Source organism: Cryptomeria japonica, chromosome 10 (assembly GCF_030272615.1).
Source record: "Cryptomeria japonica chromosome 10, Sugi_1.0, whole genome shotgun sequence".
Taxonomy (NCBI): domain Eukaryota; kingdom Viridiplantae; phylum Streptophyta; class Pinopsida; order Cupressales; family Cupressaceae; genus Cryptomeria; species Cryptomeria japonica.
Genome location: NC_081414.1, coordinates 238,430,483 through 238,502,571, shown reverse-complemented (window position 1 = coordinate 238,502,571; position 72,089 = coordinate 238,430,483). Strand labels below are relative to the sequence as shown.

At 33.3% G+C, this 72,089-nt stretch overlaps 1 protein-coding gene across 5 annotated transcripts; it reads left to right on the top strand.

The window, feature by feature from the left end:
* Nucleotides 1-38,831: 38,831 nt before the first annotated feature.
* LOC131063840 (disease resistance protein TAO1) lies at nt 38,832-46,887 on the top strand. 5 transcript variants are annotated; one of them, XR_009359269.1, is made up of 5 exons: nt 38,839-39,989; nt 40,316-40,391; nt 40,479-40,709; nt 46,437-46,535; nt 46,681-46,887. XR_009359269.1 is itself a non-coding variant. In XM_059213658.1 (5 exons), the coding sequence occupies exons 1-5, from the start codon at nt 39,387-39,389 to the stop codon at nt 41,453-41,455; spliced, it is 978 nt and encodes a 325-aa protein (XP_059069641.1). In that variant the 5' UTR covers nt 38,840-39,386; the 3' UTR covers nt 41,456-41,606. The 5 variants fall into 5 exon arrangements, 4 of the variants coding, with proteins under 4 accessions (XP_059069640.1, XP_057853779.2, XP_059069642.1 ...); XM_059213658.1 differs by lacking the exons at nt 46,437-46,535; nt 46,681-46,887 and adding exons at nt 41,268-41,312; nt 41,433-41,606 and having other exon boundaries at nt 38,840-39,989; XM_059213657.1 differs by lacking the exons at nt 46,437-46,535; nt 46,681-46,887 and adding an exon at nt 42,767-44,149 and having other exon boundaries at nt 38,832-39,968.
* Nucleotides 46,888-72,089: the final 25,202 nt, after the last annotated feature.

The following is a 72,089-nucleotide window of genomic DNA, read 5'->3' as shown; positions in this document are numbered from 1 at the left end:
ATGATATTGGTTTGATAGGATGCCCCGACTCTTAATTGCTAAATTCCGGTATGATGATGCCCCCTCGAGAGATCAATTGAGATAATTGATCTTTGGAGTTTTTACGAAATTGATATCCTGATAGAAATGATTTGATTTCTGCAACTGTGGTTTGATGAAAATGTGATTTCTTCTATTAGCTTGATTTCTTAGATGGATAAGATTGATAAATATTGATCGATTATATTGATAAGATCGAAATCTAGTTTGGTTTTAGGAAGGATACATCCTGTATAAGACAAATATGATCAGAGCGTTTGGTTTTAGAAAGGATTCATCCTATATAAGACATGATTAGAATGTCTTGTTTCAGAAAGGATACATCCTATATAAGACATGAATCATAATCAGATCGTCTAGTTTTAGGAAGGATACATCTTGTATAAGACATGATAGAATCTATTAGGCTTGATTGATTGATTTGATTTGATAAGGTTGATTATATAAAGAACTGACAGTTTGTTGATGTCAAGTTGCAGAAATTTTTGGATATGTTGATTGTTGATTCTGTTGAGAGAGATAGCATAAGATTTTCACTAGGTCGACAACATCTGAATATATATAAGTCATTATTTTGATTGTGTATACACTTGTGATGATACTTTGATGATTCATGTGATAGATTTAACCTTGGATAAAAGGAGCATATGGGATCCCATACAAGAATGAAATGCAAGCTAAAATGAAAAGCTATGACCGAACTAGTCACTGGATTATTGCTTTTTTTTTTATCATCATTGAGCTTTTAAAATGTGGGAAATGAGTGTAAACATTGATGGTATAATTAAACCATGATTATCTGAGCACTGTTTTCCTAGATTTTGATATAGCAAGTTAGCAAAAGCATCGAGGTATAATTGAACCAAGATGACCTGAGTGTTGTTTGCATAAAATGGGCAGTATTAATCATTTTAATATGCAAATCAGAAATATCTTCAATGATAATCCGATGATCATATCTCGAGACAAATTTAGACATATTAATGATTAATTTTCAAACAGCAGACAAGAAAAATATCATTTTCCTTCCTTGTTCCTCTAGCCAATGACATCCTGGAGTCACTCAGAAATCATGATAGCAAAAAGCAATATAGAAAAGTTGAACAATCATATTACAATCATTATCCAAAATATATTATCCACGAAAAAGTGTGTGATGTGCTTAGATTGACTTCATGATAGCTTGATAATTGATAGTTTGAAGGTTGATAATTTGATCTCATGTTCAACGTTCGATGTGTTTCAGTTTTCGCTTGATAAGTGTTATCTAACTATTTATTCTACTTGTTTGATTTAGCTCAAAATGATCAAGAGTTTACCCCTAGCTAGGTGTAGGATTTTGTCCCAAGCCTAGAAACAAATTCGTTATGATATACCTAATGATCCAAACCATGGTGAGAGTGCAGCTACGATGTTTGTGTATGTACAAAGGCATTATGATGATCAACGCTAATGGAAAATGAATGAATGCAAGTGGGAAGATGCATGCACTTATAGATGGAAGAGCTAGCAGATAGATAGCAGTTGTTTGCTAGGTTTTCACCATCTATTTTTATTGCACTTTTTCTAATATTTGATTTGATTTGATTTTATATTATTTTTTCACTATTCTTTTTTTTTATTTTTCACTGTTTTTTATTTTTCTTCTTCTTCGAACATAATTTTTTTTTAGATGCATGCTATTGATAGGTTCCTTGAGTTGATCTTCATCCTATGTCGATAGCTAATATGCTCCTGACCCAAATACTGTTATGACCACAAATTGACCTAACCAGTTTGGTTCAAACTTTCCTTTCTTTTCTCGATTTGCTTAGTTGCATGGATTTTTCTTTAGCACTTGAAAGATTAGTGTTTTGACCCTGTGATTATAGCTCTGACACATTCTCTGTTGATATACCTTTAGATGATCAAAGGCATTTTGTCTTCATTCATGGATCAGTTCCATAGTCGGCCAATAATAGCCCAAGCGTATGAGTTTTTTTGAAAGGGTAAGACCACTTGAATGAGTGCCACAAATTTCATTATGGACTTCATGTAAGGCCTTCTTAGATTCTTCTTGTTCAATACATCTTAAAAAAGTACTATCTAGACCTTGTTTAAACAAGGTATCTGCAACGAGAGTAAAATGGGAGGATTGGCGAATAAAGTTTCTCTTTTGATTTTTTGATAATTTGGGAGGTAAGGTTTTATCTTTCAGGTATGTGTAAGTTTGGGCATAGTGGGAGGAATTATGTCGAATAATTTGACAGATGGTTTTGGAATCAGGACAATTATAGGTAGGGTAAAATAATTCTTCCACCAGGAATTCATAATGCTATTCATTTTCTTGTGTTTGAAAGAGAGAAGCAAGTGTAACCATGGCATCTGCTACTTTGTTGTCATTTCTTGGAATCTGCTGAAAAGTTATTTCTACAAAATATTTTTTGAAATCATCAACCATCTTTTTATAAAGCATTAATTTTTCATCCTTTAGTTGATAATCATCATTAATTTGATTGATGAAGAGCTGGGAGTCTCCAAAGAATTGAAGTTGTGTAATATTCCATTCTTTAGCCATTTTGATACTTGTAACCAAAGCTTCATACTTTGTTGTTTTGTTGGTGCATGGAAAGCTTAATTTGTATGCTTTTTGGATTGTATGACCTTTTGGTGTGATGAATAGAATGCCTACTCCTGATGTGTTTTGTGTATCATTATTGATGCTTGCTCCTAGACTGATATCTGGGTTATGTATTGTAAGATATGGATCAAACCCTGGAATGTTTGTATATGACTAGGTAAAATTAATTTGCCTTCTTTTGAAGAGTTCCCAATATTTTTTTCTTGCTAGCTTTTATAAAGATGTTGTTGGATGTAGATCAATTGTTCCAAAGATAATAGCCTCTGTTGGTTCTATCAAAATAGATGACCTTTCTTGATAAAATTCAGGTAAGGTGTCAAATCTCCCATCCTCTGGTGCCTTGAGGAGGTTTTCACCATTAGATTCGTCCTTTATTTTTACTTTTTCCCAGTCTAATGTTGCCAATAAATGGTTTTCAACATTATACCTAATATTGTTTCCTTGATTTTAACTTTTTGCAACTAGGAGATTTAACACACACTTGACTGGAAGATACATTAGCAGAATCCCTAGTGAAAGTTGTTGCGGGTTTGATTTCATTAAGATATAAGGATATGGCATGGTCATTAGGAAAGGTGTCATTGGTGGTATGTCCTTCATTTTCCCAATCCATAGGCTTAGGAGGGATGAAGGATAAAGGGTCCTCATGTTGAATTATCTCAAAGATATTTGGGGTCATGATAGAGATATTAGAGATTTCAATATGTATATCCATGTCTAGAATGATAATCTCATTAGAATGACCTTGCATAAGAAACTCCTAATCATCCTCGGTTAAGTCCATGTCAACTGAATGTTATTCTGATTCAAGTAGGCTAGTTTGTAATGTTTGCTCTACATATGTGTGGACTACATCGAATTCTACATTTGCTTCTTCTCTTTCAATTTCAAGTTGCTCTTGTTTGTTTGTCCCTGAGAGTGAGTATTCTCTAATCCCTTGATCTTTTAGCTGCATTTTTTTTTCCATGTTTGATAGAATTAATGCAAATTATGGTTCCTTGGATTATGTGCATGAAGTTATTGCCTCCCTATTATGTGAAATACTGACCTCTTGAGCTGATTTTAGATCATTACACTACAATGGATTTGAGTCTACTGATATTGTGATTTCTTATCCATTGTAAGGAAATTTTAAGCACTGATGACATGTTGATGTAATAGCTTGTATATCTTGTATCGATGGTCTCCCCAAGAGTATGTTGTATGGTAGGTCCATGTCTAGAACTTGGCATGTTGTGTCTTTTTGCAAAGGTCCCACTCTGAGGGGTAATACCACAATTCCTTTAGAGTAATTTTCTTCTTCACCATATGCATTGATTTTAATCCTTTTCTGGGGATCAACTATATCTTTTGAATAACCTAGGGCATGGACACGTTTAACAAGTGTTCTATGAATGAGGACTTCAATTTGAAAGGGAGTGTTATGGGGATGCTGCAATGACTTAATGCTTGGATATGAAGGAGATGGGCTTTGAATATGATCCTCTGAAATAGGTTTGATGGCAATTATGGATATCCCTTGGGGAACTTCATCTTTGGATATATTCTTTGGTGATGATGCTATGGAAGATTCTTGCAAGCTTTCAGGAAGTGTAGGAATAGATGCCTTTGGAGAGTCAATTTGTTTATAGGGGGATGAGCCATTGCTAGACATAGGTGCATGATTTTGATCTTCTTTAGCCAAGTCCTTTAGGGATCTTTTTAAGAGTTGCATAAAAGAACCACCTTTATTTTGAGATGTATTTGAATCCTTGTGAGGTTTTAGCATAGTTGGATTTTGATTTTGAACTTGTTTGATTGCTCTGATATGTTGACTCGTTACTTGTATTTTGCTTTGGTATGTCATGTTGATATGGTTTTCAGCTATTTCAAATGTTTCTATTTCCATTTTAGGGGTTTGATTGTCTAAAAGTTGTCTTGATAAGTGATCAATGGTCAATGTAGATATGCTAGAATGATAGGACATGTAAAGATGATTCAAGTGTTTAAAAGTTTGCAAGTTTTTCGATCTTCAATTTAGGAGTACAATGATGATGATTTGATAAAACCAAGTCTAATAGGAATGATATATCCTATGATGTGGGACAAGATTATCCTGACCAAATGTTTTAGTTTTGTGATAAAGGATGATTGATCTTGATAAGAAACTATGTTTGAGTGATCAGTTCACCAAAAAGGGTGATAATGCACTTTGAGATGTTTAGATGTTGAACTTGTTGAGGGTGAGCACATGAAAATCTTAACGTGTATATTTCTAGAATTTGATTTGATAGGTGATAACTTGATCAAGCAAACCAAGTAGGCAATTTAAGCACTGAACAATAGATAATCGATGTTTATGATTACTGTAAATTGATCAAGCAAAATGACAGACCTGAAAATGTCATGCAAAGAAGTAGCTCTAGACTAATAAAAACAGAGACTCGTGCGACAATAGTTCATGAACCATACGACAAAAGATACAAGACTAGACAACAAATAAGAAATTTCCTTTGAAAGAGAAGATACTCGTACGAAAAAAATTTATGAACCATATGACAAAATAGATCACTTGACTCATATGGCAGAGTACAGGATAATGAAAAATATATTTTGTTTTGCCAAATTTTGATTACTAAATTTTGATATTTTGCTTATGTTTTCTAGTTTTAGATGTCTCATTTTTTAATTTAGGGATGAATACATAGAAAACACATGATGTGATAAGTGACTTCAAGCATGATAAACCCTAAGGAAGTTGGCTGAGGAGAGAAAACCTTTGCTTGCAAGCTTAGGTACACACACAATAGCTAATCAAAATACGGTCGCTAAGTCTCACGCAATGGATTCTCAACGTTGTATTATCTGACTCCAAATGCTAATGGGGGCACAATATGGAAAGTGTCTTGGAAGAGTTACTATCTCTCTTGTACAAATATTATCACCCTTTCGGAGGTGAATCGGGTAGCTTCTAATGAAGGAGAAATAATTATAATTATAATCTATATTCTATAAAGTGGAACTATAATGCTTCTATAAAGAAAATAAATACAAATGACTTATATAGAATCTCAATTTAGTGCATGATGTTTAATCTCCATTCATTCCACACTATGTAACTAAAGAGGGTGGGGGAGGGGAATGAAACAACAATTTCAAATCTCGAATTGATGGAGAACTTACCATTTTTGGAGGAATCCTAGATTAACTTATCTTCATCATCCAATTTGAAAAAGGTGTTTCTATTAAGTATCCTAAGAAGATCCACATCAATCGTTCTTAACTGAAGATCAAACTCCATTGGATTCATTCTCCACATCAGAGGGGAAGACTTAGGAATCCAGTAGTCACTATTATATAGCTCCTATATTTCCTATATTTCGCCAATAAAACTCATTGAATAGTCAAGAAAATGAGGTGAAACTCCAAGGGGATAGAGGACACCCATGGATCTTTTTGTAATCTTGCATTATTTCCATTACTAACCTACCATAGGATACCCTTTCCAAGCAATTTTGTAGTCTTAAGAAGATTATTTCAGACACAAGATCCTCTAGGAAGGATACCAAAGAACAAAAAAGAATAATTAACCCTTTCATGAGTATTTTTTTTCTTCATGATTATCAACTAGTTAGAAATAATCAACAAAAGTATCCACCTAATCTTCACGAAAAGGGCCAAACTTAAGGAACAAGAATCCCTAAAACTGAGCCCACCATACCTTTTATTATAGAAAATATTTCCCAATAAAGTAGAGACATCCTATTTGTTTGTTCTACACTAAATGAAAGGAATCATTCTTTACTTTGATGTAGATTCTTAGCCCATGATGCCAGAAGATGGAAAAGGGATATGAGATAAACTGAGGTACTTTGGAGATATGTCTTTGGTAATTGGATTTTCCTAACATTACTTTGAATAACGCCTTTCCAACATACAAATTTTCTCTAGATTCTTTCATCAAGCCTATTCTAGACCGACTCCTCCACCTTCCTAGTAGTTAAAGGTAAGCCCAGATAAGAAGATGGGAGGCTAGTAATTTGACATTTCAAAATCATGGTAATTTGGTTCTAGATATTTTGGGGGACATTCATAAAGTAGAGAACATTCTTATCCAATTTAATTTTTTACCTCAAAGCACGAGCATAATCTGAGAGGATATAACACCAACCTTTTGTCTCTACCCTCAAAATTGAGTGAAAAAGAATTATGTCATCCATAAATTGCTAATGGGAGACCACAAAAGGGGTAGAAGATGGTTTGATCCCTTTAAGAATATCTTGGTGGAAATAAAGATTGATATTTTTCTCCAGAATATACACCATGAGAATGAAGAGATAGGGAAGAAGGGGGTCTCACTTCTTGAGGAAACCAAAAGAAGAGAAAAGACCTTGGGGGAACCATTGACTAGCACCAAAAACATAGGGTTCTTTAAGAATACCTAAATCAAATTTAAGAATTTACCCCTAAAAAAAATTTACTAAGCACCAAGAAAAGAAAGGGCCATGAAACCATATTGTAAGATTTAGAGATGTCTAGTTTCAAGATTGTACCCTCTGTTCAGTTGTTCTCCATAGAGTTGAGAGTTTCATGGATAACAAGAACAACGTCAAAAATCTAAAGACCTAAAACAAAACCCTTCTCATTAATATGGATCTACTTATCCAAGAAAGGCTTATTCTATTAACAAGGAGATTGGAAAATATTATATACAAGGTATTACATAGACTATTGGGCGTAAAATAAGACATATGATTGACACCCAATTTCTTAGGGACTAAAACAATAAAGATTTTATTAATCTCTTTCAGGACAAATATCAATGACATAGATTCTCTCGTAGCCAGGGAATTATCCAAAACTATTATATTTCATAACTCTTGAATGAAAAAAGTGCTAAAACCATCTAGACTCAAGCATTTGAAGAGCCAAAGGATAATATCATTTCCTTTACTTCATCACTAGATAATTTGCACTCTATAAAATTCAAATCATCAAGGTCAATAATGCTAGGAATAGCCTAGACTAGCCTAACAAAAGCCTCATTAGCAAAAGGATCCTAAGGTGACTAAGGATTAACCAAGGAAATAAAGTGATAAATAGCCACCCAATGGATATCCTCCTCCTTTCAATAGGTGATACCATACTCACCAATCCGCTCCTAAATTTTGTTCCTTCTTTTTTGTCTACTAGCTGACTAGTGGAAAAATTTAGTCTATCTCCTTAACCCATTGAACTCTAGAACTCTATTTTCAATATAATTCTTCTTTGATAAAAATATTATGTTTTTTTTCCAAAAGAGAATTTTCATAATCCAATCTATCTGAGGAGGAACCTAAGATCTCCATTTCCTTTCGTAAGGAGTTAATCTGGTCCTTCAAAGCTTTCTTTTGTACAAAAATACTACCAAAGGAGTTAATCGCAAATCTTGTAGCTGTCCACTTTCAAACTGAGGTAATCTCCACATTTCTACCCACAAACTTACCAACCAAGGTGTTCTCCATCTTAGCTAAGGTTTTGTTCAAGGGGGATTGTTTTATATTCACACACATTCCACTCTCAGATTGCTCAATAGACACCCCATCTATGGTCATGAACTGACCATTGTTAAAAAGATCCTTCTAACTCCCTAGGGAAATGTTACTAATTGTTTCCACTAAGGAGGGAGTGGGCCCACTACCATTAGCATTCCCACTAAAATATTTCATTAAGGGAATAGAAGAACCTGAGAAGGTCCCACCCCCATTACAGGGGCTTTCATCCAACACAATCTCATATGCAACTAAACAGGCAGTGATAGTCAACATGAGATTCCTTTGAGGGTAACACTTGCAAAGAGTCTAGAATCCCATATGCAAGCAAACCCTTCCCAATATTATTCTAGTCTTCACTAGACAGTTCCCACCCACCCCTTGTAAAGCACATTTTCAAAAACCTTACATATAAAAACCATTATTCATTATTGTTGTTGATACAACTTCTACAATTCCAAAAATATATTATTCACTCTCCTTTATCTTGTAAGAGAATGCCTCTTCCTTGCACTCAATCTTCCCCTATCATGGTTCTTGTTGTACTGAGGTTCACTTTAAGGGTGTTGATCTATGGATTTAATCATTCATGAGAATTCCTCCTAGAATTGCATCAATATATTTCAAACTAATAGCAACATATAATGAATAATATACTTAATATTTACTCATATTCTTAGGGCTTATTTATCTTGGACTTTGAATTATCCTTTAGCATGAGTTGTGATGGATGAAGGGATACAAATTTGGGACTAAAAATGTATTATTCTTAATGATTGGTTTTCATATTCCAACACACTCCTTTGATCTCTCTATAGCTTATTGATTTAGATTATAATATATAGCTTTATTCTCAATTTTTTGTGTGATTAAGAGAAGAATATAATAGGAAATATGTTGTTAACAATTGACATCTGGAATAAGCTTTTAATTCTGAAAATTAACATCTTTTTTTGGCTTTTCATGTAGGGTAAGATATATACCATTGACAACCTTTGTAAAAGAGGTCTCCCTATTACTAATAGATGCTTCCTATGCAAAGAAGAAAAGGAAAATTTTGGTCACCTTTTGCTACACTGCTCTTTTGCCATGGATATCTGGAGTTTCTTCCTTGATTCTTTTCAAAGGCTATGGTTTGAATGGAAGTGCCCCATTGACAATCAAGCTTTGGGAGTAAGATATGTACCATTGACAACCTTTGTAAAAGATGTCTCCCTATTACTAATAGATGCTTCCTATGCAAAGAAGCAAAGGAAAATTTTGATCACCTTTTGCTACACTGCTCTTTTGCCATGGACATCTGGAGTTTCTTCCTTGATTCTTTTCAAAGGCTATGGTTTGAATGGAAATGCCCCTTTGACAATCAGGCTTTGGGAGTCCTCTGGAACATGGCTCTTCCTCATATTTCTTGGGGTAATTGGAAAGAAAGAAACAATAGAGTTTTTAGAGATTTGAAATCTCATGGGCTTGTTATGGCTATTAGAATCAGAAAAGCTATCAAGGTGAATTTTCTTCACTCCTACCCTAGTAGAAGGAATGACCATCCCCTCCCTACTCTCTAGGAGGAGTGGGATACTATCAGATGGTGACAAATTGGCTGGAATATATCCATTCCTATGCACAAAATTAAACAATACAGACAAAATGTTCTATAGAATCCCCCCCTATGGGATGGATCAAAATCAATGTGGATAGGGCAGCTAAAGGTAATCTTGAGTCGGCTGGGTGTGGGGGAGTGGCTAGGAATCATATGGGCTTGTTAGTTTCTATGATGGTGCTCCCTTTGGCTACCCGTTCTAACCATTTTGTGAAGCCCAGCACTGCCCATTTTGGGTTACACATGGCTAAAAGGAAAGATTTTAGAAAGGTCTGGCTGGAATCTGACTTACTCAACATTTTCAATTATTTGAATGGGTGCACAGATCCTAGTTGGACTATAGCCAACTTGATCAAATATTATTATGATGATTAAAGAGTTGGATGAATTCAAAATTTCTCACATTTTTTAGGAAGGAAATAAAGCGGCAGATTTATTGTCCAATATGACGGTGGGCTACGTGGTGGTAAATTGATGGAGAAATCGGGACTCTTTCCCAAAAAGCTTGTGTGACCTGGCTTATGATGATATCATCCACTCGCGGTAACCAATGAAGAATAGTCATGGCTTGATTAAGTTGTTGGGGAAATGGGTTCCTTTCGATTTCCCTATTCGAAGATCTAGAAACTTCCTGTGTGCCTGGATTTTCTGTCTTCTTGTGCAACCCCTATCTTACTTCTGTTTGGAGACTTGTCTGGTGTGGCCCATTTCTTGTTTCTATTGGGTGACCCAGACCATTATGGGTGGGGACAAAAATAGGCAAGAATCATGCAATTTTGATAAATGGAAGAAAAATAAGGAAGTGTGGCAGGAAATTGTTGATGGGGGAATGGTTCCCTTCTTGGAAAGACTCCATGGCCCTTCTCCTCTGCTCATGGAAACGTTTGTCAATAGATGGAAGAAAGGGATTTTGAGGGCCTATGGTGCTAGTTATCAGCTGGATGAAACCCTAGTGGCTATGGTTACAGGTTTGGCTATGAATAGCAGAAGGTTTCACAGAGACAGAAAAACAGGGGTGGAAAACATGGCAAATTTTTTTGATAAAGATAAGGAGCATTCAAGAGTTAATAAAATGGCTAATGGTGGCTACAATAGAAAGGATCTTATGGCTCCCTAGGCTAACATGGTCGAGTTCATCATGAGGTACATTACGCTTGATGGCAGATATGCCAGTATCTTTTCCTATCATTTTACCATCTTGAATCACTTAAGGCATGGCAAAGTTATTTTGATTCCTTTCTATCTGGTTTCTTCTTTGGAGAATAGTCTTGAAAAACATGTTGAGAACCCCAATAATTTGGTCCTCCATGAAGGACTTATTGTGCTCATTATGGAGTATGCCAAAGCCCTTGAAGTTGTGCCCTTTCTCTTTGAGAAAGGCCAAATCCCTAATACTAATGTTCAAGATGTCTTTGATTCGGATATGGAGATGGAGGATAGTGGGAGTGCCAAACCCCTTTTTGACCCTGATTATAAGCTAGTTGAAGAGGGTGAGATGTTGGTCACTTCTAGAACCCATAGCAGCAAGACCCCCCAAATGGGTTGCAAGTAAATATAAATTGACCAGCAAGATGATTTCTAAACCTGAGCCTTATTCCAAAAAGAAGAAGTTAGTTGCTAAATACTATGCTCCCAAGACCTTGGACCAGGAAATCAAATTGGACATTCCTCTTAATTTCTTGAAGGAGAAGCAGGGGACTCTACCGAAAGATGTGGATGGTGGTTTACAGAAGGATAGTTCTCTGATGAATTTGTTGATGGAAGCGACTAGAATCTTGGAGAACTATTGGAAGTGGGTGGGGAAGGAGATTGATACCCTCAAAGAGGGGATTAAGGAGATAATTGATATCTTCATTGTCGCCTGAGCCTAGCAAATCTGAGAAGCTCATGATCATGACCTAGAAGCTTTCCCATGACGTCAAGGTTATGAAATATAAACATGAGCAAAGAATTGAGAAGGTTGAGTTGTCTATGGAGGAAATCAAGAATAATCTTTAGAATTTGGTTGACATAAGTAAGGAGGCCATGAATAATAGTATGGAGGGGCTGGATAAGATCAATGTCATGGTGGTGGAGTACAGATCCAATCCTATTGATGGTGACCCTGATGACAATAATAGAAAGAAAGATTTGGGTAGTGAAGACTATATTATTCGTGGCAATAAAACGACGGGCCCTAGTTCTAGGACCAGAAGCATGAGCAACAATAAGGGTATCTCCAGGTTCATTATGGAGGAATTGGAGGCAATCAACAAGGCTACCATCTAGAAGAACGTAGAGCTGGTGCACTCTCTTAACTGAGTGTTTGTCTATGTTTTATTTTGTTGGTTGTTATTTCTTTTTGCTTTTCTGTTCGGTTTGGGGTGTTCCCCTATTTTTTTGTTGGTTTCTGTTTTATTGGTTGATGGCCAGGTTTTGTAAAACTTTTGGTTTTGAGTCCATGTAAAACTTGTTTATCTTTATCAAATACAATTGACATTTGTTTAAAGTAATTGAAAAATTCAAGTAGAAAATATCTTCTTTTTTTAAATACAAATACAATTTACAAAATAATCTTCTTTGAAATGAATTTACTTTGCAATTTCATTTCAAAGAGGGCCAAAATGTAGACACCTAAAATTGTCCATTAACCTAAACCAGTTTTATATATATATATATATATTCATTATTTCTTTATTTAACCCTTTTTACTACTCCAAAGGCCTTAATTAAATAAATATTATTTATTTATTTAATTAATTTCACCTTTATGCTATCCCATTAATTAAATAAATATGTATTTATTTAATTTAATAAATTCTTATTTTACCTTAATCTTTGTCTATTTGTGTTCACATGGATCATAATCAAAATTTGTACTCATTTGACGTGTCCCACCTTATCCCCTTCACATGTTTAACTAAGCCTTCTCCCACATTCATTGAACTTGGACACCTTCCCAAAAGTCAAATTAACTTTATATCCTATCCATCCATTTTAACTTAAACCTCTCAATCTTGGCCATTCCTATAAGAATGCTCCTAAACTTTATCCTAAGCCCTATATGTTGCTTATCATGTGACACTTGTCACATGACTACATCTTTCAAGCCTAACCCTAGTCCTCATCTAATCATAGCCATCCATTAAACCTCTTAATCGTAGCCTTTGGTTCTTGTATTGAGAATTCTATTTAAAGACGCATTTCATCCAATTTAAACATCTTGTTGTATCATATTGTTATGACATCCATTTTATCGTCAACTCATCTTGATCTTATAGTCATTCTGCGAGAGCAATCACACTCATCTATCTACATCAATAATTTATTTGATCTTTCAGGTTTGCATGTTTTAAATTCATATATTTATTTGTTAGGGTTAGATTTAAAAAATTTAATTATGATATAAAAAACACATAGGGATCCTCATAATGTTGATTGTAAGATATGAGTCCTATTACTACTTTTCAATGTCATTGTTTTTTATTAAGGGTTAAAAGGTTTTGAGTGGACCAGAAACCCTTACAATAGGTTTTATTTGAAGTAATCAAATTGAAAAAGATAATTATAGAAGTTGAGTTTCAAGTTTTGTTTTATGGTGATTTTGTTTTGCATCTACTACAATGTAATTTCAATCTTCTTTTAAATTCATATATTTATTTGTTAGGGTTAGATTTAAAAAATTAAATTATGATATAAAAAAGATATAGGGATCCTCATAATGTTGGTTGTAAGATGTGAGTTCTATTACTACTTTTCAATATCATTGTTTTTTATTAAGGGTTAAATAGGTTTTGAGTGGACCTAAAACCCCTTACAATAGGTTCTGAAGTTGTTCAACCAACGGATTTATCATGGATCTAAACCCCAAAGAAGAACACTGCAACCAGCAGCCCAATGACAGCCTAACCACAAGATTAAACATCACCATCATTGTTATACCTATGTCTTCTTTGTCTAAAAATGTACGATTTAATTACTAAACCCATTTTAAAAAAGTTAGTCTTTTTCTTGAATTTGTTTTATATTTACCCTAATTTTTTAAAATTTATTTTGTTAATTATATGAATAACTTTTTGCGATTAAAAATAATTTAACTCTAATAACATTACTTTTGAAAAAAAACTTTCTTCACCTCGTGATCTCTAATTTACTATATAATAAACACTCGTATCATGTTCAATCGATTATAACATGGGATAGGTATTGCAGATTGATCCCAGCTCTCTGTCATCTCCATTCTTGTTGTTTAAACAGTTATAAAATGGGATAGGTATAGCAGATTGAGCTCTGCTCTCTGTCATCTTCAATTTTGTGATTTATTTTGTAGCTCACTAGCTAGTCTCCTGACATAAATCTTTGTGTTTTCTCTTAATTTTAGTATGTTTTCTGCTCTCCAAACATGTCTCATCTCATCTGGACTTCTTTACTATAATGTTTATATTTTTAAGTCATTTTACTTATTGCAAGCGCTCCTGTTTATGTTACTTTTGCTTAGTGCAGAGTCGAGCAAGGATTCATTGACAGCAGACATTTTAGTAGCTGACTTATTGCAAGTGCTCATGTTCATGTTACTTTTGCTCCAGATACGTATAGTATCATAGGGTTAGTTCTAATGGTGAAGATGGAAATAACATTACCTATACTTGTTATCATCCCTCTGACTCCAAACATCCACGTGCAATGGTTAGAGGACAAGATCATCTTTGGGTTCTCCTCAATGGCTAGAGGTAAGTCTTGTTATAAGTTCCTAACAAGTTTCTTATTCTCTGGGTTTGAAAAAATTTGATTTTAACAAGTTTATTATTCTTTGGGGTTTCAAGGGAAATTATAAGATGTCTTTATAACTGTTAAGCGATAATGGCTTAGCCTAAATCTAATCAGCATTTAAAAGGTTCATAGGTTTTACTTTTTCTGAGGTTTTTTCTTTAGGTTGGCATGCATTTTGTGACTTTTTGCATATCAAGATAGACTTTGTGAAATATATTAAGCAGCAAAATTTATTAAATATTCACTATCAACCTTGTAATATAATGGAAGATATTGCGGTAGTGTGATATAAATGAATGAATTTTGGTGGTCTGTTATCAGAGTATTACTTCAATTCCATACTTGAATCAGAATACTATTAAGATGAATGACCTACTCCATATCTCTCATATCTATTTTCAATCTTCAACATTAAAGACTAACTTTGAAAACTTATTTTTTTTGGGATTCGAATGGATTTCAATCTACTCCTCAAATATTTAATTTTTCTAAATATTTAATGTCCTACCAATTGGTCTTTCACGGATTGCGGGTAGATTGATAGACAATATTTAATTTTTGGGCCCTTTCTTAGATATGCTCAGAACTATAAAAAAATGAGGCCCAGTGACAGTCTAAACAGTAGTTTTTACCTTATAAACTAATGATAATTGATACATTGAACTATCTAGGATGTCTTTTTCTTTTTTAGAAGTGCGCAGTTGAATTCTGTATGAATCTGAGATTCATCTAGGTTTGGCCAGCAAAGTTAGATCATTTTAGGTCATTTCAATTTTTTTCTGTAGAATCAATGCTCTATCAATTTATATCTTGAAGAGGCAAAGTGTTTTAATTGATTGATTTTGCCAGGGAATTCTATCCGTCTTACAACATTCCCCTCCTGGTCAACAGAGACACTGCAAAACGGTCAACATGGCTTTTATGTTTCTTTAGTTTTTACTGAACTTAGGCTTTTCTTATATTTGAATCTTATGTTTCTTTAACTTAGGGATTCATTTCATATTTATGAGTTTGGTGGTGCATGCTGAATATATTGCTGCCAATTTAAAGATTTGTTTTTAATGTTTTGAATAACAGATGGTACAATTGTTATAAATGGAGTTAACAGAGGAAAATTCTCAATTTGTTTTTCAGGAGGATATAGCAAAGGCAAACTCCCGACAGGTGAGAACAACTGTTATGATAAGAAATATTCCCAACGTATACAGGTATGCCCAGTATTGAATTTATGGCTCTGAAGGCTAATTTATTTTAATTTTATAATTTTATGTAAATTTGTAAGAACAACTAATTTGGTATTTATTCTAAGCTGATTGTGCTATATATTTATTTTTCTAATCGTGACGTGTTTCTTCAATTCTTAGACAGCTACAGCGATTTAATGAGAAGAGCACAGATGCTTCAATGTACTTTTAATAGGTTTCGACGAATGTTGAAGAATTTGTTTAAAAGGTGTCAACGTTGACTACGATTTCAGGAATTTTACATTAGCTAAAGTCATATGGAACCTATATAAAGCATTTCATATGTAACTTGAAAATGTTTGGACTCCTGAAAAGCTTCACTAAAATATGTGAACTTGTTTATCCCATCAAGTTCACCATATTTTAGTGAACCATTTAAAGTTTTCTTATGTAACCTGAAAATGTTTGGACTTCTGAAAAGCTTCATTAAAATATGTGAACTTGTTAAAGCCCATTAGTTCCTTCTTGACCATTGACCTATGATGCCATGAATGTTAATATCAGATCAAATTTGAATGCATAAAACCACTTAAACTAATCAAACAACATAATTTAAGAGTACAATTGCAAATTACCTTTTGATCCAACTTTTTTCTTTCTATCAATGCCATTATTTGTTTCATTCTTTCCTCCTCATTATTTTTGTAAGATTCCATTCAAAGCAAAGGAGGAGGTTGAAGCTAAAATGCAGTCTTATAAAAATAATGAGGAGGAAAGAAGGAAGCAAATAATGACATTGATAGAAAGGAAAAAGTTGAATCTAAAGTAACACAAATTAAACAAAACTAAAATCCAAAATAAGAATAAACTATCCCTTCAAATTATAAAGTAACACAAATTAAACAAAACTAAAATCCAAAATATAAAAAAATTTAAGATTTTACAAAATTAATAAATTATTTTGTATATCTATAACTTTAATCAACTTATAATAAAATTCTAAGATCTCATCTGTAAACTTTCTGCCATACAGCAGTGTTCATTTCCTTGGACTGGAGTTAATGATCTTCTGCCATAGAGTAGTGATCCCCTCCTTCAAGTGAGCTTCAAGTGATATAACCCAGATTTAATACTGCTTTCTGTGAAATTCTTCCTATTGCAAGGTGGCTATACCAATTGTACTTTTCAAACCAACTTTCCAGAGCAACATGACCCCATCATTAAAATTCTACAATAAATGAAATCTAAAAACATAACTATAGCGAAAACAAAGAAAATTTAGGGAAAAAAAAGATCATCTAAAAACATAAACATAAGACACCTGAACTTTGACATAAACAATTTCTCATATTTTTAGCGAAGTTCTTTTGGAGTCCAAACTTTTCCAAGGTTGCATTGAAATGCTTTATACAGCTTCCTCGTGACTTTAGCTGATGTAAAATTCAGGAAGGCGTAGCCAATGTTAATACCTTTTCTGCACACAAGAAGACAACTACTTGGAAGGTAAAAGAGTCATGTCTCTCTGTTGTTAACGATGAGGGGGACTGTTGTAAGAAGGATAGAATTCAAAAAGAAATACAAGGGTTTTGAAAGCCTATTCATATGGACAAAGAGCATAACGCAGTCAATGAAGGACAGTAAGTATTAGAGAATATTTGACAGTGTCATATATTACAATCCCAGCATTGCAAACACAGAGACAGGGCATATGAGCCTATGCGGAAGACTAAAGCTCAGAGAATAGATCTGACAAAGCTTACAAAAGCAATAGCCTCTCAAAGGGTTTTGATACAAACAAGAATCCTAAGGACAGTGATAATCTACAGTCTTATAGCTGCAACAGAGAGCAGGATGCAGTCACAAAGAATGCAGCTCGAAGCCATAAGGAGACTGTGACAATCACAATGACAGTGCATTTAGGTTGTTTTGATCTTAGGTAAACTCAGTGCATTGAAAGTGTAGCATTGATATAGGACTTCAGAAAGCTAAATCACAATGGCAGAGATCTTTCTGTTGAATGGAATGGCAGAGAATAGTGATTCAATACAAGGTTGAAAGTGTATGCCCAAACTCACAGAGCACTCAAGCATATAGCCATGTGCTAACATAGCAGTGGGAGCATTAAAAGTGTCAGACCTATGAAAGATCTCAGTCACCAATAGCAAAGGATCTTTTGTGTTCAAATTTACAGATATTTTGGAGTGTTCAAAGTTACAAATATTTTGGAGTGTTTAAAGTTACAGGTTAAATATCAAATCCTCAGTGACTTCATGTCTCTGGGTAGGTCAGTTTTGGGCAGACTCTGCTTCATGAGGTTGTTTCAGCCACGTTGTTTCTCTCAAATGTGCAATGCCATAGCCACATGTCAAGAGAAAATATTGACAGGTCCAATGACTACAAAGACTTAACTAGTTCTTTCTGCAAATGTATAATGTAGTTAATAATATACATTCATACATATATATTTTCTTGTCTTCTACCATATGTCCCTTTGACAATTTGCTTTGCTCTGCACTGCAATACATGGTAACATTATATTTATGTGTCCAAACAACTACTATTGGAAACTTAAATAATGTGACGAGGCCAAAACCATGGAAGAGGGCAGGTCAAGAGAAATAAAGTTGCCTTATGAGCCTTTGCTGAAAGGTTGGGGACAATGTTTGGATCTCAAGGTATACTGAATAATGCTCTGAATTCAACAAAGTAATATTTTTCTTCTTTTAATCTTATCTTTCAAATAACAATGTGGCATCAATGAGACAAAATTTTAACCCAGAAACAGACAGCTCATCTATCTTTTACATTATCAGGACCGAAACCCAAATTTATTCGGTATACCTTGAGATCCAGACATTGTTCCCAACCTTTCGGTAAAGGCTCATAAGGCAACTCTATTCCCCTTGACCTGCCATGTTCCATGGATTTGGCTTTATCACATTCTTTAATTTTCCAATAGTTATTGTTTGGATACATAAATATAATGTTACCATGTATTGCAGTCCAGAGCAAAGCAAATTATCAAAGGGTCAAATGGTAGAAGACAAGAAAATATATATGTATACATGGATATTATTAACTCCTTTAACTTTATGCATTTGGAGAAAGAACTAGTTATGGCATCTGAGTAATCTAATTAAGACCTTTCTTTGATATGGCTTGAAAGCAAGGGAGAAGCCAGAATTATCAATTTTTGATATCAGCTGACAATTGAAGTGCTTCTATGTATTACTAGATTATTTGCTACTATTTCTGTGAAGGAGTATTTGCTTCCAAACATTGTAAATCTGGGCACACTTGAAGTCTAAGAAAAATATTTTATTATTTAATAGAATATAGTTTTATGTTGGTAAATCTATCAATTGAATGATCATTTTAAATTCTGAATGAATAGTATTTTTTAGAATTATGAATTGTATAGATTTAGATTTTTTCAAAAATCAAACTTTTTTAGATCTATAAGAGTCAAAGAGAGCTACTAAAAAGCATCAAATTCGGATCATTAAAAGATAAGAGAGAATTGAAATTAGACAGTTCATTATCGTTACCAATTGTACTCAGCCGATTGAGCTATAACCCTTTGAGAATATTAATATTTTTTGATATTTAATTAATTGTAATTTAAAATTGAAGAATTTGTTTTATTTTTTATATTTGTAACAGTTTTGTATAAATATGTATACTTTTATTTTCAAATTATTAAATATAATTTTTTTTTAAAAGCGTATTCATTTTTTATATCCATTTTGACATATCATTATCAAATTCTGATGTTAATTTTAACTGTAACTTCAATTCATATATATATGAAATTTTACCAATAATAACCATGAATAAACAACTACAACAAAATCCAACAAAAGAAAATAACAATTATAAGTTCTAACAAATGGATTAATGTATTGACATAAATATCAAATTTGATATATCAATAAACAACTAATATTGATATTATTATTTATTTATGAATTATTCTTTAAAGCAATTTAATTGAACCCATATCCAATTATTTATGATTTTGACATAAAAACTTATTTAATCTATGTCAAATTTGAATGCAATATTGATACTAGGAATCACATCCTTATAACATTTATATACATTTATATAACATTTAGTGACTCCTCTTTTTTCATGTGACGGTGGTAGCTATGATTTTCCAATGTGCTCCTCCACTACTTCTACATTTAAAATGAGTTCATTTGCTTTTTTAGAGAATTTTGTCTCCTCATAGTAATGCTAAAGAAGGGCATGTAAACCCATCCTTACATATATTTTCCTAGAAGTTCATCTTTATTGTTTAATCCTTGGTAGGAAATCAATCAATTAGGAAGATTGAAAAAAAATGATTGTGAATTCAAATGGGTTGATTTATAAAATTATAAAATAGGCAATTCAAATTGTGAATTTCAAACTATGCTTATTATTTACAATAGCTTTCATATTGGTTCTTATAATTTTGTCCACTGGATTTAATATTTATCTTTTAGATTACTATTAAAAAAAAGTAGTGACAATGTATTTTTATAAAGTATTCTAGATGTATTTTAAACATTTGAAAGTCTCATCAATTTGTGATGGTTCCAAATAAATAATCATTATTTGGTTTACAAAGCTCATATGTATGATCAAAATCAAAACCTTAAAATTATACATATTTTTTTAGACCAAGCTAAGTTATAAGGCATATAAAATTTAGATATTTTTTTTCTTAGGCCCACTATACTTCCCTTACCAAAGATATGAGATATTGGAGCTCTAACTTCTTTTGTCCCAAATAAATATGATATTGATATAATCATGCCTCCTAGAAAGAGAATAATGTTTTTGGTACTCGTATCTCTTGTCAAATTGTTGTTTGTAACTTACAAGTGTGGAAAGCATTCATAACTTTCATTTCTACATTTATCCCAACATATGCTATATAATGTATCATTTCATATAGCTTATATGTTCAATATCCTCACAATGAGGATCCAAATGATGACCAATTACTTATGATTTAATGTGATTGTATCATGAGTAACCACATGTACTTTATGAGATGTTTCATTATTTCATGTTGTCAAGTACTTTATAGGAGTCCACCAACTTACACACTTCAGATATAAATAATCTTATCATTAAAAGTGATCAATGTTCAAAGTGCACATTGTAGATGATTAGTGTAAGATTATGTATATATGAATCTAATATTCTTAAGGGGGTTGTTTTTTCATAATGTTATAAGAGACTATGTAGATTTGTACTTTCCTAGACCATCCATTATAAGTGTTGATACATCACAATTTCCTTATTAAAGATGTCTTATAATATTTTTTTATGAAATGTATAAGCTATATTGTTCATTATAATGAGTGGCTATTGCCCTTATAAACTGTCTAGGGAGAAAACCTAGAAAGGATAGCTCACGCGTTGCCTAATTTGTTTTTAGATCATTACTATATGTAGTAGCATGACTATTTCGTATTTTAAACAAAAAACTAATTATTCATGTTTATTCTCATAAAATTATATTTTGATCTCCTTGCTACAAATTATTGGACTTTATTTTACATTTATGAGGAATATTATATGATCTTTGGCAAAGGACAAATGCATAATATTATGTTCATTATTTGCGCCAAAAATCAAGTTTAATTGATTACTATGTTACTAACTATATTGTTTCTTTTATGGGAGGTTATGCCTTCAAAATATATGGTGCAAGTGTTATTACATGGATGATGCAATACTTTAATTAGAAGACTATCTTATATCCGTCTTTGAATCAAATGGGCAAAATATGAGTGTAGCTCCTGAAGAATCAATATGACCTTGAAGATTTATGGAAGAGTTCCATTTGGATACATGTAAAAGTACCATATTGATATTATTATTTATTTATGAATTATTCTTTAAAGCAATTTAATTGAACCCATGTCAAATTATTTATGATTTTGATATAAAAGCTTATTTAATCTATGTCAAATTTGAATGCAATATTGATACTAGGAATCAAATCCTTATAACATTTAGTGACTCCTCTTTTTTCATGTGACAGTGGTACCTATGATTTTCCAATGTGCTCTTCAACTACTTCTACATTTAAAATGAGTTCATTTTTTTTAAGAGAATGTTGTCTCCTCATAGTAATGCTAAAGAAGGGCAATTCAAATTGTGAATTTCAAACTATGCTTATTATTTACAATAGCTTTCATCTTGGTTCTTTTAATTTAGTCCAGTAGATTTAATATTTATCTTTTAGATTGCTATTAAAAAAGAGTAGTGACAATGTATTTCTATAAAGTATTCTAGATGTATTTTAAACATTTGAAAGTCTCATCAATTTGTGATGGTTCCAAATAAATAGTCATTATTTGGTTTACAAAGCTCATACGTATGATCAAAATCAAAACCTTAAAATTATACATATTTTTTTTAGACCAAGCTAAGTTATAAGGCATATAAACTTTAGATTTTTTTTTTCTTAGGCCCACTATACTTCCTTTACCAAAGATATGAGATATTGGAGCTCTAACTTCTTTTGTCCCAAATAAATATGATATTGATATAATCATGCCTCCTTCTAGAAAGAGAATAATGTTTTTGGCACTCATATCTCTTGTCAAATTGTTGTTTGTAACTTACAAGTGTGGAAAGAATTCATAACTTTCATTTCTACATTTATCCCAACATATTTTATATAATGTATCATTTCATATAGCTTATATGTTCAATATCCTCACAATGAGGATCCAAATGATGACCAATTACTAATGATTTAATGTGATTGTATCATGAGTAACCACGTGTACTCTATGAGATGTTTCATTATTTCACGTTGTCAAGTACTTTATAGGAAGTGCAAATTGTAGATGATTAGTGTAAGATTATGTATATATGAATCTAATATTCTTAAGGGGGTTGTTTTTTCATAATGTTATAAGGGATGATGTAGATTTGTACTTTCCTAGACCATCCATTATAAGTGTTGATACATCACAATTTCCTTATGAAAGACGTCTTATAATATTTTTTTATGAAATGTATAAGCTATAGTATTCATTATAATGGGTTGTTATCGCCCTTATAAACTGTCTGGGGAGAAAACCTAGAAAGGATAGCTCACCCGTTGCCTAATTTGTTTTTGGATCATTACTATATGTAGTAGCATGACTATTTTGTATTTTAAACAAAAAACTAATTATTCATGTTTATTCTCATAAAATTATATTTTGATCTCCTTGCTACAAATTATTGGACTATATTTTACATTTACGAGGAATATTATATGATCTTTGGCAAACGACAAATGCATAATATTATGTTCATTATTTGCACAAAAAATCAAGTTTAATTGATTACTATGTTACTAACTATATTGTTTCTTTTATGGTGAGGTTATACCTTCAAAATATATGGTGCAAGTGTTATTCCATGGATGATGCAATACTTTAATAAGAAGACTATCTTGTATCCGTCTTTGAATCAAATGGGCAAAATATGAGTGTAGCTCCTAAAGAATCAATATGAGCTTGAAGATTTATGGAAGAGTTCCATTTGGATACATGTAAAAGTACCATATTACTTGAAGTTATTTTACTCTTTCCAAATAATATCATTTTTGAAGTTCAAATTGAACTTTGAAGATTATGGGCACATCACTCAAGTGAAATTATTTCATAATAAAGACACTTTGAAGATCATGGGCACCTCACTCAATGAAATAATTCCATAATAAGACACCTTGAATATCATGGGCACATGCTATATATTATAATTTTAGCCATCACTTTGAAATCCTCTATCCAGTGGTTGGCTTTTAGGTGATGCCATTAGGGGGGGTGTACATGGTACCACCTAGTTTGTAAATCCTAGATGTGAGACATAATAGGCATAAGACCTTTAGGAATTGTATGCTCCAAATTCAAATAATGCTTGGCCTTAGGTGATGCCATTGAGGGGGAGTGTGCATGCAATAACACCACCTAGTGGCTAAATCCTAGTTTTAAATCCTACAGGTAGGCATATGTCCTAGTACGTATGAAACAAGACCTATATAGGCATTACTAAGTCCTTTAAGCCTGCAGATAGGCATATGTAAGTCCTTTTTTGTTTTAATTATTGCAAGTATGTATTAGTAAGTCCTATAGGCACATTTGTGCTTAAGTCCTATGGGCATTTGTAAATTCTTCTCCTTGTAAATCTTTTACTTGTAAAAGCATTGTATTAAGTCCTATGGGCATTTGTAAATTCTTCTCATTGTATTAAGTCCTACGAAATTTGTAAATTCTTCTCCTTGTAAATATTCCACTTCTAAAAGAATTGTATTAAGTCCTACGGGCACTATGTAATGAACCTAGGGAGAGGCTAATTTTAGGAGACCGCGGCTCCAATATAATTTTTTAAGACCCCATAGAATCATTTTTAAAACACTGGGATTATAAACTATGACAAGATGACTTTCATATAGTCTGGAATGCATGATCTTCATGTTGGCATATATTTGTGTCCTTGTTTATCATTGTCAAAGAAGACCTACATTATTGGGGCACTTTATTTTTTCTTTTATGAAAATTGACATGTGATCCCCTATTAACATTAAGTAGGAGTGTTAGAACATAATTTTATTAGGGATAACATCCTTATAACATTTATATACAATATTCTAATATAAGGTTATAAAACCTTATATATTATATGTTTTATAAGCATATCCCATTTGAGAAAATTATAATCTAATAATTATTAGATTATTAATTATTTATGAGTGGGGGTTATTGAAAAGGTGTGACTAGTGAAGCCACCCTTCCTCCTATATTTAAGGAGGTTCTCTCTCATTTGAGAGTTGTATGAATTTGGAGGTTTTATGGTGAGTTGTATCACTATGCACAAGAGGTATTGTTGGCTATTGGAGGAGTGTCCCCAGGTTAATGTCTATTTTATGATAGACTATATTTGTAAGTGTTTTAATTAAATGATGCTTTATGGTGTTTTTTACCCCATGTATATCTTGTGTAATGTGTACATTTATGCATGCATGTTTCTCATTTCATTTACTTTATAACATTGTTTATAATGATTAGTATCCTAAGATGCTAATTTCTAACACATTAATATGTATGTATGTATCTACGCACACAAATATAAACATTTGAATGATATTGATATCAATTGACATCAATATTGCATTCAATACATTAAATCAATTTTTATATCAACATGTCATAAATATTATGATATCAGTTCAATTGAATTATAGATTTGTGCATTTTGCTATTGTAATGTCACTTTCAAAAGATTTCTCTAATTGATCAATATACTCTGTACAATATTGCTATTAAAATTTTAACTAGATTGCTTGGCTTGCTTGCTATTGGTTTAGAATATTTTGTTCTTCTCAGTCTCATTCAAGAAGTTGAGTTCCAACCAACAGTTCATGATATTTGGTTTAGATTTTGGTTTTTAAAGTCGAGAGGCTTTTACAATCGCAACAAATTTGTGTCAACATTTGAGGGTTCACAAATAATTTGAGATATATTTTCCTAAATAACTAATACTAATTTGTTAATTAATTAATAATTAAATATGTTTCCATTCAATAGATTTGGTTGGAGTTGGAAAATTGGAGAAATTGTAGGAGATTGGAGAATGATTGGGTAGAGGATCATCACTTTCAAAAGATATTTCTATTAAACTATATTTTGTTCTTCTCGGTCCCAGTCAAGAAGTTGATTTCCAGCGAACCACATCATGATATTTGGATTTTGGTTTTTACATATTTAATTTAGGGTTTTGCATTTTATATTTTTGTATATGTTACAGTGATTATTGAGATATTAATATTTCATTTATTGCACTAGAAACATGTGTGGTAGTATGTTTTTGTTTTATTTTTTCAGTTAAACATAAATGGATCTTGAAAAAATGTCATTATTTTTATGAATAGCTTCTTTTAAATTTTAATAAACTCATTTGAATTACAATGCAAGATGCCAGTGAGAATTTATAAATTAATTTCTTTTATTTTTCAATGTTTTAATAAAAGCTTATTCTAATTGAAAGTTATATAAGTTTTAGTTGATTATCATTAGGGTTTGATAAGTGATTCAATTACTCTCAGGGTTAAGGTTAGAATAAAGGTTATGAGTAAGATAATTTTAATTATAAGAAATTTTGAACTATTTTAAAATGTCTATTTTTTTAAATTTATAGTAAAAATATCATTTCAATTAAAAGAGAGTTTAAGCTATTTGAAAATGTCTTTATTCTAAACATGAAGTAAATCCAAACCCTAATCATTAACCAAACCCTAACAGTCATGTAAACCCTAACTATAACACTAACCCTAGATCATAGCCCTATGATATAAACCATAAACCTACACATAATGCTAGCCATAACCCTAAATCCTAGCCTAATCATAATCTTAACGCTAACCCTAACACTAAACATGATGTAAATCCAAACCCTAACCATTAACCTAACCTCAACAATGATGTAAACCCTAACTATAAGCCTAACCCTAACCCTAGTAGCAAGACAAAATGAACCCTATTTCTTATTGAATTAGGCCTACTATTTTAAACTAATAGAATTGAACCAGATGGAATCCTAAATCTAACACTGTACCAATCCCAAATATATAGCTATACAACAATATATGATTTGAAATTAATTTATGTCATGTCTTTCAATTCATGCTGCCAATGCTAGCTTAAATATATCTAATAATATATATAGAATAAGGGAAGAGATATCCTTCTTGAGGCCTATTGCACTTTAATGTTGATAAATTAATAAAAATAGGCACCTCTAAAAGGATATCTCTCGGCTTATTCTATATATATTATTAGATATATATAAGCTAGTACTATTTAGGCCTATAAATCTAAACTTTTTTTATTTGATATATGTTACTAGGTAACTACCATGACAAATAAGTTTTCTTTCAATTAAGTGAAAATTATGAGTGAAGGACTAATATTAATTGAATAATAAAAAATATATTTGATATTCCATTATTGAATAATAAAAAATATATTTATTGAATAATAAAAAATATATTCTCTAATAATATTTACAAATACTATTGTTTAGTTTAATTAGGTGTAGGGTTAAATTAGGATTAGGACTATTATTCAATCAGTGTTTAATTAAAGTTATTAAGGAAATTTTCAAGTTAGGGTTAAATTATGATTATAATTCAAACATAGTTAGGGTAAAGGTTAGATATAAAGATAAATTGGAGTTAAGATTAAGGATCAATTAGGCTTCTAGGCAAAACTTTTGATTTGGATTTAGGGTTAAAGAAATGATTTTTTTTGGCATATTTTTAGACACGTTAAAATAATATTTGAAATGTTTAAATTTTGTTTTGTAATTACTTAGAATTTATATTTTCTAAACTTTTATATAAGTAAACAAACATATATATAATATAAAAAATATGAATTAATAATATTATTTAGTTATCCTTATATAATTTAATAATATAAAAATTGGATAATAAAATAATATAATCAATAATATAGTATATTATATATAAAAATTTATATACTAATATTATATTATAATTATATTAAATTAAAAATATAATAATTAAAATACAGTAATAATATTATGAAGAGGTTCTGATTATGATTAATCAAGAATGACTAATTAAAATTAATTATGGTCCTATAAATCTAAACTATTATCTTTATTATTGAAACTAGACAAAACATTTTGATACTAATTAATTGTGAAAATCTTGGTAGTTTATACTATTACAAGGTAACTACCATGACAAGTGAGTGAAGGACTAATATTAATTGAATAATAAAAAATATATTCTCTGGCATTATTTTTTGTATTAGAAATCGGAAGTCAAAAAAATGGAGAGTTTATACAAAAAAAAAGAGGCAGGAGACAAGGCCTCAACCACCAAACTGTGAAAACAGACTTAGAGAAACATCATATATAGTTATCCGCTATATAGTTTGAGTAATTCTAATTTTAGCCGAGGGTGCTACTGCAAGATCTCATCCTATTCTTCCAGCCAGGTGGTCCAGCCTAGTGGTCCTTCCATCCATGCCACCTTTTTTCCTTCCAGGATCTGGGAGCACATTTCTACCTTATTGAAGGGTGGGGGCCTATTGTCCTGTAGCTCTTTGATGAGTTTCTTCATAGCCTTATCGAAGGAGACTTAGTTCTCAGCGAGTCTGGCACATTCATAGTCATCTTGCATCTCGTAGACAAACATAGTTGCTTTGCCATCTTTGAGGAATCGTAGTAGCTTGTTCCTCTCTAAGTTCATCAGAATACAAAACAATTTTGTAATGTGTGAGTTTTTTAGAAAAACCATTAATTACCAAAGTAAGAAGGTAGATAAAATTTGCGAGACTAGGTTAGCATCCTTCTTGACCCTATGAATAAAACCAGTGATTATATCAAGAGTACAGACATGTTCTGTGATAGAGATTCCAAATAGCAACCATATTTCTCTAGCAAAAGAGCAGTCAAGGAAAATGTGGCACGTAGTCTCAAGATTTTTGCAAACAAAGCATAGGTCGTATGCAGCAGTTTTATTCCTAATAGGTAATCTATTTAATATAAGTTGCCATCTAAAGCATTTGATTTTAGGGGGGATGGGGGATCTCCATAATTTCTCAAAGTTTTTTTCACATGTGTGCAGATTATGATCAGCATACCATGGAGCGTTACTATGATCGATCACTGAGGTGTCATTGTTAAGTAGGGTATAAATAGACTTGGCCTTGATCTTTGGGAGTTTGGACCAATCTTTCCAAAGGAAGGTAAGGTACCTGTGAGCATCTACATGCGTGTTTCTAGGAAGATGAAGAGAGGTACATGCCAGCCTAATCATGTTGTAGGTCCTCTTATGCGAGGTAGGGAGATCATATTTATTGCTAAGAGTTTCCCATATGATAAGATTGTCATGTTCTAATATGTCCATAAGGTATTTGACACCTTTATTATGCCAATACTTAGCAGAGCATCCTTGGGTTAAGGCAAGGGGTTTCGAGTTATGATAAAGGTTCCACCATATTGACCTTTCACCATGGAGGGTAGCATCACAGTTGATGTTAGAGTTGATAATAATCCTATGCACATGCTCTCAAGCTTTCCAGATAGATTTAAACACCCAAGTACCTTGGACAGACATAGAGAAATTGCCTACAATCAGATCACTGAGCGGGAGGGTTTTCTAGGTTTTGGTAGTCTTGGGGACACCATTTTGTATATTGTTCTTGATGAGAATCTTCCAAGGTTCATGACCTTAGAGTGAGTGGAATATACATTTGGCCGCAAGGGCTATTCCCTGCAGTCTAAGATCCTTAAGGCCCAACCCACCATGTTTTTTGTCTAGGTGGCCCCAGGCCCATTTGTCTACATCACCTTTCCTCTTGCACTTGCCATCCGACCAAAGGAAACGTCTGATAGCCTTTTGGATTTCAAAAACTTGATAATTATTGAACATCCAGACAGAGGAATATTAAATACTATAGGAGGAGAGGATTTTCTGGCAAACTTGAATCCTGTCGGCTAGGGATAGGACCCTATTGTCCCATTTATTTAACTTCCTATCTATTTTCCCTTTGACCCAGCTCCACATGTCTCTCAAAGATGGGGATACAGAGAATGGGATACCTAAGTAACTAACTATTTTGTTAGGTCCTCCCCAAGAATAACCGAACTATTGAAGCCAGTCCAGAGGCTCATCTTTCCATCCAAGTAGGATGGATTTGGAGCTGGAAATCTAGGCACCTGATGCTCTACTAAAGGTGTCAAGTTTTTGATTGAGGGAACCGATATTATGTCTAGAGAGCTCCAGGAATAATGAGGTGTCATCGGCAAACTGAATGTTGATTAACTCAGAGTTGTTCAGCATCTTGATGCCATTCACCTTGCGCGATAGGGTGTTGTCTCTTAGGAGATAGTACGGGGCATCCGATGCTATGAAAAACAGAGCAGGGGAAAGGGGGCAAAGTTGCCTGATTGATCTGGAGAGGGAAATAGGCTGGGAGAGAGAGACATTAACTTCAATCAGGGAAGATGCATCCTTGAGGAGGATCTAAACATAGTCACAAAATTCACTAGGGAAGCCAAATGCTTGGAGCATCATGAGGATGAAGACCCATTCCACCTGGTCATAGGATTTTTCAAAGTCAACAAGGAACATGGCTGAGTCCTAGTTCGAGGTTTTGGCCCACTCCATGGATTCCCAACTGGTCACAAGTTTCTCCAATATGTACCTACCTTTAACGAACCCCGTCTGGGTAGAGCAAATGAATTTGGAGAGGATCTTCTCAAGGTGTGAGGCTAAGGCTTTGGCTAAGATTTTTTAGGAGACATTGAGGAGGGTAATTGGCCTCCAGTTTTTTATGAGGGCTTTGTCCCCTTCTTTTGGGATAAGTTTAACAATACCCATATTTGATGGACTGCCCCAGGGTGCCAGTATCCAGTGCTTCATTATAGATATCATAGAGATCATTAGTGATCCACTCAATATTGACTTTGTAGAATTCAGCAGGAAGGTCGTCAAGGCCTAGGGCCTTATCATCCTCAAGTGCCTTAATGGCATTAGCAATTTCTTGCTTGGAGATCCTAGCTTTAAGGAGGAGGGCTTCATTCTTAGAGATTTGTTTTGGGATAATGGAGCTACATTAACTTTGAGCATCTTTCAAGGCTTCATTATCATCAGAGGTAAACAGGGTTTTGTAAAACATTTCCAGTCTCAGTCATGTTAAATTCTCTGGCCATGACCCAGGGGATATTAGGAGGGATGTCAGCCAAGTCCAGAGGGACAATCTTTCCTTATAGTCATTGGGTGCATATATGGAGCATATGCCTAAGCAAGATCCTCTAATATCTAATGTAACCCAGGCTACCCGATTACATGGGGAAGTTCCCTTATTCCTAAGGTAGTTCGCCCATTTGGGGGCTAGAAGAAGGCCAACTCCTCCCTTACCTCTCGGGTGCTCAGTGTAAATTTTAATTGCATCTTTCCAAATGACGTCAAGAGCACTATCAAGAGAGAAACCAACGGCTTTAAGTTCTTGAAGCATCAGGAAATCTAAGATTTTGTGGGAGTCTAGAAACCTTTTGATAACAAACTTCCTATCAAGCGACTCAAGGCCTCTAATGTTCCATGATATGAACTTCCTTAGAAGGGGGTTTTAACAGAGCTGGTAGGGAGATCGTGTTGATCTCCAATTTTTTTCTTGTTCTTAGATCCCATAGGTCTACCATTATTTTTATTCATGGAGGATCCTTTCATAAGGTCCTCGTCATCTTCACTAATCTCAGATAGCTCAATTCTAACATCCGCATTTCCTCCTATGTCAAACCCCGACAACTAGGAGCCTGGAAAACCAAGGAGCATCATGCCAGAGCTAATGTCATCTAAACCCTTGCTGGCAAAGATAACTTCTATCACATGATTATCCTCAATTTCATTAACCTGGGAGCCTATCGAGGGGTTGGTGGTGCTCACATCAGAGGTAATGTCTACAAATGAAAATGGTGTCGTTTGCTTGGGTGTTCAAGATCTGAGTACCATTTTTGTAGTATTATCATTGATGCTAGCATCATCAGCACCACGATTAGGTTTTTCCAACTTTTTAACCATTTTTTTAACTAGAGAATTAGTCAGGCTTTGCGAAGTGGATGGTAGGTCTTTAATTTCAAGAGGGGGATTGCTAGTAATGGCCAATTTATCTGTACTTGAGACATTAGATCGATTTAGGGCATTTTGGTGGGTTAATTTTTGTCTTTGCTTTCTTGAGGTAACCACTTGAAAGCAATCAGAAGATGATCCTTCGGGAGGTTTTGAGGGGACGAAAATGAGGGGTTCAGGGACCAGAGGCGTGAGATCAACATGCATCGGGTTTAATTCATTGGGCTTGGGACCGAGTGCGGGGGTTTCTTTGTTAGCAGAGTGTAGGGGAGTCAATTTTAGGTCATTATTGATTTTAGGGTTTTACGAGGTATTGGGTGAGTCATTCTTTTGTTTCCCGTGATTGATGATTGGATAGTTTTTATGAATATGCCCTTCCTTTTTGCAAAGAAAGTAGGCGTTCAAACCTCCAAGCATCTCAACAGGGCAGAGGAAGGTTTCTCCATTAATATTTAGGTTTAAGCATGGGGGGATATCAATTCCAGGCTTAATAGATATGAGCATTTTTGCATCTAGGTTGGGCACCAGACGGGTAGTCTCATCAACCCTAATTGTTTTGCCAAATGGTTCCATCAGCTGGGGAAGAAATCGCCACAAAAAGGGAGGGACATCTTTAAGGATGACCCATCTGGGGGAGGAAAGTGCAAGAACTTCTTCATTGACTACCTCTGGAGACCAACCTAAGGCTCAAAAGGATGTATTTCTGACCGTCCAGTATTGGCGTTTGAGGGCTTCCAGTTGGGCTTCATGCGAGTTAAAAAAAATAAGATAGAAACCTTTCTGAATTTGCCTACAGAATGATATTTTAAGCCCTAGTTTCTGGTTCCAAAGATTGTTAAACTAGTCATCTAAGAACTTTCTAGGCAGACATTTTTGGATGTCCACACAAGCAAAGAAAATAGTAGTGTCACATAACCTAATTTTTTCTGAAGCAATTTCATTCAACATCTCATTATTCAGTAAAATGCACAAGGAGTCCAAGGTAATGCGAGGGCACTTACCTTCCTTACTGGATCCTTCACCATCAAGGGCCTTAAGGAATTGCGCCGATTGGTGGACTCCATTCGCAGGTGGGGTGACGGTCTCCGTAAAGGTTTTTTTTAGTGTTGTGGTTGTGTGAGCGATAGATTTTGGGCCATTAATGGCTCCTCCATGTGACTCTAGCTCCGTCAAGAACCATGGTTGGGTCGCATGAGGTGCGGTGCAGTTAGTTTTAACTATTGATGCAGAGCATTAAAACCAAAAGGACTCGAAAAAATGTAAGTGGATGGGGTAGAGATCTCAAACCGGGTGGAGGAGGTTAACTCCTCCAAGTTGCATCCTCGAATCTTCTTCCACCCTCAACAGTCTTTAAGTCCGAAAATTCGTAGGCCACATCCTAGAATCTCTTATTTTTAAAATTTGAATCAACCATACCCTCTAGCATTATTGATATTCCATTATTGAATAATACAAAAAAATACAAAGAATACCAAATACATTCATTATAATTACATCTCAATTATAATTATAGTTAGTGTTACGATTATGGTTCAATTGGGATTGAATTAGGGTTACATTTATGTTTAATAAGCTTAGTGTTGAGTTTATTAAAAGTAGGGTTGAATTAGTGTTAGGACTATGATTGAATTAGTGTTTAATTAAATTTATAAAAGAAGTTTTTTAGTTAGGGTTAAATTATGGTTATAGTTCAAGCATGGTTAGCGTAAGGATTTAATTAGGGTAAGGGTTAGGTATAAAGTTAAATTGGAGTTAGGGTTAGTGTTAAATTATGGTTAGGATTCAAAGAGGTTAGGAATACAATTCAATTATGACTAGAGTTATTATTGGCATTAGAGACAAGACTTTTATTAGAGTTAGAATAGGGTTAGGGTAAGGGTTAAGACTAGGGTTCAAAGTAGGTTAGGTATTACTTAAAATTTATAATTAGCATTCAACTAGTATTACTGTTAGGTTTCAAATATGATTACAACTTAATTAATGTTAGGATTAATTTAAAGTTAGGGTTACAAAATTATTAATCTCTTCTATTTGCTATTGTTTGAAAAAAAGCATAGATAATTACTATTACAAATCTAAATGACACTATGTGGCACTTATTTTCTTATGTTGGTTTTTGTTGTGGGTGTCAAATTTGTGTCATGTTGTAACATAAAGAACCCATTGCTTGGATTTGATATATTTATCCCTTATTTGTTTATTCATGAATATTATCAATAAAACTTCTAAAATACATAAGAGGTATGGCTAACTATTATGTGACTTTTTTTCCAAAGAAGATTATGTTATGAAATAATCATTTTAGAAGTAAAACAAGGAGATAAAAATAAAGGATATTATAATCCTTTGGTTAAAAGAAATATTATTAAATAATATTTATGAACAACTATCTTAAAAAGAAAAATAATTATGATTATTTTTTAACTAAAAGATAGGTAAAAATTTATTAAATCCTAGAGAGCGATACAAAACAAGAAGCTTGAAAGAAAACAAATTACACTTGTATCCATCTCCACTAACAATAAGCAACATGTCATTTCACTCCCTAAGAATGTGATTAAAAGAAATGGATTCCAAGGAGCCACACAACCAAAGAATATGCCTAATCACCACAACCAACATTTTTAAAAAGGTATGATGGTTTGGAAATCAACCCTTAAAATATTACATAAGTCAATTATGTTGGATTTAGGAAGGGAGAATGAAGATCACTAATGAAAGAAGGTAAAAATGGTGACTTGATGGGCTATGGGCATTTGGAAAAGGGGTACACAATGCATGTTCAACTCGAGGTATAACATTGACCTAGGAGTGTCCTGGTGAGGGATTTTTTTTTTTGTGAGGAATTTGGGATTTTGTGTTTTTCATGCTATGAGGTATGTGGGATACTATGTAAGAACTTGTTTCCTCTTGGGGTGCTATGGTCAGGGCCACTAGATAGTTCTTAGAGTAACAATGATCATTCCACATGCTCAAGATTAAGATAAGTATTAGAACCCTTAATGCTATAAATTAATGAGAGTATTCTATATGATTTGATGATAATATGGTTGAATTATTTGACTATGTTATTCGGTTTATTGTGTTAACAATTGACTTTTAAATTCTTGTAAAATTACTCTATGTCAATGTTTTAACTAGCATAAATAGGATTTGAGGAGACCAAAACACAAGACAAAAGGTTCTAAAGGGACTTGAAACCCTTGAATTTTTCATGGATTCGGAACCAACAAACAGACACTGTAGGAAGATATATCAAGGAGAATAAGTAGCCTAGCCACCACCTCACAAGAAGAGTCAAACATTACAACATCAAAGGCAAAAGAAGCTACAAAACAAAGCAGCCACAACAAACCATATGCTATCCATAGAAAAATAATATGAAATACAACCCAGGTTGGCACAAACAACAGATCTAGGACAACAAACTATAGATCTAAAAGCTGAACACAAAGGTTTACCAGGCACCCTTAGCAAACAAGAAGAGTTTTCCAAGGCTACCTTAACCTGTAAAAAATACTCCAATCTCTCCAAAACAACACCTGAACCTAACCAGAACCAAACATTGGGCAAAATGGGCCTTGAAAATTGCCAACATCCAGCCTATCCTTGATAAGAACACAATACTTAGTGTTTTTCCAGGCTCCCTCAACCTTGACTGTGGGTTTTTATGAGGCTCCCACAACCAACCAAAAGAGTGGGTTTTGAAAGGCTCTCACAACCAAAAACAGCCTAGATCACAACAGAATAGCTTGAAGGACCAATCTAGGAAACAAAGTTTTGAGAAGGCACCAAAGAAACCAAGAGGGTTTTTACGGGCTCCCTCAACCCACATAGAAATATGGGTGTAGTCACATAAATCTATCCATTTAATTAAATGAATATTTACTATTTATTTGATTATTTATCCTATGCTTCATCTGTAACCTAAATGTAAGGTCACATGATATGGCTTGCAGGCTTTCCAGCCATGGTTTTATTGATACTATGAGTCCCATCTGTTAGACGGTTGTGTTTTTCTCAACCAAGACCTTTCAATTTGTAATGTTGTTTTATGATACTTAATACAAAAAAGAGTTTAATTGAGTAATTAATTTATTAATATTTAATTGTACTCCATTTATTGTTTAATTATTTAATTTATTTGATTTATTGTTGAGATGACTTTTATTTATTGATTTTAATTTAATTATTTATTTGAGTTCTATTTATTTTATTTTATTTATTTATTTGCGTTATTATGAATAATGAAGATTAATTATAAATTATTGTGTAAGAATTATTTAATTAAAATATGGAATATTATTTGTAAATAATATTATTTTAACCTACCGTCAAATTTTGAGGAAATATTTGTATTTCCTAATTGAATGTCATTTCTATATTAAAGTAATTGAGTTTGATATATTTTACCTACCCTTATTTTCAATTGGTCATCTTGATTGAGTAGGTAAGAAATATATATTTATATTATGTATTTTTTGAACTTTGCAATGGTAACTAATATATATGGTTTTTGAAATTTTTCTATTGGTGGGAAAAACTATAAAAAACTATAATCTAAAATTTAATTTTTCTATTTATTTTGGCTTGCTAGTCTGCTATCGGGTAGATCATTGCAAGAGGCTTTCGAATTTGGTTTGGTAGAGTGGATTGCCATTTGGATTTGAGAAGGCTTGACAATTTCGTATTTCAACTTCAAGTTTTGGTTCAAATTTGGTTTGGAAGAGTGGATTGCCATTTAGATTTGAGAAGGCTTGACAATTTCAGGTTTCAACTTCAAGTTTTGGTTTTGCGAATTGTAGGTTGGTGGTTCTTATTTCTGCATTTTATTTTTGGAAAAGATTGTCTTCTCTGTGTCTGCATATTTGAATTTTAATAGCTCTTGGGAATTGATTTGGTTATGGAAATGATTTTCCTTAATGGATTTCATAATATTATGCATGTCTCAGAATGGGGAAAAATGCAGATTAGACTTTATGTGATGGTGGTGTGTTGTGTGGAAGTGTTTAAATAACTTTATAATGCTTATTGGAGGTAGTGATCCAAAAGTAGCTACATTTGAGTATAGCCAGAAGTGTGCTAGATGCAATGTGTCAAAGTAGTTGATGTAGTGATGTAGAGTTATTATTATTGAAATTAATTAACTATTCATGCTAATTTGAAGTCATGTTGAGTTATTATTATTGAAATTAATTAATTATTCATGTTAATTTGAAGTCATGTTGAGTTATTATTATTGAAATTAATTAATTCTTCATGCTAATTTGAGGCTAAATCATCCTTACATAAATATGGTAATTATCAAAGAGTAATGAACTTGGGTTGAAGCCCTAAATAAATTATTTACTGTGTATTTGCTTCCCTGGGTTCAAGCCCTAAAACAAAGTTGTAATTTTCTTTATATTATAAATCCTACTAAGGTCTCTTGCATGTTTAACAAGTTTATTATTCTTTGGGTTAGCCTAGATCTAATTGAAACGTTCATAGGTTTTACTTTTCGTGGGGTTTTTTCTTAATGATGCATGCATTTTGTGACCTTTGGCATATCACCTAAAACATTCACTATCAATCTTGCAATACAATAGAAGATAATGTGGCTGTGTCATATAAAAGAATGAATTTTGGTGGGAGTTTAAGAATTAAGTTGTATTGTAAAAGAATCTAATCAATATATAATCTTTATGAATGTATTTAAGATGGTTTGGTTAATGAAGTATTGGAATTTCTAATGAGGTCAGTCATCTCAGTATTACTTCAATTCAAGCACACTTAATCATGGAGTTTCTCATGTTTGAGTCAGAAAAATTATTAGGATGGGTGACCTACTCTTAGGAAGTCTTGATGTTTCAGCCATGTGTGCATCACCTCGATACAATGAATGTTAAGTAGACCATTCATTCTCACTAGATATCTGTTATGAAATATGAATGAACCAATTTAACTCAAAAATTATGCAATTAAATCCTATTATTATATCGTAATATGAATCCCACTAATAAAGATGATTTTGCTTTATTATTTTGATTGCTAAAAACTAATAAGAAATAGGCTTCAGATATGTTGGAAGATAATCCCAATTACTCACTGCCTTTCCTAAGATGTCCATTTCTCCCATATCTATTGTCAATCTTCAACATTAAAGACTAACAAAAACCTGATCTTTCTTGGATACGACTGGATTTCAGTCTACTCCTATCTCAATCTACACCTCCAACCTATCACCTGTCCCATTAATTGTTCTGGCACGGATTGTGGGGAGATTGATAAACAATATTTTATTTTTGTACCCTCTCTTCCGTAGGTTTACAGTTGGTCTATGTATTGTACGATAAATCTTTGAAGTTGTTGAATATTAGTATTTTCAGAGCTATAAAGAAATGATAGTTAACCTATTCAGGATGTTTCTTTCTTCAGTTGAACTCTGTATGAACCTCATATTCATCTAGGTTTGACAAGCAACTTAGGTCATTACAATTTGTTTTCAGTAGAATCAACGCTCTATCAATTTATATCTTGAAGAGGCAAAGTGTTTTAATTGGTTAATCTCCATGACAAGCTGATATAAATACAACCCACTGTGGTTTCAGTTTATGAATCTTTTTACTCGTGATTCCTTGAGGCTTTGCTTTCACTTGTTATTACAGCCTGAAAGAAAATGAGTCAGCTGAATCCGTTTGATAGGGAATTCTATCTGTCTTACAACATTCCCCCTCTTGGTCAACAGAGACACAGCGACGCCGGCCAACATGGCTTTTTCTCTTTTTAGATGCAAGGTTTCTTATATTTTAATGGGATATACTATTTTTATAACTCTGTTTTGAGTATGTTAACTCTGTTTCTTTTTCTTGTTTTTTTTGTCTTTTCAGCTTTAAAGAATTAAGGTTGAGATGTACTATGTTGATAAGTCTGTCTGGATTCATTGAAAAATATTATTTTTTCCTTTATTATTTTGATTTTTTTCAAATAGATTTAATTGTATTACTATCAGAATATCCCAGACTAAATCTAGTTGACTGTATTGTTCTAATTAACTTCAAGAAAGTCAACTAGATTTAATCTGACATACTATTTAATCAGTATTACAGTATCTAAATAAATTTTGGATCTACATATTGATATACAATTTCAATAGTATTCTTGTGAATGACAGAATTTGATCTAAAAATTCTCTAAAAATATAAATCTATAAATTGAGTTTTGAGTAACATAATTTCAACACCACAGAAATGCTTTCTCTAAAAAATCCTTACAGCTATCAACTCAGGCAGCAGTAATTTCATTTTTCTACACCTTTATTTTATTTTATTACTCTACGATTATAGAAAAGCTTATTGCATTTAACACAAAATCAAATTCCCTAAAATGTGCCAATATCAAGATCTCAATGAAAATATCTTTTGGTGGCGCATGCCATCCTAAAGATTTGTTAGTTCCTGCCCGCAGGAAACTATAGCGGAGGCTATTTTGCTTAACACGTTATTAATCTGAGCACACCCAACCAATCAACACATGGTTTTGTTGTAAAATTTTCCCTATTTCCTTAGTTTCTATCTGGTAAAGATGCGTATTATTTATGTCAATTATTATGCTCAAGCTTTTTGGCGTATGCGTATTGGATATTTGGACGGTTTGCAGGGGTTTGCAGGGGTTTTTGCGGTTCTCAACAAGAGAGAACGCACGTCTGCAGAGGCAGGTGCAGGGTCGTCAAAGCAGAGTCCCTGACGGTGGTTTGAAACAGATGGCCATTTGGGAAAAACTTGCAGAGGTCAGATCTATGAAAAACTTACATCTTCAGAACCAGGACTGTCAAAGCAGGGTTCCCGACGATAGCTTGGAACAGATCGCAATCCTGATTTCCAGGAAAATGCAGGGTGCAGGGTAGATTGTCAGGAAGATGCTATAACATCCTACACGTAAACATTATGTGGAAGCAAATACTGTGCACAGATGCCCTTTCCAATGTGACGAATGTGGCTGTCTTAGAGTCTTGCTAGGTTCTGGAGCATTAAAAGAGTTGGATATGTCCAGCTGCTGCAGTTTAACCAAGCTACCTGATCTTTTTGGTGAACTTAGAAGTTTGCAATTCTTAAATTTATCCAAATGTGATAAATTAGAAGAATTGTGCAGCGACTTCCATTGCCTTGGAGCGTTAAAAGAGTTGAATTTGTCCGGATGCTGCAGTTTAACCAGACTTCCAGATTTTTTTGGTAAACTAAAAAGTTTGCAAACTTTAAATTTATCCAAATGTGATAAACTAGAGGAATTGTGCGGCGACTTCCATTGCCTTGGAGCGTTAAAAGAGTTGAGTTTGTCCGGATGCTGCAGTTTAACCAGATTTCCAGATTGTTTTGGTCAGCTTGTTTGCTTGGAGAATGTAGATTTATCAGGATGCTCTAATTTGGCTAATATTTCCGACGATTTCCACACTCTCCCATCATTGACAAGATTAAATCTCTCAAATTGTAAGAGATTGGGTGCTGAATGGATGGATCGTGTGGAAGGCAGTCAAAGTTTGTTGTATATAGACATTTCAGGAAATGAAGGGATAACTCAGCGGTGGATGGAAATGCGAAGGGAGAAGGAAGAAAGGAATTTAGCTGTGGTAACTGATTCCTCCTTCAACGTAAGAGTTGGTGGTTTTTGTTAAATTGAATTTTGTAACTATACCAATGCTATTAATTTCATCACTCTTTTCGTTATGAGATACATACATTCCCGTCATTGTATAAGTTGCAGGATACCGAAGGAAAACAGTGGTCTTTGATTATATCTAAGATATTTAAGGGCGGGCTACTAATTGATGCTCACCAACGCCCCTTCTATTTATGGTCATTTTATATTGATCATTCAAAGATATTCATCGCCAATCATATCTGTTTATAAATATCTTCAGTTCCTGGATTCATGTCAAAATTCCAACTGATAAACATCTGTGTTGAAAACTTGCAGAAAATGGTGTTAAAATTGCCGATTGAGGACGAGAAAAGAAAGAGGAAAGCCCTTAAAGTGGTTGCAGTGGTGGAAGGTCTGCTACTTTTTCCTTTCCGCTCTCAAACCCTAACCCTAGATTTGTTCCTCTTCACAATCTAATGAATGAATATTTGAATTGCAGGGGTAGATTCTGTGGCTGTGGACATGAAGGAAAAAACGATGACTGTAATTGGGGAAGCAGACCCTTTGTTTATTGCCTCAAGACTCAGGGAATTCGGTTTTAATTTTGTCGAACTGCAGAGCGTTGGGCCTGCTAAGGAGAGAAATAAGGAAAAGAAAGAAGAGAATAAATCAGAGAACCCGACAACTGTGTATGTTCCGAGGGTTTATTATGATTACAGTTTGGAAAATGGTGAGTATAAATTCCGTTTCGAAAATGAGAACTTCTGTACCATCTGCTGAATTCTCATCTAGGGGTTTTCAGTACCTATTCTTCCAAGAAGAAATCTCCATACCTATTTCTTGCAGCTCAGCTTACAAACCCACAATAGCTCCTCTTCTTTAATTTTTGTATTTAATTTTGCAATGCTGTCATTGCATTGTTTCAACTTATGTCCTAACCGATTGTTTTCTTCCCTTATGTCCTAACCGATTGTTTTCTTCCCTTAGCACATTACACTGCTCTTGGTCTTTTACTCTCAAAATCTTTGTTTCATCGACTTCATTTTGTAGTTGTCTAAGAGTCTTTTCCAACTCATTTTTTTCTTTTCCTGATTGAGACCACAAATCTTCATACTTTGGCTTAGCATTCTCGCTTCATTGAGATCATTTTGCAGTTTCGGAATTGTAACTTCAAATTCTCCCTTGGAAGCGTCCCACATGTGCCTATCTTCAGCCAATTTTTCCTTCAATTGTTGAGTTTCATTAATGGATTGATTTAAAAAAATTTCTAACTCAGCTTTTTCTGCAGCTTTACAATCGTACCTTCTAAATTCACCTTACAAGTATCCCAAAGGTAAACTTTTTCAGTCATTTTTTCATGTAATTCCTCATTCCTATTATTCAACTCTCTCAACTCCTCTTCCAATTTTATTTTTTCATGCCTTAATTGAATGCATGCTTCTTCATGTTTCAGGCTCAACACTTTTGTTTCATTGAGCTCATTTTGCAGCCCTGCAACAGTGGCTTCCAACTCTGTCTTAGAAGATTCCCACAAGCACCCAGCTTCAGACAATTTTGCTTTCAATTCTTCAGTCTCATCATTGTATTCTCTTACCTTATTTTCCAATTGATTATTTTCTTTCAGTAATTCAGAGCGCAATTCTTGATGTTTGTTAATCAAAATTCTTGCTTCATTAAGATCACCATCCAACTGTAAAACTCTTTCTTGCAAATCAGTTTTTTCTTGTCTCAGCTTACTGCACAGTTGTTCATGTCCTTGGCTGAATACTTTTGCTTCATTAAGCTCATTTTGTAGCTCTGAAACCTGGTTTTCCAACTTCTCCTTACAGGAACCCCATGACCTCTTATCCTCACTCATCTTTGTATTCAATTTCTTACTAGTATCGTTGATTTTTTTGAGTTTATTTTCCATCTGAATTTTTTCTTGCCTCAATTTAGTCGACAATTCTTGTTGTTTCTGGCTCATACAAATTTTTGAGACATTTCAAAGGGGTTTTAGTAAAGTCAAATTGCCATAGATTTGGGACAAATTAATAGAAAATTTAAAGGACAAGTTCAATCTTCTCTGAAGTATATTCTAAGTACAAATTAATAGAAGTATATTCTAAGTACAAATTAATAGAAAATTCAAAGGACAAGTTCAATCTTCTCTGAAGTATATTCTAAGTATTATATCCGAATTAGATAATAAACAGTTAAAACTCAATTTAAGGTATCCAATTCAAAACACATCCATGTTCTTAGCATTCCTTTTAACCTATAAGCTAAATGATTTAAATGTGTTTCTCCTATATTTCTCATTTTTCTCCTTCCATCTTTCTCATTTCCTCATTTGACAGTGTTTCTCCTATATTTCTCATTTTTCTCCTTCCATCTTTCTCATTTCCTCATTTGACATGTTCCTGACATTGATCAATTAGGAGAATACATAGTATTTCCCTTCTTACCCGTCCTTCAATGTATATTTTATTCATTCTTGTTCAACATCATAGGTAGCATGGAATAATAAATAAGCATAACAGGTGTAGAAAACCCAAACCTAACAAAAGTCTGGCTTTCCAGAAAGCCCATGAGGAACACAGTAATTACAATTGATAATGAGGGCAGTCATGGCACTAACAACACTCCCCCACACTTAGACTTTAGGAATCCTCTATTGTGGCACATAGATTGCCATTCCACGGAGCCATCAACCACACAAAAATGCTCACAACGTAATGAGTACAAGAGGTTTTCCCCTTCACATAGTATCTCCTCACTAGCAGAGTAACTGCCACCATCATGAAGATGAACAATGTTCTTCTAGAGAGAACTTTGGAGAAAGCACACCCAGGCTAGAGAAGAGCTGCCACATGAGCCGTCTTTCATCACCAAGGTGGAATTAATAGGTGTATCTATGTACCGATTCACCAATGTAAATCAGGAAGGAATCATGCGCATCCTTACAATGTGGGTGATGCATGTATTACAAATACAGAGAGTTTTGTTATACATACACATTTGGTACTGATTTATTTTCATTCTTTTTTTCATGGACTGTTTTTACTCTGCTACCATCATGAAGATGAACAATGTTCTTCTAGAGAGAAGTTTGGAGAAAGCACACCCAGGCTAGAGAAGAGCTGCCACATGAGCCGTCTTTCATCACCAAGGTGGAATTAATAGGTGTATCTATGTACCGATTCACCAATGTAAATCAGGAAGGAATCATGTGCATCCTTACAATGTGGGTGATGCATGTATTACAAATACAGAGAGTTTTGTTATACATACACATTTGGTACTGATTTATTTTCATTCTTTTTTTCATGGACTGTTTTTTTTGTTGTCTAGATGTCGTTTATCCAAGGTTGTATTCAAGGACTGTTGATTGGGTGTTTTGTGGGAAATTTTGATTTTAAGTGGAGAGCATGACCAAATCTTAGAAGATGGATGTAAACAACTTCCTGCTTGGTTCTCTGACCACATTTGTTAATTTAGCTATGCTAGGTATTTGAAAATGTTCTAGTTTTTTAATAAATTGAATCTTTATCATATATGTAATGATCTCACCTACTATAAATGAATATCCACGACTTCAAAGAATCTCTGTTAAGAAGAAATCTTTATTTTACATCATACCTTATTGTTATGTATAGTTCTCTTTATGTTTTGAATGAACTTAACATCCTGTTCCACAACTCTCATGTTGCATATCCTATTCCACAACTCCCATGTTGCATACACAAAACTACTGTATAGTCTACATCTACAACTGCCAATTGCATTTTCATTAAAGTTTCTAAACACTTTAAACAAATTGTGTCTAGCTTGCTATCACTCGATTCCTTCACACATCATCTGATGATATTCTTGTATCCCTAATGCTTTATTCCAACACTCTTATTTTGGCATAAGCTCTTGCATTTGACCTCCTTGTTATAAGACAATTTAGCTACCAGCCTTAGCAAATCCTATTACAAACACAATCCTTCATTCCCTGGCAGGAACTTCGCTGCCCTGCAGCTCTTGTTTTTAATGTTTTGGATAGCTTTTGGATAACAAATGGGACAACTCCCAACAGGAGAGAAAAACTGTTAGGATAAGAAATATTCTCAACGTATACAGGTATGCCCAGTATTCATATTATGGCTCTGAAGGCCAATTTATTTCGATTTTATAACAACAACAACATTCTCAACGTATACAGGTATGCTCAACGTATACAGGTATGCCCAGTATTCATGTTATGGTTTTTGGCAAACTAATTTTGTCTTAATTTGTAAGAACAACAATTACTTTGCCATTTATACTAATGTGATCGTGCTATATATTAATTTTTCTAGTCGAGGTCGTGTTTCTTCGATTCTTAGACAGACACTACAAGCGACTTAACGAGAAGAGCACAGATGCATAAGAGCCACCAGATTAGCATATGACCTTTTTTCCTTCCAATATATATGAAGTGAAATATTGAACCTCTCCCAATGTACTTTTAATAGGTTTCCACGAATGTTGAAGAATTTGTCTTCTTGTGTAAAAGGTGTTGGAATGTATTTAAAATCTATTGTAAGGTAAAAAGAGTCTAGCACCGTTGTCTCTGGGGGACTGTTGTAAGAATTCCCTAGCCTGGGTAGGTCAGGTTGGGGACCTACATATTAAAGAAGATTACAGAGAGAGTGAGTACTGAACTGAAAATAACCAAGCCTTTGTTTAATATTATCATTTACTAGTTAAATGGTAGGTAGTTAAATGGATACTCTGGTAAGATTTTTTTTAATTAGAACCTATTTATAAACTCAAGTTCGATCACTACTATTGAAAGCAAAGAGAATATTGTAGAGATCCCTTCAAACCAAACAAGGTCAGTACACAATTAACACTACCAGCCTTCAATGCAATGCATAAGTCAACAGTTGAGTCAATTTAGTTTTTTTTTGGTATCAAAGGAGCTCTACCAATATATTCAAATAACATACCTGATTTTCACTTGTTTGAAAAAGATTGTGCATTCACGAAGTTGCCTCATAAGACCTGTAACATATGTAAGGGATCAGTATCAATAAATTTTTAGGTTTTCTGACATCTTAGAATGCTTACAGTGAAGGCCTTACATGGTGTTAACCTTCTTGAATTTCAAAAAGCATTATTGACAAATATATCCAACGGAAATCAGAAATAGAAAACCTTTAACAATATTATTACCAATTGTATCTTAGAATACCCCAGGAATGATTATTATGCCTGGGCATTTTATCAATTGTATCTTAGAATACCCCAGGAATGATTATTATGCCTGGGCATTTTATCAATTGTATCTTAGAATACCCCAGGAATGATTATTATGCCTGGGCATTTTATCAATTGTATCTTAGAATACCCCAGGAATGATTATTATGCCTGGGCATTTTATCAGTGGATTAAATCGAAATTGATACAATTATTAAATATATCCAACGGAAATCAGAAATAGAAAACCTTTAACAATATTATTACCAATTGTATCTTAGAATACCCCAGGAATGATTATTATGCCTGGGCATTTTATCAGTGGATTAAATCGAAATTGATACAATTATTTTTAAACAGCTCAGAAGCTCCAAAGTAAGTACAGAGGGTCATAGTACCCCCTTTGGAACTTCTGAAGTGTTTAAAAATTATAGTATCAACGTAGCTGACTACTATAAAATGAGCAAGGCATAATAACCGTTCTCCGCATATTCTAAGATACAATTGGTCCTGATAGTTAAGGGTTTTGTATTTCTGACTTCCGTTGGATATATTTGTCACTTATGCCTTTTTGAAATTCAATAGATTAATGATGTTTTTTTCAATATTGCATTGGGTTAATGATGTTATGTCATAGATTCTCATGAAGGTTACATAGTATGACCAAGATCTATAAATGTATAGAACTAGCTAAATACAATAGCTAGAAGGTTAACATTATGTAAGGCCTTCACTATCTAGAAGGTTAACACTATGTAAGGCCTTCACTGTAAGCAATCTAAATGTCAGTAAACCTAAAAATTTATAAATTTATAAAGGCAATTTTGTGAATGCCCAATCTTATTCAAACAAGTTAAAATCGGGTATGTTATTGGAATATATTGATAGAGCTCCTTTGATACCAATCAATGGCTATGTGCCAAATTAACTCAATTGCTGATTTATATATTTCACCATCCTGCATTGCATTGAAGGCTAGTGGTGTTAATTGTGTACTGACCTTGTTGGGTTTGAAGGGAGCTCTATAGTATTCCCTTTGCTCTCAACAATGGTGATTAAACTTGGGTTTATAAATAAGTTCTAGTTAAAAAATATCTTGTCAGAGCATCCATTTAAGTCTATTAAAACAGTTTGCCTTTTCCATTTTTTCTTGCCAAGTTGTTCCTCCTAATGAGAAACTCTACATTCTTTAATTTTCCAATAGTTGTTTTGATACATAAACATAATGTTACCGTGTATTGCGGTGCAGAGCAAAGCAAATTGTATTGTTGAAGGGACAAATGGTAGCAAGACAAGAAAATGCAGATGTATGCATGTGCTTTAACATTATGCATTTGGAGAAAGTGTTGTAAGTATTTGTAGTCATTGGGCCTGTTAATCTTTTCTTGGCTTTATTCATTTGGCGGAAGTGTATCACATTATCTGATTATTTTTATTCCTATCACCTGAATAACGCCACCAAATTTAAACTTGACTTTGGTTTTGTTCGGTAGTCAGCAAGCAAAGATTGCAAAGGAAAGCCATCTGAGTAATTTAATTAAGATCTTTCGTTGATATGACTTGAAAGCCAGGGAGAAGCCAGAATTATCAATTTCGATAAGAGCTAATAGTTGAAGTCCTTTTATGTATTACTGGATTATTCACAACTATTTTTGTGAAGGATTACACGTTTTAAGTCTAAGAAAAATACTCTGCTTTTCAATAGAATATAGGTCTAAGTTGGTTAATCTATAATTGTTTTTCAATTCTGAATGAATATTTATTTTATACAATTATGAATTTTATAAATTCTTTTATTTTAAAAGATCAAATTTCTGTAAATCTATAAGTCAAGTCAAAAAGAAAACTATTAGAAAACACAAAATTTAGATAACCAAAAGATAAGGGAAAATCAAAATTAGAAAGTCCATTGCTCAACCAATTGAGATACAACTTTTGACAAATATTTTGTATTTTTAATATTTAATTATTTATAATTTTAAATTTAAGAATTTATATATTTATTTATATTTGTAATAGTTTTGTATAAATTTATATACTATTATTTTTAAATTATAATATGCAATTTAAAAAAATATAAAATGTATCTATTTTTTATATCAATTTTGTCATTTTAATTTTAACTATAATATCAAATCATATATGTCCTTTATGTTAGAGCATGGGACAATACTAGTAGTGAATAAATACAAGATAACTCTTAAAGAATGTCCTTTATGTCAGAGCATGGGACAAAGTTGACACCCACAACAAAAATAAACATAAAAAAGTATGTATTATAAGTTGTAGCAAATGTATTAAGGTATTGACATGAACATGGAATTTGATATATAAATGGACAAATTAATATTGATATCATTATTTATTTATTAGTTCATTTTTAAAGCAATTTAATTGAACTCTTATCAAAATATTTATGATTTTGATATCAAAAATGATTTAATGTATATCAATTGATATTGATATATATGTGGATGCTTGTGTGAGATGTGTATATATTTATATAAATATACATATAGATATGTATATACATATACATATACATATACACACACATATACATATATACATATATACATGTGTGTTTGTGTGTGTTTGAGCGTACTACTTATGGTACATGATTGGTCATACCTTCTTAGATTGCACCATCTCCATATAGTTATCATTTATCATATCTTGGTCATTCCATCTATTGGTTGAATAGCATAGATATGGATTCCATTCTTATGTCTCCTCTCCATGTGGATGTAGGAAAATTTTAGCCATGGACTATTGTTAAAAGATCTCAAAATATCACACCTAGGTCAAGGGTGTGCAGTTTTGAGATCAAATTGGAGATTTTGTAGGCATTTAGCTCCTAACTCTCATGGTGTTGTTAGTGTGCTTTTTACATTGTAACATCTGCATATCTTTCAATTTATTGGTTTTTCTTGATGTGTTTGACATTTTAGTTGTCTAAGGTTTATGTGCCCTTTCAAAAATTCAATTTTACTCATGATGTAAAGAACTAACTTGCAAGGAAAACAATATAATAGGACATATATTACTAATAATTAACTTTTCTTTCAAATAATAAGCCACATCAAGAGGGAAACATAAAAAAATCTTTAGGTAAGAACACAAATTAAAAAATTATTATGATAAACTAAAACAAAAAAATTATGATGCTAAATTATCTACTAACTTTCTATATGTACCCTATTTATGCCATGAATTATGAGATTGATAATGATACCAACCCCACTTCATGATAATGATTCTATGTGATGTTTAGGTATTATATTATGTGATTGTCTTCGTGAGTAGAGACGATGCCATATCACTCATTGCGAGCGGGATATGTCATCGCGATTCTCTATCACCTATTTGTTTATTGTGATGTGTATGTATTGTATATGTCATGTTGGCCTTTGATGCAGGTTTGTAGGTACAAGATATTGACTCCACCTAACTCCACAGTTCTGACCGTGTCTATATCCCAATGGCAAGTTGTCGGAGATGACATAGTTTCTCTCACACACTCTTGGTTTAAGATGTACACCTCGTTAGTTTATCCTGTTGTCTTTTGCTTAGTTGATTTTTCTTGAGGGTCAACTAAGAGATGTGTCGTATTGGTTAAGTATCTTCCACCTCGTTCCATAGGTTATGAGGTCAAACGATCTCTTTGGCTTCTTATTTTTCTCAGTCGCGGTTTGGTTATTGGATTTATTACATGATTGGATTATTCATTTTATTAAGAAATTGAGTAATTAATTTATTTAATCTAATTTATTAATATTTAATTGTGCTCCATTTATTGTTTAATTATTTGTATTTGAGAAGGCTTGATGATTTCATATTTCAACTTCAATTTTTGGTTTTGCGTATTGTAGGTTGGTGGCTCTTACTTCTGCATTTTATTTTCAGAAAAGATTGTCTTCTTCGTGTCTGTAAATTTGAATTTTGATTGCTGTTGGGAATTGATTGGGTCATGGAAAAGATTTTCCTTAATGGATTTCAATGTGTTATGCATGTCTGGGAATGGGGAAAAGCGCATATTTGACCTTATGTGATGGTGGTGTGTTGTGTGGAAGTGTGTAAATAAATTTCTAATGCTTATTGGAGATAGTGATCTAAAAGTAGCTACATTTGAGTAAAGCCAGAAGTGTGCTAGATGCAATGTCTCAAAGTAGCTTATGTAGTCATGTTGAGTTATTATTATTATTCAAATTAATTAATTATTCATACTAATTTGAGGCTAAATCATCTTTCCATAAGTGTTGTAATTATCAAAGAGTAATGAACTTGGGTTGAAGCCCTAAAAAAATGATTTAGTGTGTATTTGCTTCCATGGTTTCAAGACCTTAAACAAAGTTATCATTTTATTTATATTATAAATCCTACTAAGGTGTCTTGCACCCAAGAAACTGACAATAATATCAAAAAATCTATACCTGTGTGGATTGGCTTCCATAAAAAAGAAGAGACAAACTCTTTGGTGATTGAAAGTAGCTATTTTGACCACATGACATGTGACAAAATTATGTTCACCAATCTTGAGAAATGGATTGGAGGCGCAATTATATTTGAGGTGACTCATGTACAATGATTTTTGGATAGGGAGTAATAACTATTGATGGGTAGAACAATGTAGAAGATATTCTCTACGCTAAGGGTCTCAATAACAATCTTCTCTATGTAATACAAATGTGTAGGAAAGATAACAATCTCACTTTTGACGATAAGGGCTATGAAATTAGGAAGGCAAGATCTAGAATATTAGTGGTAGAAGGAACCCAAATTTAAGAAAATGTATATAAAGAAACATCTATTTTCGTCAAGAACTCCTTAGAAAAATGGAGTATTACAAAAATAATAATACAACTATTTGACACGGGGAAAGAAAAATGTAAAGAGAGGAAAATCCACCTCATATGTATTAGAAACAAGCATTCCATACTACGGTCCATATTCTTAATAGAGGACAACTAAGAGTGAAATGTTGCAATACTCCTTATGAGCTATGGCATGGCAGACCTATAATTGTCAACTACTTAAAAAAATTTGGACGTAAATGTTACATAAAAAAATATAGATTTTGGGAAATTTGATTCTAGATCTAATGATGACAACAAGGATGATGGTTGGATACAAGAAATGGAATAATAATTGAATTATATTTAGAAAAAATAGACTTGGTAATTGGGAGCAAGTCTTGCAAACAAGAATGTGATAGCAATCAAATGGATAGAAACAAACTAAATGAAGATGGAGAAGTTGTAAGAAACTAGGCAATTCTTGTATGTAAAGGTTATTCACAAGTTGAAAGAATTAGTTTTGAGGAGTTATTTGATTCAAAGGACAGAATGGAAGAAATCACAATATTTCTTTCTTTCTTTTATTGAAACAAGAATCCAAATTATCTTTAACCATAGAAGCAAGGGGATTCATTCAAAGTAGAGGGGGACATAGCATGTCTCTTTTTATTAGCTTTCCTACAATCAATTTCCTCCTGAATATCCTATAGGGAAGCCAAATTCATCAAAACCATCTCCTTCATTTTAAACTTAAGGGTGTCTTAGCCTTCCTTAATATCCATTACAATCTTGTTCTCATTTCTTTGATAAACCTTCTCACTAAGGTCTTTTTGCATCTTACAGCTTTATCCCAATTCTTTAATTTACAATCCGTATTTCTTGCACCTCCGCAGACCCATTTTTCTACCTCCGCAGACCCATTTTTCTACCCTAGTGTCAGCCTCAGTCATAGCCTGAAGTTCATTAATCTTCTAGATAAAAACCATTTTTTTTGTGCCAAAGAGAATAATATAATAAGAAATATGTCTAAATAAATGACATTTATTGAAAACATCTAGAAAATTTTAAAATGTCTATTTTTTCCATGTAGAAATACAACTTACGAAATAATCTTCTTTGAAATGAATTCTTTTTGCAACATCATCTCTAAAAAGGGCAAAATGTAGATACCTAACATTGTCCACAAACCAATTATTTACATATATATTCATTATTTCCTTAATTAACCCCTTTTTCTACCCCAAAATCCTAAATGAAATTTGTTTACTTAATTAAATTCACCTTTATCCTATTCCATTAATTAAATAAATGTGTATTTTTTTAATTTAACAAATTCTTATTTTACCTTAATCTTGGTCTAGTCAATCCTCACCCCTCATTGTGTTTTCATGGTTCATAATTGAAATTTGTAGTCATTTAACAAGTGTCCCACCTTGTCCGCTTCACATATTTAACTAAGCCTTGTCCCTAGTTCATTGAACTTGGACACCTTCCCAAAAGTCAAACTAACTTAATATCCTATCCATCCATTTTAAATTAAACCTCTTAATCTTGGTCATTCCTATAAGAATGCTCCGTAACCATATCCTAAGCCCTATATGTTGTTTATAATGTGACACTTGTCACATGAGCACATCTTTCAAGCCTAACCCTAATCCGCATTTCATCATATCCATCTATTAAACCTCTTAATCCTAGCCTTTGGTTGTCTATTGAGAATTCTATTTAAAGATGCCTCTCATCCCATTTAGACATATTCTTGTATCATATTTCTCTAATGTCCATTTGATGCTCAACTCATCTTGATCTTATAGTCACTCTCTCATAATCTTGAGCAACCACATTCACCTATCTGCATCAATACTTTATTTGATCTTTCGGAGGTTGAGTTTCAAATTTTATTTTATGATTATTTTCTATTGCATCTACTACAGTGTAATTTCAATCTTCTTTTAAATTCATATATTTATTTGTTAGGGTTAATCCTCTTTTTTTATCAATTCATAATTTTTCAAATCTGAAAGATTAAAGTTCATAATCATTTTCTTAAAAAGATTTCTTTTACTCATCTCTCTAATTTTCTAAATAAGAAAAACTTATATTAATTTAACAACCTGAAAATTTAAGACTTTACTATTATTTTCAAAAAAAAAAACTTTCTTTGCTCATCCAAGTAATGTAAATTCTCAGACCTCTTTTTTGATATTATTGTAAATATATTATTTTGTTTTAATATCTTCTTGATTGACTATTGTTAGTGTTTTGTTGCAGGTACTTAATATTGTAATTGAAGTTATGATGGATACTAAACAATGAAAATGAGCATTTGGTGGAATCAATAGCAATATTATTCATACATCTCTTATACTGGTTGTCAATCTATACCGTTTGACATCAAAGACAACACAATGCCAACATATACATATACATATATATATACACACACATATACATACATGTGTATATACATATATACAAACATACATACATATGTATATACATATATACATGTGTATTTGTGTGTGTTTGAATGTTCTACTTATGTTTTATGATTGGTCATACCTTCATAGATTACACCATCTCCGCATAGTCATCATTGATCATATCTTGGTCATTCCATCTATTGTTTGATAGCATAGATATGGATTCCCTTCTTATGTCTCCTCTCCATGTGGATGTAGGTGTAGACACCTAAAAATGGTCAACGCTTGCGAAATCGTACTTTAACATTTACGCATTGCCTTATTTTAGGGTTTTTGCATCGCATTAACATTTCTCCTATGTCACGCACTTGGTCTTTATCATTTGCAAGCATCAAGTCCTTCTTCTTCATTCTTCATTTGTCTCGCTTTCGAATTAGGTCTTGTTGATAACAATTTTCAGTCATGATTTTGGTCGATCTTTATCAACTTGTCAATTTTGTCATTTTGCGACCGATTTGTCATCAATCGTTGTCCTTCTCAATAATGTCAATTTGGATCAATTTGTCATTGTTCCTTGTCAATTGGTGCATTTATAAATCAAATCATTTATCAGTATGAATCATTTATCAATTCAAAATCATGATCGAATCGACATCAAATCAATTTTATATCAAGACCTAATTGTCGTCCTTGCATTTCTAATTTAACCTTGTTTGTTGTTTTCTCTCCATTCTCCCTCTAGGTTAAATAATTTATTTATTTATCCTAGGTCTTCTTGTCACAATTAAATATTTATTTAATTGGCTAATTAATTCCCTATTTATGAATTAATTAATAAATGAAAAATTATTAATTAATTCACTAAATTTCCTATTTTCTATTTTTCTATTTTTCTAATTTTCCTAATTTCTAATTCAATTTCCTCCTATTTTCCTCATAATTTCATGGGAATGACATAGCAATTTGTCATAATTTGTCATAATTGACAATCAATCACTTTTTGACATAGAAATTTGTCATAATTTGTCATAAATTGACAATCAATCAATTTTGCATAGAAAGTGCATAATTTGTCATATTGATTTACAATTTCTATTTGAATCTCTTCATGCTAATTTGATCATTTCTCCAATTTATCTATAAATTGGATAAATTTCTTCAATCTCAATCTAATAATCATATGATCTAATAATCTCTTGTTTTTAATTACTTTGTCAAATCAATCACGCTTCGAGTACTCTTGAGCAATCATCTTGTCTACTTGCTTTCATATCATGATCATGCACTAGTAGGTGAGATCCACAACAAATCTATTTGGAGAAGAAAGAAGGACAATGGAGCCGCATGAAGGAAGCATTTAGATCTACATTTGGTTTGCATAGTCTTTAGTTTTGAATGTTTCATTTTCATGTCTTTATTGAGTGTGTTTAGGATTGATCATTTCAATCTGCTTTTGTGATTGAGCTATTATTGATATTTTCTTTGATGATTTCCGATTTCCTAGCTATAGTAATTGGTGAACCCAACATGAACTAACCCTCTAATCATGTCTTGAGTGCCTTTTGAGTTGATTTGCAGGCCAAAAACCCAAAAACAGGGTAATGTAGGGCTTTCTGGGAACTTCTGCGCCTGTGTGAGACAATCTGTGCCTGTGTAAGGTACATAGGTGCATCTTTATGAGTTTTGCACCTGTGTTAATGCATTCTGCGCTTGTGAAAAAAAAAATTGTGCTTGTGTAAGGTATCCTACGCTTGTGTAATCAATCCTGTGCTTGTGTAATCCTGCGCCTGTGTTAGCAATCCTGCGCCTGTGTCATGCATTCTGCACCTGTGTAAAGTCCAGAAACAGAGGTAAAAGAACAGTGTTTTTACTTGATAATTGTTTTGTTTTGCATTCTGTTTCTGCTTTTTGTTTTTTTGGTACTGATTCTCTATGCAGCACCTTGGCATATGCATGAAAAAGACAACAAATGAAACTACGAACATGTTTTGTGCAGGATCAATAGTCAAAGACTAAACATATCAAACTTCTGACTTGGGTTTTGCAGGTTGCCTTGGACTACAACTAAACTTTGTGTTTGCAATTAATATTTAGGCACCTAGTATGATTTCTAAATAGGATGGAATGAATATATGTTTGATTTGATTATTGAGTTTGACATTGGAGTAGGAGAGTATGCTCTCATCCTTCTTAGAGTGATCAGAAATCTAGATCTTCAATACCATGCTCATGTTTTTGTCTGTGTGTCACCTTTAGAGGGCCTACCTTCCCGACCATTTGCTTTTGCTAGCAAGTGATAATTGTGAGAAGGGAACGACCCAAAGTGAGTACGGCTAGAATACCTTGGCATTCTAACTCACTATAAAAAATACCCGATGAGTGAAAGCTTAGAAGGAAGGGTTACGTGGGAATTTTAGTTACTTGGGAAGTGATGACCCTTGAACTCTTTCTCATATCAACACCTAAGTAAGGCCTCATGGTCTAAATCGTGCTTGCGTGACTACATTTGTTTGGTATCTTGGTGGGCTTAATGTCTCAATCACACTTGTGTGACATCAAGGAGTAATGCTTAACAGAAATCCTTACTAAACACCTTGTATTTAGAGGCCAAAAATCCTTCTAGTTGCTTGAGAAGGACAAGTTCGGATACTTAGAAGAGATACTAAGTTCGCCATGGGGAGATTTCCATGGGGACTAATGCTTGGCTGCCCTGAGAAGTGAGTGCCGTGGAGGGGAGCCCGTGGGGTCAAGCATCTATGTATTCTCCTTGAATCCCATAATGAGTCTACCTCTCAAGTACCTAATGTCCTTGCCTACCATAAGAAATGTGTGAATGAGCATGATTGTCTTGAGTCTAAGTTGAAATATCTTGTCTTCTTTGCTTGTCAAAAGTTGAATTGCATCTCATTTCAAAAACAAGACAAATTGATTCAAAACAAGGTTAGACACAAGAACATTTCATCCAACAAAGTTCAAAACATCTTCAAACATGGTTGTCAAACATTGTTCAAAATCTTATCTCAACATTCATGTCACTTAGATTTAGGTTCATCCTAGGTTGCATGTTGCAAAGTTCATTGTCAAGTACCAAGGTTAAGTTCCACCTAGGTCATCCATTTGCATGTGTCCTCTTGCATTAAAGTAATACCATTGTCATACATTCACATTTGCATACCCTAGGTCTCTTCATTAAGCTTAGGTCATTATCATATCATATTAGGGTCATTTGCATAGTAATTGTCCCTTTGCATATAGTGCCAAAACTAGGTTTTGTCATACTTGAGTAATGCAAATCTTTGATACAACCCTAAGTCATTGGTAAAAAGTCTAGACCTTATCAAACTTTTGTCTTTTTGTCATCAATATCATTTGGTCAAACCTAGCTTAGTATCCAAGCATGTTAGGGGAGACATTGTCATTTTGTCCTTTTGTCACTTGGTCCTTTTGTCCTTTGAGGTCTTGGCTTCATTTCAACTTCCCAAGGTTGAGTCTTTAGGTTTGCATTCCAAAAAGTTTGTCAAAATCTTGAAAAACAACCAAAAACATAGATTGCACTCTTGCCATAGATTGCATTTTCATCTATTTACTTTGAATTTAGTTGCATATCATACATTATCCTTGAAAAATTCCAAAAATATTGCATTTGCATAGTGACATGTCTATTGAAACAAGGTTCCAAGCACTAATGATGCAACAAAGTTTGACATATCAACCGACAATGCAATCACAATTCTATCCAACCCAACAACAAAGCAACATTGATCAAACTTTTTATGATGAAACAAATGTCCAAATACAAAAACTAGAGGAGAAACTAGCTCAAGAAAATGAGATATTGGAACAAAGAGTGAAAAACATTGAGAAGAATAAATCACAAATGTCCAAAATGTTTCAAAAATTTCCAGGTCGAAATCCAAAGATTGAGCCAATTGATGTAAGATCTCTTCTTGAACGATCAGACATACCAGCTCTCCTCTCCCAAAGAGAGATGATGAAACAATTTCAAGAAAAGAGACAACATCAATTTCAACATTATGTGCCTCCACAACAAGAACAAGAAGGTGTTTACTATCAATCAGATTTTCAACCAATACAACCAATGGTCCAATTTAAACAATATGTCCAACCAAATATACAATGTCAACAAATAATTCAACCAATGGTGGAATATCAACAAGTTCAACCAACATATCAATGTCAACAAATACAATCAAACATTCAAAAACAAAGGTTGCAGCCCACACCAAGCCAAGTTTCAAACATGTCAAAACAATTGAACCAAATCCAATATCAAAACATGACATCAAACCAAAAACAAGTTCAAATTCCAGATACAACCATGTCAAAACCTCGAAAGAAAGGTGGCTTTATTGCAATGATCTTAAGGAAACTACCAAGTGAGTTCTTTGAGGAAGATAAAGATAATACACTTATGTCTAGCAATGCCTCATCCCCCCACAAACAAATTGACTCTCCAGTGGCATCTATCCCTACATCTTTAGAAGTTTCCCAAGAACCTTCCATATTGTCCTCATCAAACAATACGCCCAAGGATGAAATTATCCAAGAGCTATCCATAATTGATTGCCAAGATAATCCAATTCATGATGCACATCCTTGTCATGTTTCAGAAATACAAGACCCAATGCAACCATGCACTTTATTGCCATTACCTATTTTAGAGGACCCCATTCGAAGTCCCTCTTCCTCATGTTCAAGCATTGATTCCTTGCCAGAATCCATCACAAATGTTCAAAGTGCATTTCCTTCATGCCAAAACATTAATTCCTTGTCAGAATCCCCCATGCATATCCAAAGTCCAACCTCATGTCAAGAGGATAATTTAGAGCACAAAGAAATGAGTCCTAAAGAAAATCAAGATCAAGATCCTGAAACCTTATCATCCCATCCAATTGTTGACCAGGACCCCATGTTCCCAGACACTCACGATGATTCCCCTATTCTTGTCCATCCTATCCAAAGTCCTATTGACACTCCATTCCCCGAGCAAGATCAAGATATTCCAGTCCATCCAATCCCAAATAATCCCCTTCCATTCCAAGAACACAATATCCTTTCAAATCCCATTGGCATTCCACTTCCTAAGAAAGATCAAGATATCCTTTCCATCCTTTATGATGATCCCATTAAAAGTCCAGAGCAAAGCAACTTTAAAGAGGATTCCAATGATCTTCCTCCTTGTCAAGATCAAATTATTCCTTTAAATCCTCCACAAGATCCTTTTGTTCCTCCATCTTCTTGTCTTAATCCTCCATATACACTCCAAGATCGCATTTCTTTTGATGATCCCATTATTTCTCCCATTCCATCTCTTGAAGAGCCTGTCATTGAACCATGTCCACCACACAATCATAGTTTCCCTCGTGATCTTGATCCCCCTAGTGATCCTAATACCCCTCATGATTCTAACGTGTCAGTGCAAGATGTTCATGAACCCTCGACATGCATAATGGGTTCTTCCACTTTGGTGCAATCTGATCCACTTCAAGATCTCATTATTTCTCTCATATCATATCCACCTCATAATGGACTTGTGTCCTCTTCCCAAAGAAAAGAGTATCCTACAAGTCAAGATATTCATAAAGGCAAAGGAGTAGATCTTCATAAGCAAGAATCCCTTCATGTTAAAAAAAATATTAAGGGTCTTGGCCTCAGTGAAATTCCTCAAGACGTTGGTATCCCTCCATCAAAATCGAAACATACACCTTCCCCATCATACCTTCCATCCATCTTAGGTCCTTATATCCCTTCGTTCTCTATGAAAGGTCAGCAAAGGCACACATCCTTGAGTAAATTTCATCAATCCAAAATAATTCCATTTCATTCATATCCATCCATGCATTCCTTTCCCGCTCCAAGCAATTTGGATGCCAAGTATAAAAGTCATAAGTCTAGAAATCCACATGTATTCAAGGATCAACATGTCCAATATAATCGACATGTCAAAACAAAGACCAATATGATCTATAAAGAAAAAGAAATATCCAAAAGGCCACAAAGGCCCACTGAGAAAAATAAAGAAAAGTGAAAATATATATGGGTTCCTAAATCCCTTGTGTAAGCAATGCACTCTAAGGAACCACAAGAGCATGAAAAATCAAAAACCATGTGGATCCCCAAGCAGTTACTTGAAGCACAAAAGCCTAAAGAAACATCCAACTTGGCATCCAAAGTTGCTATTCCTCCATCCAAACCTCTCAAATTTGTTCCTCCATCACCTTCTTCATCCATTTTGGGCCCTTATGTCCCAAAATCCATAGCTATTCCTCCATCCAAATCTCACAATCTGAGATCCATTTTTCCTCCATCAGTCCATCACCCCTCAAGGTGTGTGCCAATGTCGATCTTGCCTTCATTTCCATCCATTGAAGCCCAATTCTTCCAATACCCTATCCATTATCCAATTCATATTTTCCATCCTTCGATCCCGCTGGTCCAATCCGTTTGCATAAATCCTTGCCTTAGTTTCATCTCATTTTCCATGTCCTTATCCTACCAACGTCTTTGAGCATACTTTTAAAGGTCATGGTCCATTTATTTCAAGGCTACTATCCAAACAAAAGAGACGCTTGAGTCCTTCTTCCATCCCCTATCATGTGTCCATCTTCTCTTGAAAGAGCAAAAAATTACCAAAAAAAAAAAAAAAGTGAAAAAAAAAGACAAAAGAAAAAAAAAAGTAAACGCAAAAATAATTTGTCCATTAGTGAAAACCTGGCAAACAGGCGCCTTGGGCAAGTACCATGATGAAAACCTGGCAAACAAGAGTCATGCATAATCTATGAACGTCTTGCACACCACACTTGGGGGCAGGTTTCCTCCTTCATATCCTATTACCCTTCATATCCTATTGTCCCTCATATCCATTTCCTCTTTCCACCTTTGATCTTGACAAGGCTGAGGATCATCATGAGCATCACACATCTTGTTTGTAGCTTTTAGTCTATCATATCTTTTGGTCTTTATCCATTTGCTTATTATAACCTTTCATCCATATTCCCTATCTTATTGCAACTTTCTGCCACTATCCTGTATCCTATCCTGACCTTTAGTCCATGTCCCTTATCCATTCTTGGTCTTGCTTATCCTATCCATATCTTATCACTATCCATACACTCTTTTTCATTCCTTGATCTTGATCTGACATAAGGACACAAAATTTAAACATAGTTTCAAAAACCTCTTGACATGTCCCTCATGCCATGTCACTGCTTTACATTGTCATATCCAGTCTCTTGTCCCATCATGCAATAGCCCTTGGAAATTGCATCCATATTGTCTCCATGATAAAAGGCCTTTGTCTTCTCTCTATCCACCATCATTTCAAAAAGCCTATTTATTCACCTATCATATTCCTTGCCTTGCTAGACACTGGGGGCAAAATCATAAAAATTGAAAAATGTCCTGAAAAAATCCAAAAAAATCAAATAATGTCTTGAAAAAAAATCCCTAAAAATCAAATAAAGTCCTGAAAAAAAAATGAACAAAAAAAAAAAAAATTGTAAAATCTCGAGAAGCAAAACAAAAATAATAATAAATGATCCCTTTTGTGCATAAGCCAGATCACTGAGCATCCCTCCAACGACATGCAATCCAACTTTGCGCTTTACTGAAATCACGCCTTAATAGATGAAATTTTCAATCAAACCAAACATTCAAACTGATCGCACTTGTCATATCAATCAACCGCAAATTTATTTTTCCTTGTCACATTATCATGAGTCTTATACAGGGTGTGGTATACTCGAAACCAGACTGTGTCCTGTCTTAGACAGGGTACCGCAATTCCTGAAACCAAACAACATGATCGTCCTATCAGCACTTTCAACTTTTGACAATGAAGATCAAGATGTTTGTTTGACTTGTTGGAATTTGTGCATCTTATCTTTTTACTGATTTATCTTTATCTTCGATCATGTTCCTATGTTGCTCAATGATGTCACTGAGTGATTTAGAGTGACCGGGATCGTTCATGGTCCCTTTCTTTTTTGTTGTGATTGTTGTTTGTTTGTGATGTGTCTATCTTTTGCAAAAAGGGTTGCATTTCAGCTTTGGCCTTCAATGCCATGATGCTATGCATCCATTTTGCTATATCAAATAAAGGTTCTCACCTACTTCTGTGCATTGGTGAAAGCAAGTTTTTCTTCATCTCTACCTATCCTCTGTCTAATTTCTGCTTACTAACATTTCTTCGGTTAGTCTTGGCAGTCCGTTTGATCCTATCATTTTCTATCATTCTTATCGATCAATTGGCCTCTTTTCTGCGTATTTTCGGCCAATTCCTCGAGGGGGCATGCATATTTCATTGTCAGTATCTGGGGCATTTTTATTATTGTTCTTTGAAAAAATGCTTAAAATCGCATTGTCTCAAAGAGGGGCAAAATGTAGACACCTAAAAATGGTCAACGCTTGTGAAATCGTACTTTAACATTTACGCATTGCCTTATTTTAGGGTTTTTGCATCGCATTAACATTTCTCCTATGTCACGCACTTGGTCTTTATCATTTGCAAGCATCGAGTCCTTCTTCTTCATTCTTCATTTGTCTCGCTTTCGAATTAGGTCTTGTCGATAACAATTTTCAGTCATGATTTTGGTCGATCTTTATCAACTTGTCAATTTTGTCATTTTGCGATCGATTTGTCATCGATCGTCGTCCTTCTCAATCATGTCAATTTGGATCAATTTGTCATTGTTCCTTGTCAATTGGTACATTTATCAATCAAATCATTTATCAGTATGAATCATTTATCAATTCAAAATCATGATCGAATAGACATCAAATCAATTTTATATCAAGACCTAATTGTCGTCCTTGCATTTCTAATTTAACCTTGTTTGTCATTTTCTCTCCATTCTCCCTCTAGGTTAAATAATTTATTTATTTATCCTAGGTCTTTTTGGCACAATTAAATATTTATTTAATTGGTTAATTAATTCCCTATTTATGAATTAATTAATAAATGAAAAATTATTAATTAATTCACTAAATTTCCTATTTTCTATTTTTCTATTTTTCTAATTTTCCTAATTTCTAATTCAATTTCCTCCTATTTTCCTCCTAATTTCATGGGAATGACATAGCAATTTGTCATAATTTGTCATAATTGACAATCAATCAATTTTTGACATAGAAATTTGTCATAATTTGTCATAAATTGACAATCAATCAATTTTGCATAGAAAGTGCATAATTTGTCATATTGATTTGCAATTTCCATTTGAATCTCTTCATGCTAATTTGATCATTTCTCCAATTTATCTATAAATTGGATAAATTTCTTCAATCTCAATCTAATAATCATATGATCTAATAATTGCTTGTTTTGAATTACTTTGTCGAATCAATCACGCTTCGAGTACTCTTGAGCAATCATCTTGTCTACTTGCTTTCATATCATGATCATGCACTAGTAGGTGAGATCCACAACAAATCTATTTGGAGAAGAAAGAAGGACAATGGAGCCGCATGAAGGAAGCATTTAGATCTATGTTTGGTTTGCATAGTCTTTAGTTTTGAATGTTTAATTTTCATGTCTTTATTGAGTGTGTTTAGGATTGATCATTGCAATCTACTTTTGTGATTGAGCTATTATTGATATTTGCTTTGATGATTTCTGATTTCCTACCTATAGTAGGAGAATTTTAGCCATGGACTATTGTTAAAAAATCTCAAAATATCACAGCTAGGTCAAGGGTGTGCAATTTTGGGATCAAACTGGAGATTGTGTAGGCATTTAGCTCCTAACTCTCATGGTGTTTTTAGTATGTTTTTTATATTGTAACATTATTATATCTTTCAATTTATTGGTTTTTCTTTATGTTTTTGACATTTTAGTTGTCCAAGGTTTATGTGCCCTTTCAAAAAATCAATTTTACTCAAGATATAAAGAAATAATTTTCAAGGAAAACAATATAATAGGACATATGTTTCTAATACTTAGCGTTTCTTTAAAATAATAAGCCACATCAAGAGGGAAACATAAAAAAATTGTAGGTAAGAACATAAATTGAAAAATTATGATGATAAACTAAAACAAAAAAATTATGATGCTAAACTATCTACTAACTTCTATATGTTCCCTAGTTATTGCATGAATATCACTTGCATTGATTTAGATACCTAAATTTAATGCCCATGATTATTTATAGTCCAAATAAAAATATAACAATGACCACCTAAATTAATTTATTGCTAAAGTAACTATAAGTTGGATAATCATAATCATATGCACATTCAGGATTAAGAGTGTAGCATGACCCTCTCCTTCAAATAATAAAATTTGTGGTCAATACTAATCAATTATGGATGCTTCTATATTAGAAAATATTCATCTTGTCATGTGACATATTCAACAAACAAAAAATTCTTCCACCAAATGAAATACCTTATAAATGTCCCAATCATGAACTTCTTTAACCATGAGTGTAAAATTATAAGGGATTATAATTTGTGAAGGTTTGTGTTTACATATTCTTGTTTCTAGGTTTTGGGTAGTTGGACCAACAAAAAGGTGCATTACACTTAATACCAACATTCTCCAACTTATCATATACCTTTAAGAGAAATATAGAACTCCAAAAAAAAATGTTCACTAAAAACCAAGGTTTAGTTTCATGTTGAACGAATTGACTCCTATATGATCATAATATCAACCAAGCATCTATAACATCCATCAAGTGACCACCTTCTTAATCACGACACTCTCATCCTCCATTCCCAAGAAAGAAAAATAATAAACTAAATTCAAGATCATAGTTGGAATGTCATGATTTAATCCAAACATATATACCAAAGTCCATCTCCTCCAAAATAGGATTCAATATCTATAAAATACTCAATGATAGTTGTAGTAGAGGCCATGGCATGTCAATAACATATCCAACTAGTCATAACTAAAAATAGGGTACAATAATCGTAGTTAACCTTATTTTCATCAATGTATCTAGCCCACTCAACAAGCATAAGTATTAGTATATTCATCATTCAACACAACACTTGTCTCAATGCATAACAAATAAAAACTTAAAGATCTTTGTATCACAATCTAATGACACATATGCCTCCTAAATATGCTTGCAGCACTACATAGGTAATGTATAATCTAAATCTAACTAAAGAATGCATAAATTCCACCAACAACACTCACATAGATAATTTGGCTAAATGCTCTATGAGATAGTGTCAAAGAACACTTATTGAAATCTAAACTTGAAAATAAAAGATTTTTAAAACTTTCTCATGTTCTTCACATCACATAAAAGTAGAGATTAAAGATCCACAGTCATTCTTATTATTCCAGTACTAAATTATAATAAGGTATTGTAAAAATAAATGATAACAAATACTCAAATCTCAACTCCAAGATAAAATAAACCAAAAATCCACAATACAAAAAAAAAAATAGAGAGAAACCCCTCAAATTAAACCATGTCCTTGTGCAAGCATAATCACATGATCATGCTTTGAAATGTAATATATCCTCCTAATTTTCTTCACAGTAAAATATAATCTAATATCTCTATTGAAATTTCAAACAAGTAGTAGAAATATATGTAAGTCTCTCAAAATGAAGGAATATCAAACAAAATAACAAGTCCCTGAATAATAGAAAAAGAAAATTTCAGCGAAGTTGAAAGCTATAAAGGACAAGATTGAAGGAATCTTGCATCTTGGGATGAAAATGTAGAGGAGATTTTTCTAAGGTAGCAGGGTTAAACTAAATAAAAAAGAAGAGGTCTTTTGGAAACAAAAATCTAGGATTCAATGGCTCATAAAAGGAGACAAGAACACTAAGTTCTTTCACCATTCTACTATGAAGCACAAAAGTTGGAACAAGATGCGACAACTAAAGAAGTAAAATAGACTTAAAACAAAGGATGAGGTGGAGATTGTCAAGCTTGTTGTTGCCCTCTTTGAAAATCATAACAACAATTGTCAAGATGGCTTTAGGACCCTAATGGCTTGCTTGAGGTTATCATAGATGAGGATTTGAACCTTCTCTATTCCAGAGTTTCATTTCAGAAGGTGAAGGAGGTTGCCTTTTTCTTTTGAGGCTTATAAGGCTCCAAGACTAGATGGGTTCCCCGTGCTTTCTTTCAAGATTTCTAGGATATTGTTGGAGAGGATGTCTTCAATGCTGCTAAGGACTTTTTGAGGTCTGGTAAACTCTTTAAACAAGTCAATTCTACCTTCATTGATTTGATTCTGAAAATGATAATGTTATTTCTATTAAGGATTTTAGACCTATAAATTGATTTAATACTTTTTATTAAATATTTTCTAAAGTTATTGTTAATAGGCTCAAATTAGTGTTGGACAAAATGATATCTATTAACCAGAAAGGCTTTGTCAAATGGAGACATATTATGGATTTTTTTATCATAGCCTGCAAATTGGTTCACTTGACGGAACATAGTAGATGTTCTTTGTTACCACTCTGATCTTCTTTGTTCTGGTTAATGGATCACATCATGGATACTTTTCTTGTGGTCATGGCCTCTAACAAGGGGATCCTCTCTCTCTCTACTTGTTTATATTATTATTGTCAAATTCTTCTAGAGCAATATCCAAAGGGTTAAAGTGGCAGGCAAATTAAATGGTATTGAATTTTCTTCTATTCTAGATCATATCACCCATTAGTAGTTTGTGTATGACAGTATTATTTTTGGGGATGTCTATATCTTCAAAGCTAGATCCTGGAAGAAGATACTTAATAATTATGCCAATTTATTTGGTCAACACATTAATTATGAAAAAATAAAAAATTCTAAATGTCCATCCTGATCTTCAATTCAAAATCACTGAAATCCTACCCTGCAATGATGCTTCCTTTTTAGACTCCTATCTGGGGTTGCCTCTTATTTCTAAAACCCCCATGAATCTTTTTTGGAATTGTATAATTGAGAGGTTTCATAAAAATATTTTAGGATGGAAACTAGGGAAACTTCTAAGTCTAGTTGGTAAATTCCAATTGGTCAAGTCTTTCTTACAAAACATCCCGATCTACTTTCTCATTTTAGGATGTGTGGATGTGTGGCTGAAAAATTTGGAAAAATACAAAAGTATTTCCCCTGGATAGGTATGGAAGAAAAATATTGCATGTCCTTTGTTGCTTGGGATAGAGTTTGCAACTGCGAAAAAGATGGAGGGCTTGGGATAAGAAAACTTAAACCTTTCAACAAGGCCTTAATTTCTAAATTAGTTGGTAGCTAGTTGAAGGTGTAAAAGACTAGGCCAAAATCTTCGAAAGACAAATATTTAAATAATGCCAATAGTTGCACTCTTACTGTTGACAAAGAGGTACCATATAGATCTTGTATATAGAACAATATATCAAAAATCATATCTATATTACAAAAGGGAGGGAAAAAATTGGTTGGAAATGGAAGGTGTACCAAGTTTTAGGATGATATTTGGTTAAAATATAAAGCTCTTATTGACTTGAACTAATTCAATATGATTACAAAGGTCCTAATCCAATTTTGTGGCACCTTCTTTCATGGTTGTCTTTCGTGGAAGGGTGATCAAGGTAGATGGAGAGACTTTATGGTTCAAGTCAGAAACAAAACAAAAATATCTGTGATGATAACATAAGGCAAATGATGGAGGAGGCTTAGTCCTTAGCCTCTATCCTGAGTGGCTACTCCTTTTTTCTCCTGACAAGGAGGATGAATGGATATGGCGTCATGATTCCTCAGGTGCATTCTTAGTTAAATATACTTACAAGGCTATTAATGGATATCCAAAGGATCAATTCAATTGGAACATGGTATGGCTTAAAGGCCTAATCCCAAAAATCAGCTATTTTTAGTGGGTTACTGCCCATGGTAAAATTATAACAATTGATAATCTAAATAAAAGAGGATTCTCTCTTATCAACAGGTGCACTCTTTCCTTCAAGGATCTTGAAAGTATAGATCATATTGTTCTACACTACCAATTTAAAATGGATATTTGGGAGTATTTGTTGGCTAATTTTATGATAATGTGGACCTTTCCAAAAAGGATGAAGAAATTAACTGAGCAATGGAATCATAGTCCTTTTACACATCCAATTATTAGAAACGTGTGGTCTCAAATCCCTCCTTTCATTGAGTGGAATATTCAGAGAGGAGGCTTGAAATAGGAACGCATTATTCCATATCATAAAATAACAAATTAAAGAGAATATAAATTCTACTTTTTTCAACCCTTTTTAAGGTTAGGCTAAGCCTGATGGACTTAAGAATAAAACAATAATGGGGCATAAACTTTAATCTCTTGAACCTAAACTCAAATAAGTTGATATTAAGAAAATATTGGCATTAGACCCCTCTAAATGATGAATTGATCAAGTGAAATTTTGATGGTTGCTCTAAGAGTAACCCCAATTTATCCGAAGCTACTAATTGTGGATTAAACAATAATGAATGGTTTTTATACAATTATCTACAAAGACCTATTGGGCTGAAAAAAAAATTGGTGAAGGAAAGGACTAAGCCTTTTCTAACAAACTCAGTCTCCTATGCTAATATTAATGAAAAATGACTTAGTTGTTTTTGTTTTTATTTTTGTCATGAGAATGGGCACCAATTTTTTTTTAATTCAAATCACTAAGATGAACTAAATGTTCGCTTGGTTAATGTTGTGGGGGTTGTTCTGGAGTCCTACTTGGACTTATGGTGGAGTGAAAGAATCTACATTCATTAATGATGTCAGTGGTACATAGCTAACTTTTTACCACTTGGCCTTAATTACAAATGATAAGCAAATAATTAGATGTAAAGGCAATAATTTTATCTTGAATATTGGTAAGTTTTTCATCATGTGAGATGTATTTTCATTTGTGAGGGTAGTGGTGAAGATCATTTTTAAAATTGCCTTTTTGGTAACTATTCATCATTTGGTTGGGTCAGAGTTACAAGTTGTGGGCTCTCTCAGTGTCTCTCTTAAATCTTTTACAAATCGATTGTGTTTATGTTAATCAATATGGGGGGTTTGTTGAAGAGATAGGAGCCAAGAAGCTACAAAGAGCTCCAAAAACATGAAGAGATGTGGGACCTTTGTTCTAGAGCGGGGATGACACTTGTTTTCCTTTCCATTAAATGCTATAACAAAGCACTCTCCTTGATATTCTGCAACTCCTAGCAGAATGGTGAAGTTTCAATTGGTGGAATATCCTTTGTTGTCTTGTCAGAGATAATTGTGGAGGTGATTGGTTTAAAGAATGAGAGAAAGAAAGTTGATAAAAGTAGATCAGGCAACTACAAAAACTACCTAAAGAAGTTTTTCAAGAAGGATGAGAGTCGATTGTGGTGCAGAGTGAGTATGATCGCTCAGTCCTCCCTAAACCTTATGCAAATGATAGCTATTTTAGTTATGAAATATTTTACTTTAGAGGGCTGATACCTAGTTGTGCAGAACTACTATTTCCCTCTCTTGAATCACATAAGTCATGGTGAGAAAATTAACTTTCCATATTATCAAGTTTCTCTTCATTGTATGTTAGCATCTCGAAGGGGGAGGCCCCACTGCTTCATCAAGGGCTTATTTATGTATATAAGTATGCATTTGATCATAGCCCTCACTATAGCCATTTGTTAACCCTCCTAGGGATTTCTAAGCAAAAAAATGAGGCCCAACGCTCATCTATGAGAATTGATCTCATTGAAAGTAACCCTGCCTTCGAATGAGAATACCCATGTTGCCAAATATAAAGGTAAAAATCCCTCTATTGAATTGGAATCAAAAGCCCTAGAAATTTCCCTACTCAAGATGAACTCTAAAAAAAGAAAAGCTTGAACCCCTAAAAATAGCTTGGCTAAGGCTAGAAGGACTAAATAGGATTCTAGCAAGAAGCACATTACAATTGACCTTCATTTGTATGACTCTAAAGTGGATGAAAATAACCTACATAAAAAGGAGAAGTAGGAGGGAAGTTTGGTGAAAGAAGGTTGGCTCGTCTCCTTGCCAAAGACAAAAAAAATAAAAAACTTAAAGCCAAAGATGTTTCCCCTGATCTAGAGGAGGTTCTCACCCTTGATGATGGCAGTGGCTCCTCTAGTGAGGAGGCAGAGGATGAAGAATTTTAGGTGGAAGGGGAGGAAAAAATGGAGGATAGTAAGGATGATACAAAGGGTTTGCAAAATTCCTAGAGGACAAGGTTGATTCCGAGCAGAACTACCCACCTCAAAATTATTTTGAGGATGTGGATTTGGTGCCTTATTCCTAGGACTCTCCTACTAAGAAAGAGAATTTTAGTGCCAAAAACAACAAAACCAGATAATTGACCTATAGGTTAGGGTCATGAACCTTGAAGGGAAGGTGGAGGAATACATGCAACAATATCAGCTAATGGGGGAGGCCTCGAATTCCCTATGTTCTTTTATTGATGGAATAATATGAAAAGTGGCCATTGGGTTTGTCTCAGGACAGATCAAGATGAAGAAAAAGAATAAAAAGATGAAGAAGGATGTCAAAGGGAAAGAGGAGGAGAAAAAATAGGACACATTATGCACTAAGACCTGGAAGGAATAGATGCAATATCTTGCACAAGATTGGAACCTCAAAAAGGATGATTAGGATGTAGCTAGGTTGGTGCTTTTTTGGTTTGTGTTACTTTTGAATCCTGATGGTATTAGTTTTAATATGGAATTTTATCTAAACAATCCTACATGCCATATATTGGGTGTTTCTATTTGGATTAAGTACTATGATACTATTATGCTAGTAGCTATATTATGGATAGTAGGAATATAGATAGGGTTATTATGTTTAGTTATGTGGGTATATTAGTTTTTTATTACTTTTAAGAGCTATTTTCATTCTTTATAGGTGTTTGGTTATTTGATGCCAATGGATGTGTTGTTGCTCTCCAGTTTTGTTGTTTGTAAGGGTCCAAGGTCCCTTTCCTGCTAAAGTAATAAAAAAACAAGTCCTTGAATAACATGGAATGTTGCCAATGACATGGCCGAGAAATTAGAAAAATGAGAGAGTATAGAGAAGAAGCTTGAGGATCATAACATTTGCAAAATTTCTCAAGGGGATGAGAGGAGAGAATTGGTTGAGTTTAAGGAAAATCATGAGGCTTTGAAAAGAAAGGTAGAGAAAATCATTGCTCTAAGACAAGAAATGGTGATGAATAATTGGGTCTCTCTACATGCTACCTCGATTCTCCTTATGTGGCACCAGACCCCCTCACCTCTTTTGTCAAGGCTACTCCAAATTTGGGCACTCTAACCTCTTGGAAAGATTCTAACAAAAAGTTTTTAAAAAAATTAAAGCTTAAAGTCATGATTAGCAGGATGATAATGTGTGCCAACTTGGTAGACCATTCCTTCATGTTTTTGGTAGGTGATTGAATTTTTTTCTTATTTTTTGTTTTTCTATTTAGTGGTTCTATCTTGTTCATCTATTCAATTTTATCTTGTTTTAATGGTTAGATATAGTTTTTTGACTACGTGTGCACTTCTCATGCATCCCAAGTAATTTATCTTTAATAGATATGTAAAAGGTTTAGGCCCATCCCACTTTAATTAATCATAGCAAGTTCCTCATTAAGGAAATATGCTCAAAGCTAATAATCATTTTTTGTACTCTTCAAAATATATTATCCTCAAAATTGATACTATAGCTCAAGACCCAAATATAATGAGATAATGAGAATTATAACCATATATCTTAGACACTTTAATGTTGTATCCCACTTCAATGAAGTTGTAGCTCTTTCAATCTTCATCTGAACTTATTCATTGTTGTTTCTGATTCACCCTTGTAGGATACAATCTATATCGTTGGGGCTACCATGACATTCTCTCTAGATGTTTAGTGTTGTGTATATGTGAAGTGTGTACCTGTTATACCTACAACTGCAACACAAAACACTCAATAAATAATTACAAGCAATGGTTAGAAAATTAATCAATGAAAGATAAAACCATAGCTAATCGATCTATTACCTCCTAGTAAATGGGAGTATGAATTTTGCTCTCAGATCTGGTTATGCAAATTCCAGTGACTTGACTACACTTAAATGGAAAATTTAAATGATGAAGATGCATAAGCTAGATGAGATATATGATTTAAGCTATATGATTCTATGATATTGCTATGAAATAAGCTAAGATTTAAGCTAAAATTGAACATGATAACATTGCTAAAATGATAAACTAGAAGCTAGATGCCTATAATAACAATGCTTGAATGCAAATGAGATGGGATCATTATTGCTCCGAAATGGGGTCTATTTATAGGATTTCCAAGGCTAGGGGTGAGGTGGTAGGAATCAATGCTCAAGATTAAGTCTCAAGATATCAATGATAAAATTGGAGGAGGTTGGCAAATAGATTGTATTAAAGGGAACATTTGTCATCTCTATGGTGACAAGTGTCAAGAGGCTTCTAGAAGAGTTCGATAAAAGGGAATACTTAGTGACAAGTGTCACAAAGATTCTAGAAGAGGTTAGATGAAAGGGAACACTTAGTGACAAGTGTCACAAAGATGATAGAAGAGGTTAGATGAAAGGGAACACTTAGTAACAACTGTCACAAAGCTTTTCTCATGAGAGGGTAAAGTGTTCAAGGAAAGGGGACATGTGGTAAATGGAATGGGTTAGGTTTAGGAATGGTTAGGTTAGGAGAAGTATTAATTAATTTGAGTTAATTAATCAAAGGTGATTATTGAAATGAGCCTATTAAATAAATCCTTAGATTTATTAATAAGTAGATGAAAGGGGAGGATTTTAATCAAATTGTTGATGAATTCAATTAAATTGGGGAGGAAGATTAATTAAATAATTGCTTATTCAATTAATTATCTTCAGACCATTTTTAGGTATATACATTTTCCCCCTCTTTGAAGCAAGGTGTGATGACGTGTTGATTCAAAGAATAATCTCATTTTGATGATGATATTGGTTTGATAGGATGCCCGACTCTTAATTGCTAAATTTCGGTATGATGATGCCCCCTTGAGAGATCAATTGAGATAATTGATCTTTGGAGTTTTTGCAAAATTGATATCCCGATAGAAATGATTTGATTTCTGCAACTGTGGTTTGATGAAAATGTGATTTCTTCTATTAGGTTGATTGCTTAGATGGATAAGATTGATAAATATTGATTGATTATATTGATAAGATCAAAATCCAGTTTGGTTTTAGGAAGGATACATCCTATATAAGATAAAGATGATCAGCGCATTTGGTTTCAGGAAGGATACATCCTATATAAGATAAAGATGATCAGAGCGTTTGGTTTCAGGAAGGATTCATCCTGTATAAGACATGATCAGAATGTCTTGTTTCAGAAAAGATACATCCTATATAAGACATGAATCAAAATCAAATCATCTAGTTTTAGGAAGGATACATCTTGTATAAGACATGATAGAATCTATTAGGTTTGATTGATTGATTTGATTTGATATGGTTGATTATATAAAGAACTGACAGTTTGCTGATGTCAAGTTGCAGAAATTTTTGGATATGCTGATTGTTGATTTTGTTGAGAGAGATAGCATAAGATTTTCACTGGGTCGACAACATCTGAATATATATAAGTCATTATTCTAATTGTGTATACACTTGTGATGATACTTTGATGATTCATGTGATAGATTTAACCTTGGATAAAAGGAGCATATGGGATCCCATACAAGAATGAAATGCAAGCTAAAATGAAAAGC

Bases quoted from the DNA above. Each gene is read 5' to 3' on its own strand.
- LOC131063840 (XM_057997796.2), top strand. From the start codon at position 39,387: ATGTCCAGCTGCTGCAGTTTAACCAAGCTACCTGATCTTTTTGGTGAA. The intron at 39,990-40,315 runs GTAAGAGTTGGT...GAAAACTTGCAG, and splicing joins TAACTGATTCCTCCTTCAAC to AAAATGGTGTTAAAATTGCC. The intron at 40,392-40,478 runs GTCTGCTACTTT...TTTGAATTGCAG, and splicing joins AGTGGTTGCAGTGGTGGAAG to GGGTAGATTCTGTGGCTGTG.